General features: G+C 48.3%; 1 protein-coding gene, 4 non-coding genes and 7 pseudogenes across 5 annotated transcripts; all 12 read right to left on the bottom strand.

Moving 5' to 3' along the window:
- Positions 1 to 5,779: 5,779 nt before the first annotated feature.
- Positions 5,780 to 5,951, bottom strand: LOC135372958 (U2 spliceosomal RNA; annotated as a pseudogene).
- Positions 5,952 to 11,979: 6,028 nt separating this feature from the next.
- LOC135372957 (U2 spliceosomal RNA) lies at positions 11,980 to 12,151 on the bottom strand (annotated as a pseudogene).
- Positions 12,152 to 18,143: 5,992 nt separating this feature from the next.
- Positions 18,144 to 18,315, bottom strand: LOC135372956 (U2 spliceosomal RNA; annotated as a pseudogene).
- A 6,293-nt stretch (positions 18,316 to 24,608) lies between these two features.
- Positions 24,609 to 24,780, bottom strand: LOC135372955 (U2 spliceosomal RNA; annotated as a pseudogene).
- Positions 24,781 to 30,755: 5,975 nt separating this feature from the next.
- LOC135372990 (U2 spliceosomal RNA) lies at positions 30,756 to 30,945 on the bottom strand. The gene has a single exon (XR_010416203.1). It is a non-coding gene; the product is annotated as a U2 spliceosomal RNA (small nuclear RNA).
- Positions 30,946 to 35,670: 4,725 nt separating this feature from the next.
- Positions 35,671 to 35,841, bottom strand: LOC135372960 (U2 spliceosomal RNA; annotated as a pseudogene).
- A 5,965-nt stretch (positions 35,842 to 41,806) lies between these two features.
- Positions 41,807 to 41,996, bottom strand: LOC135372882 (U2 spliceosomal RNA). The gene has a single exon (XR_010416153.1). It is a non-coding gene; the product is annotated as a U2 spliceosomal RNA (small nuclear RNA).
- A 10,038-nt stretch (positions 41,997 to 52,034) lies between these two features.
- On the bottom strand, positions 52,035 to 52,213 carry LOC135372868 (U2 spliceosomal RNA; annotated as a pseudogene).
- A 37-nt stretch (positions 52,214 to 52,250) lies between these two features.
- Positions 52,251 to 53,618, bottom strand: LOC135372751 (uncharacterized). Its single transcript, XM_064606225.1, has one exon. It carries the CDS (start codon positions 53,616 to 53,618, stop codon positions 52,251 to 52,253), a length of 1,368 nt encoding a protein of 455 aa, XP_064462295.1.
- Positions 53,619 to 57,266: 3,648 nt separating this feature from the next.
- On the bottom strand, positions 57,267 to 57,437 carry LOC135372963 (U2 spliceosomal RNA; annotated as a pseudogene).
- A 5,654-nt stretch (positions 57,438 to 63,091) lies between these two features.
- Positions 63,092 to 63,282, bottom strand: LOC135372864 (U2 spliceosomal RNA). Its single transcript, XR_010416141.1, has one exon. It is a non-coding gene; the product is annotated as a U2 spliceosomal RNA (small nuclear RNA).
- Positions 63,283 to 68,697: 5,415 nt separating this feature from the next.
- Positions 68,698 to 68,886, bottom strand: LOC135372894 (U2 spliceosomal RNA). The gene has a single exon (XR_010416159.1). It is a non-coding gene; the product is annotated as a U2 spliceosomal RNA (small nuclear RNA).
- Positions 68,887 to 71,261: the final 2,375 nt, after the last annotated feature.

Below are 71,261 nucleotides of genomic sequence, written 5' to 3'. Positions count from 1 at the left end.
TGGCGTCCCTTCGATGAAAAACTGTGTGGGCCTCAGTCCAACTGGTTGCACTCCTGAGAGGTGCATCGTTCTACATTTAGTGGGGTTGAGGGAGAGGCCAAGTTTGCACGCTAGGCGGCTGATAAGGTTCAGATGGTCTTGAAGCTCTTCGGGCGAAGCAGCCATTGGTGTTATGTCGTCAGCATATGCTAGTATGCGGTGCTCGCTGCCCTGGCCTTGCACCTGACGCACCAAGGGATCAATCACCAGATTGAACAGTAGGCCACTCAGTGGGCATCCCTGTCGTATTCCAGCATTTACAGGTATGAGCGGTGTTGCGCCCTCGCTGCAGATCACTGACGCCTCGTTGTTGGTGTAGAGGTCTTTCACTATCTGGGAGAACGTATTCCCGGCTCCTGCGGCGCTGGTTGCTTCGATCAGGCATCCGTGGGGAACGGACCCGAAAGCATTGGCAAAATCCAGGAAGGCCAGGCAGAGTTCCTTCCTTGTTGTTCGAGCCTGGTCTAGTCGTTCCTGAAGGACAAAATTGTGCTCCAGGACACCATCGTAGGGGAGGAACCCTTTTTGACACTGTGAGAGCACATCGTTCTCCAGGATCCATGCTTTTAGCCGTGACGCCAGACAGCCAGTGTAGAGCTTCCCAATGGTCCTGCCAAGAGAAATTGGCCGCCAATTTGTCAGGTCTGCGCGGTCCCCTTTCTTGTGTATTAGGATTGTCCGTGACGTCTTCCAGCAGGTTGGCACTCTCCGGTACTTCAGGCACAGGTTGAAGGTTGCTGCGAGGAATCGGCAGTGGGGGTCAGCGGAACGCCAGTGCCTGTAGGTGAGCCTGTCGTCGCCTGGGGCGGTATTCTCGCATTTCTTGAGACGGCTCTCTACCTCCTCTGGTGTAAAGGGGCTCAGGTTCACCTCCTCTGATGCCTTGGGCCTTTCTATTCCTGGGTTGTCGTGTTCGCGGTGGTCCCACACGGTTTGAAAATGTCGGGTGGTTTCATTTATACTGACGTCGCATGGTGAGGGTGGGCCGTTGGCGATGAGACGAACCACTTGCCGGCGGTTTCGTCTGTAGCAGGCTTGTATCTCTTTCGGGTTGTCTACGTTGATGGGACGGTGCGTGCCGCTTCTGGGAGCCGGAAGCCTGACGAACTCTGATACAGCTTTTGTTGCATTCTCCAGGATGTCTTCAAAGCGCTTCCACGTCGTGTCATCCACTGGGTCATGGTTGATGCAGCGGAGGGCGCTTAGATGTTCGGCAAGCACGTACGTGTCATTGTTGCGCATCAGTGGTTCCTCCTCTCCACTCATGGTTGGTTCATTGCCCTCCTGTGTCTGCGTGCCTTCCTCTCCCGCAGTGCTCGTGAGGTAAGGCATGCACCCGGCATCCTGCTCGACCTCTGGTTGGTTGTTGATGTGTGTTGCGCTGTTTTGTGTCAGAGTCTTATCCATTGTTGCCCGCTCTTCTCCGTTATCTGGTACGGGCATCTCCCTGGTTGCTTCTGTGTACTCAGCGGGAAGGTCATGGTGATGATGCTCGGAGCGATATTCGCGGAAAGCTTCGGGATCCGTGTTTGAGGGAGATGTTTCCGACATGTTGTCCTGGTTAGACGTGTGGGAGTGCATCGTTGCATCACTCGGAGCGTTCCTCGCTGTTTGGTCGGACGGCGCCTCGGAGCTAGTGCATGTTGAGGGTAAGAAGCCCTGAGACGCACACGCAACGGCATCTCGTGCGGTGGGCTCGTCATCTGGAAGTCGGGGCCCACGTGACTCTGAGTGAGAGAAGCTGTCGTGTTCGCTGTGGGAGGAGAGCTCCAAGCAGCTTGAATCGCCGGAGGTCCGGCACGGCTCCGTGGTAGCGGCTTTCTCGTAAGGAGGCCGTGTGGCGTGGCCCGAGGGTCTCCGATCCGTAGTGAGACGCTCTCGTGCTTCGCGTCGTCGGTGCATGCTTTCATGGTTATCCCGCCCCTTTCGTGACGGGAAACTGACCCCACAGCGACTGCATTTGAAGGCGAAGGACCTCTGGCGGCTGTTAGCTGTTTGCCGATTTGGGCACACGTGCTGCGCGATTTGCTGCATTGGCCGTTTGCCAAGTGATGACGAGCACGTTGAGCACGCATACATAAAGGACGATATTCGTATGTCGTGTTCTTGTTCCAGGTGTCGCTTCAAGGAGGCTCTCTGGGAGGTCCAGGCTTCGCTTCTGAAGGCTTTCGAGCACTCCATTTCGGTGCAGCAAAAATGGTCAGGGAGGGGGAAGAATACGGTCATGTCGCTATCACTCCGTTCAGGCTGTCGTTGTCCAATGGTTGCAGGTGGGCTCGCGGCGTCGTTGTCCTCGTTGCGCTCTTCCGTGCATGCAGCGGATGTCATCCCAGGGGTCGGTGTCCTCACAGAGAACATAGAAACCGGTCCCTCCCCGCAGTGTAGAGGGCTACGGGGCTGCAGGGTGTATATAGGACTGCGGGGGCGTAATCCGCGCTGGTCAGTTGCAGGGGTCGTCGAGTCGAGGACGTGAAGGAGGGACGTAAATGCGGGTAGGTTCCCAGATGCCGGTGTCCTCATGGAGGACATAGAGGCCGGCACCTCGCCGTAGTGTAGAGGGCTACAACGCTGCGGTGACTGTAGAGGGCCGCAGGGGCCTGTCAGGTGATCGGGGGTGTCCAAGTAAGGTCCGGAGAGAGGCCGTGGACGGTCGGTGCGGGTGATGGCCGTTGTGTTCACTGGGCAGTCGGAGTCGGTGGTGCGGCAGCTTGTTCTCCTCGCTGGTGATGTGGTGCCCTCTTCGTCACCGTCCTGTTGGGCGGCAGAAGGGGCTGGGGTCCACGACAAGGTGTCGGCTGCTTCACGGCGAGCGGCGGTCGGGAGGCGCTTCTCCCGAGGCATGAGCGGCGGGGGCAAGGTGACCGGATGGCCAACCCCGTGTCAGGCTGCTTCAGAAGGGGGCAATGAACCACGCCCAGAATAGGGCCCTCCTTCAGCTAGCGCTCAACGCCCTGAAAAGGGCGGTAGGTGGCGAGCCACCTACTTAGCGCAACCTGCGAGAGTGGCTGTCTTGGAGCGAGGGGCGATAAAACCAAACCCGCGAGCGGGCCTCGTCCTCGGCTGGCACCGTAATCGCCCTGAAAAGGGCGGTACACACTGGGAGTACTGGAGCCACCACTCTCAGGCCTCTGGCGATCAAGGTATACTACACTTTGATCTTAGCCAAAAGGCCGAGAAGCGATAAATATTACACGTCCATCTTACGCTCTGGTCACGGTCGCGGCACCTGCCTCCTCGGGTGTCACGTCGCCAAATTCAACATGATGTGGTGCGTGTAAGAAGCACTAGAATGATAGTCGGACTGCATGAAATGCGCATGTTAGCGGACGGAACTCGTGTTTCTTTCTCCCTTGTATCCGCCAAAAGACCGAGAAGAGATATACACTGCACGTCTCCCCCGTTTCGCTTCTGTCGCAGTGTGTCCAGGGGGAGGAGGTTGAGGCGGGCCCGATGAATGAAGCGCCAGTCGGCGAACCTTGTAAACTGTCCAGAGCGCATGAAGTGGGAGCTTGACTTGTCAAGAGCGACACATTCCATGACCTTGCCCTGGTTGGCGAGGGAAGTAAGCCGCCTATCTCGTTCTTCTTGTAGTTGATGCCGTAGTGTGCTGATCACCTTCGTGCGTCTTTTGGGTGGGATGGTTGCTTCGTTCCTTTGCAGTTCCGGGCCTTCCGCGCTGAAGGTCCACATCACCTCAAGACGGGATGAGGCTTTCCGGGCTTCAGTCCACACTGTTTTGAGTCCGCTGGACGGGCTTCGGAAGTCATTTTCATTGTCCCCAGAGAGGTAACGTCCGAGAAGGTCCGGCGTGACGGGCTCCATGGTACGTAGTCGCTTACTGACTGTGGTTTCAACTGCTTTCCCAGCTAGTGAGCGGGTGGCTGGATCCCTTGACGTTAGTAGCTTAAAAGCTGTGTCAACTCGTGCAGCATCACTCAGTTCTGCTGCAATAGGGATGCCACAAGCCCCTTTGTGTGTACTCCCATATATGTAGTCGGTGGCCGCAGAGTTTGGGAGGTAGAGGGTCCGCCTAATGAGGGGTCGGAGGGATTCGTCAAGCCGCTTCCATTCACTTTTAGTGTGGGATCCCATCCGCATAGCGAAGTTCAGGCCAGGGTATAGGAACGTTTTCAACGCGTCCAGTCTTTGCCATGGTGCAAGTGCTGAGCCGAGTATCTTCTGGCCAAGTTCCACAGCATCCTCCACCGTGGATTTCTCCGAGAGGGGATTGAAGCCTACAGGTCTCCCTAGGTATGTGAATGCTTCGAATTCCGCTATAGGTCGTATTGGTGTGTCCGCGATGAAGAACTGTGTTGCACGGAGTCCCACTGGCTGTTTCCCCGACATGTGCATCGTGCGGCACTTGGAAGGGTTAAGTGTTAGTCCAATTCCTGTGGCAAGCTGATTTATCAGATCCAGTTGTTGCTGAAGCTCTTCAGGGGTGCTTGCCATTGGGGTGATGTCGTCTGCATACGCCAGTATGCGGTGCTTGTCATCGGTTCCTTGGATCTGCCGCACCAGGGGGTCGATTACCAAGTTGAATAACAGTGACTTTGATCTTACACTTTCTTTTTGATACACTTTCTTTGATCTTACACTTTGATCTTAGCCAAAAGGCCGAGAAGCGATAAATATTACACGTCCATCTTACGCTCTGGTCACGGTCGCGGCACCTGCCTCCTCGGGTGTCACGTCGCCAAATTCAACATGATGTGGTGCGTGTAAGAAGCACTAGAATGATAGTCGGACTGCATGAAATGCGCATGTTAGCGGACGGAACTCGTGTTTCTTTCTCCCTTGTATCCGCCAAAAGACCGAGAAGAGATATACACTGCACGTCTCCCCCGTTTCGCTTCTGTCGCAGTCTCGCCTTCTACGTCCGCGCGTGGCACGTCGCCGGTTTGGGCATCGTGGTATATGGGTACGGAACACTAGGGTGTTAGTGCTAATGCATCACGGCCCGTGAGATAAAAATGATTGATTGGAAATTGCAAGAGAGAGAGAAAGAAAGAAAGAAAGAAAGAAAGAGAGAAAGAAAGAAAGAAAGGAAGAAGGAAGGAAGGAAGGAAGGAAGGAAGGAAGGAAGGAAGGAAAGAAAGAAAGAAAGAAAGAAAGAAAGAAAGAAAGAAAGAAAGAAAGAAAGAAAGAAAGAAAGAAAGAAAGAAAGAAAGGAAGAAAGAAAGAAAGAAAGAAAGAAAGAAAGAAAGAAAGAAAGAAAGAAAGAAAGAAAGAAAGAAAGAAAGAAAGAAAGAAAGAAAGAAAGAAAGAAAGAAAGAAAGATAGATAGATAGATAGATAGATAGATAGATAGATAGATAGATAGATAGATAGATAGATAGATAGATAGATAGATAGATAGATAGATAGATAGATAGATAGATAGATAGATAGATAGATAGATAGATAGATAGATAGATAGATAGATAGATAGATAGATAGATAGATAGATAGATAGATAGATAGATAGATAGATAGATAGATAGATAGATAGATAGATAGATAGATAGATAGATAGATAGATAGATAGATAGAATGAATGAATGAATGAATGAATGAATGAATGTGTACCCTAGTGGCCAGACAGGACATTTCCCAGTGGTTGTCTCCAGTGTGTTCTGTGTCTGCTGTAGGTTCCCTGCTTTGCTTGGTGTTGTTTCTACGCTTCCCTCTTTTGCCTGTCTCTGGTCATCATGGCTGATGCTTATTGATGCTGTTTCGGAATTTCTGTTTTTTGTTTTGAGACGGGTGGGCCACACCTGGAGGTAGTGCAATACCAGGGCAACCCTTGACAGTGCCGAGGCGAGCTTCAGACACACTGTCTCGGGCCAAAAATAAGATTAATATCGTGAGTCCAAATAGGGCTCGTATCAGATATTAAGCTGATAAGAACAGATACTGTACAGAAAATTTATTTGACCTTTGCGTACATTCCTTATTCAAAGTGCATATTTACACATACATATGTAACTACATAACATTTTTCTGAATGCGACTATCCAACATGATTAAAAAGAAGAATGACTAACTTCCTCTACGGAAGCGTTCAAAAAATAACTACGTGACACACTCACTACAGAAAAACGTGTCAATCACTTCAGCTGCTGCCTTCCCACAGCCTAACGACGACCCAGCACGACCGTGTCCTTCACTATCCTTACAAACCTTGTGGACCATTTTTGCAAAAATTCTCTCTCTCCCAATATCACCAGCTCCATTTCTAGGTGTTTGGTTATCCTGGTTCTGAGTCGATGTAACATAGGGTGCCTAAAACGCAATCGTCTCCCCTGTCTCGCAGCTTGACATCTATTCTTCCATAATACGTGGCGCCCTATTGCTACTACCAACCTCAAAAAACGACTTCGGATTTGACTGCCTGGTCGATAACGTTCACTGAACTGGTGACATACTAGTGTCCAAAAAGTTCTAGCTACTACGCAAGTGTTGAGAACATGTTCAATCGATTCCGAGAGACCACAGTTTGGGCAAACATCTGTACGTGTCACTCCCCAACGAAAAAGACGATTTCTAGTAGGTAAAACTCCCCAACCTGCTGACCACTGAAAATCCCTAACATCGTAGGGTAAGTCGTTGGCGGTTAAATCTATCCATGACTGGTTCAAGGTGAGTAAGTTATTAGGCCTACTCGTTGTGGGAGTACAAAGGAGCTCGCATATCCTCGAGACTGCGGTGTTTCGAACGTTGATTGACGGCGCTTCCGTTTCTACTTTGTGAAAAATTTCAACAACCCTTGCGTAAAAAGGTAACGGGAATTCTGCTGTGGGACAGAGATTGCCAAGACCCCGTGGCACTAAAACTCTTCTTTTAGTACTAAGAAAATACAAAATAAGTGGTCGCGATGGACTATCTACATCTTCTAAAATCGTCAAAACACTTCGAAGCGCCAAGAGTCTGCAGAAGGTCGTAACACAAGGCAGACTCCACCCCCCTTCCTCTCGGGAACGACGTAGCGTTTCTCTGTTCACTAATTCTGTTCGTCCTCCCCAGAAAAAGGAAAAGCACAGACTGTTCACTTTTGTACATATACTCGTCGGGGGAAAAGCAATTCTCGCGATGTGCCAGAGTTTTGCACATAGAACAGATTTTATCATATAGGCTCGTTCTTGGAACGAAAACTGAAAACGATTCATCACTGCAAGTTTTCGTTGTATGTGTGATACGATATCGACCCAGTTAGAAACTGCCACGCCCGTTGCATCAAAAACGACCCCCAAAATTGACAAAACGGGTTCATACTGAATGCCGTTAGATAAGATGTCGGCAAATCCGCCAACTGATAACGCTTTACATTTAGCTGCGTTTAGACGTGCTCCCGAAAACCGGGAGTATAAAGCATACGTCTTTAAAGCATGTCGAATACAATCGTCACTTTGTACAAAAAGCAAAATGTCGTCTGCGTATGCTGAAACTACTAACGATTTTGTACCTGGCACAGGAAAACCGCGGATGTTAACATTGTTCTGTAATTTGTGCAACAGGGGGTCAATACACAATACAAAAAGCATGGGAGATAATGGACAGCCCTGTCGTACTCCTCGTGACACAGCGAAAGGGGAAGAAAGCTGTCCATTAACAACTAGCGTACTACAAAGGTCAAAATACAATGACTTTAGTATATTGACAAACTCGTCCGGAAAGCCAAAACATCTCAACACTGTAAACAAGTAAGAATGTTCTATACGATCAAAAGCTTTTTCTTGATCGAACGAAACTATACACCCGGATAACGAACGCGAGTTTGCATACTCTAGTATGTCGCCCACCAACAAAAGAGACGAATAAATACTTCTTCCCAAAACTGAACTGGTTTGCCATGGAGACACTACATAAGGCAGAGCTACTCGAAGACGTCTGGCCAACACACTCGCTACGATTTTATAATCTGAATTGAGGAGGGTTATCGGTCTCCACATTTCTGGGGCATTACGACAGGGCATGTTCTTCTTTGGAATTAAAACCACTACTCCTCTTTTAAAGGACTTGGGCAGCTGTCCAGTTATAAGGAAATGGTTGATCAATCGTACCAAAAGAGGCCCTAGATGGTCCCAAAAATGCATATAAAACTCTATTGATAGACCATCTTCTCCTGGGGTAGAGCCAGTTTTCATACTTCGAGCCGCTTCGTGAACTTCCGACAAAGTGACTGGACTGCATAGAGCTTCATGCAACGACTCGGGTAGCTGCGGCAGGTCTGATAGGAAATTCATCATTTCTCTATCAAATTCAAATCCCGTGTGAGATTGTTCGGACTGAAATAGCTTACTAAAATACTGCTCGAACACAAATCGAATATCTGAAGCGTTATCTGAAACCGTTCCATCAGACAAAGCGACTTTTTCTACACGACTAGACATCGTTGGACTGACGTCCTCTATTCGAACATAACGTAGTATCTCGGGATTCGAGACTGGATGATTACGGGTTAAAAGTACAGATGCTGTTCTCGACGACAGGCGAAACGTCCTATAATATCTTTCACGCAACATTTCTAAGTATTCCTGCATAATTAGAGTTGCCGCTCCACCTCTCTTAACTATCTGCATTTTACGCCATAAATTATTCAAAAGCGCTATACGTTTTAGTTTTAACTCTCTGCCAGCCGTTATCAAACATTTCCGCCATTCTGCTTTCTGGCTATCCCAAAGATCTGGAGAATGATTGTAGCCCGCTGTCAACTCTGTTATCTCTCTTTTTACTGTTTCTGACGTATCTCGATCACGCAGAATGTTCGCGTCTAGTCGCCACAAGAAACGATTACTAGAAACCTGAGCCGGCAACTCCAATTCTACAAGAATAGGCACATGGTCTGTAATATACCCAGCACTCTGGGGAAGCGGTAACATCTGGCAACTAATACACTGTACAATATCTTTTGGGAAATACAATCGGTCAATTCGGCTGTAAGAATGACCTCGAGACCAAGTATGTGTAAAAGTGTTCCCGTACATTTCCACCCAAGCATCAGCAAGATCATATTGTTCAAAAATGCGTTTCAGCTCTTTTCCCCTCCATTCTGCCCTTCCGAGCCCAGGCCCTCGAACATCCCTGTGTGAATCCAGGACACAGTTAAAGTCGCCAGCTAAGATGAAGGGCTGTGCTTCCAATAGAAAAACTTCCAAGCTTCGGTAAAAATTCCTTGCCATACTTGGGCGAGTGGGGCCATACACATTAATTATACGCCACTTTGAACCCCCCAAAAGGATATCCAGACAAGCTACTCTCCCTATCTCGTCATGGCAAAAAGTGCATTCACTTATCAGTGAACGACGAAAGATAATCACACCTACACCCAAAGAGCGACTGGATGCAAAAGAAAAGTAACAATCAACCGAGAAGCGTGTTTTGAAACTCAACACGTCTCGTAAACAATAGAAATTCGTTTCCTGGAATACAAGTATATCGCATTTACTGGACTGTGCGAGCTGCATCACTTCCCTTTGTTTATCGGGACTACGAAAACCTTGTACATTTAGGGTGAGAAGACTCAACCGCACGAATAGGAAAAGAAAAGTTCCCATTACGAAGAGTTAGAATCACTATCTGAAACATTCCACTTCCCTATATCACCCGTACTCATCTTTTTTTTCTTTTTGGACGCTACTTTCGGGCTTTGACCTTGGTCGCTGCTTGAAGACAAACCCCGTTTCGGTTCTGTACTTGCGCCCGAGGTAATGCTTTCGTCGTCCTCTGGTACCTTTGGCTGTTGTGTAGATTGTGGCGGGAACTTATGTCCAGCCTCGCGGCGTTCGTAGGAAAGGCTAGCCGATGATGCCAGCCGTTGTGGAAGGGGATGAATTGCACTCAACGATGGTGGAAGGTTGTCTTGAAGTGGCAGCGGTTCTTTTACGCTGGAATCTTCCACTTCACTATCCGTTGCGGTCATTTCCGGAGACTGTAGTATTGCGGGGATCAATGTCCTGGTTTCAGACATAGGAGTTGTTGTACTTGTACTCGACGTCGTGGAACATGAGTCCATATCTAGGTTCCCTCCAGTTGTTTCTGCGTACTCATGTGGCGCGTCTACTGTAGGTTCTGTGCGATTCGTTTCCATAGGTGCGTCAGGTTGTTTTTGTGATGGCGCTTCCGCATTTCCAGCAGCTCCACGTAATGGAGGAAAATCGTCATCCCTTTGTAAGACAACTTCTGCGTATTGGCGTTTCGTTGTGCAATCCGCCGTGGCATGTGCTCCTTCGCATCGAAGACATCTGGCTTGGCATGTTGCAGCTGGATGTCCAAAACAGAGGCACCGCGAACAATAGTCCACGTCACAAGCATCCTTGAAGTGGCCTTCACGTTTACACCGCCTGCAAACCATCTTCATTCCTCTGTAGTTGAACGTTACCCTGTGGCCGTTGACTCTTAAGAAATTTGGAACCGGGTTTTTTACCGACATTTCCATCTTGATAATCCTGTCTCCGGTTCGTACAGTAGGGCGATCTTTGTACATTACTGCATTTATCTCGATGATCTTCCCAAACGGCGTGAGTGCCTTTTCAAGGTAATCTGACGGCACGTACGTTGGTAAATAACGGCAGGTCACGTACACGAGGCGCGAACTTTCTAATTCGACATCAACTTTTGTGTTTCCGATACGAATACAATTTGCTTCTGTGATCTTGTTCATTGCGACAATACTGTTGACTACCACTTGGAAAAACGTGCGTCCCAAGTGTTGTACACTGTAGACTTGATTTAAGCCTACTTGATCTGCAGTAGCGTCGATGATTTCATCGATGGAAGTGCCTGCAGCAACACTTACATTGAAAGCGTACTCCTTTGGAGGCGGAACCGCTCTACCAGCCATTGCTCCGGGCAGGTAGGACCACAATGGCCCCGAGATCCCAGCTAAAGAGACTCCGGGGCCTAGTTGTAGACGAAAGGAAGCAGTACTCCGTAGAAAAACCTTCACACACTCTTAGCCAAAAGGCCGAGAAGCGATAAATATTACACGTCCATCTTACGCTCTGGTCACGGTCGCGGCACCTGCCTCCTCGGGTGTCACGTCGCCAAATTCAACATGATGTGGTGCGTGTAAGAAGCACTAGAATGATAGTCGGACTGCATGAAATGCGCATGTTAGCGGACGGAACTCGTGTTTCTTTCTCCCTTGTATCCGCCAAAAGACCGAGAAGAGATATACACTGCACGTCTCCCCCGTTTCGCTTCTGTCGCAGTCTCGCCTTCTACGTCCGCGCGTGGCACGTCGCCGGTTTGGGCATCGTGGTATATGGGTACGGAACACTAGGGTGTTAGTGCTAATGCATCACGGCCCGTGAGATAAAAATGATTGATTGGAAATTGCAAGAGAGAGAGAAAGAAAGAAAGAAAGAGAGAAAGAAAGAAAGAAAGAAAGAAGGAAGGAAGGAAGGAAGGAAGGAAGGAAGGAAGGAAGGAAGGAAGGAAGGAAGGAAGGAAGGAAAGAAAGAAAGAAAGAAAGAAAGAAAGATAGAAAGATAGATAGATAGACAGACAGACAGACAGACAGACAGACAGACAGACAGACAGACAGACAGACAGACAGACAGACAGACAGACAGACAGACAGACAGATAGATAGATAGATAGATAGATAGATAGATAGATAGATAGATAGATAGATAGATAGATAGATAGATAGATAGATAGATAGATAGATAGATAGATAGATAGATAGATAGATAGATAGATAGATAGATAGATAGATAGATAGATAGATAGATAGATAGATAGATAGATAGAATGAATGAATGAATGAATGAATGAATGTGTACCCTAGTGGCCAGACAGGACATTTCCCAGTGGTTGTCTCCAGTGTGTTCTGTGTCTGCTGTAGGTTCCCTGCTTTGCTTGGTGTTGTTTCTACGCTTCCCTCTTTTGCCTGTCTCTGGTCATCATGGCTGATGCTTATTGATGCTGTTTCGGAATTTCTGTTTTTTGTTTTGAGACGGGTGGGCCACACCTGGAGGTAGTGCAATACCAGGGCAACCCTTGACAGTGCCGAGGCGAGCTTCAGACACACTGTCTCGGGCCAAAAATAAGATTAATATCGTGAGTCCAAATAGGGCTCGTATCAGATATTAAGCTGATAAGAACAGATACTGTACAGAAAATTTATTTGACCTTTGCGTACATTCCTTATTCAAAGTGCATATTTACACATACATATGTAACTACATAACATTTTTCTGAATGCGACTATCCAACATGATTAAAAAGAAGAATGACTAACTTCCTCTACGGAAGCGTTCAAAAAATAACTACGTGACACACTCACTACAGAAAAACGTGTCAATCACTTCAGCTGCTGCCTTCCCACAGCCTAACGACGACCCAGCACGACCGTGTCCTTCACTATCCTTACAAACCTTGTGGACCATTTTTGCAAAAATTCTCTCTCTCCCAATATCACCAGCTCCATTTCTAGGTGTTTGGTTATCCTGGTTCTGAGTCGATGTAACATAGGGTGCCTAAAACGCAATCGTCTCCCCTGTCTCGCAGCTTGACATCTATTCTTCCATAATACGTGGCGCCCTATTGCTACTACCAACCTCAAAAAACGACTTCGGATTTGACTGCCTGGTCGATAACGTTCACTGAACTGGTGACATACTAGTGTCCAAAAAGTTCTAGCTACTACGCAAGTGTTGAGAACATGTTCAATCGATTCCGAGAGACCACAGTTTGGGCAAACATCTGTACGTGTCACTCCCCAACGAAAAAGACGATTTCTAGTAGGTAAAACTCCCCAACCTGCTGACCACTGAAAATCCCTAACATCGTAGGGTAAGTCGTTGGCGGTTAAATCTATCCATGACTGGTTCAAGGTGAGTAAGTTATTAGGCCTACTCGTTGTGGGAGTACAAAGGAGCTCGCATATCCTCGAGACTGCGGTGTTTCGAACGTTGATTGACGGCGCTTCCGTTTCTACTTTGTGAAAAATTTCAACAACCCTTGCGTAAAAAGGTAACGGGAATTCTGCTGTGGGACAGAGATTGCCAAGACCCCGTGGCACTAAAACTCTTCTTTTAGTACTAAGAAAATACAAAATAAGTGGTCGCGATGGACTATCTACATCTTCTAAAATCGTCAAAACACTTCGAAGCGCCAAGAGTCTGCAGAAGGTCGTAACACAAGGCAGACTCCACCCCCCTTCCTCTCGGGAACGACGTAGCGTTTCTCTGTTCACTAATTCTGTTCGTCCTCCCCAGAAAAAGGAAAAGCACAGACTGTTCACTTTTGTACATATACTCGTCGGGGGAAAAGCAATTCTCGCGATGTGCCAGAGTTTTGCACATAGAACAGATTTTATCATATAGGCTCGTTCTTGGAACGAAAACTGAAAACGATTCATCACTGCAAGTTTTCGTTGTATGTGTGATACGATATCGACCCAGTTAGAAACTGCCACGCCCGTTGCATCAAAAACGACCCCCAAAATTGACAAAACGGGTTCATACTGAATGCCGTTAGATAAGATGTCGGCAAATCCGCCAACTGATAACGCTTTACATTTAGCTGCGTTTAGACGTGCTCCCGAAAACCGGGAGTATAAAGCATACGTCTTTAAAGCATGTCGAATACAATCGTCACTTTGTACAAAAAGCAAAATGTCGTCTGCGTATGCTGAAACTACTAACGATTTTGTACCTGGCACAGGAAAACCGCGGATGTTAACATTGTTCTGTAATTTGTGCAACAGGGGGTCAATACACAATACAAAAAGCATGGGAGATAATGGACAGCCCTGTCGTACTCCTCGTGACACAGCGAAAGGGGAACGAAGCTGTCCATTAACAACTAGCGTACTACAAAGGTCAAAATACAATGACTTTAGTATATTGACAAACTCGTCCGGAAAGCCAAAACATCTCAACACTGTAAACAAGTAAGAATGTTCTATACGATCAAAAGCTTTTTCTTGATCGAACGAAACTATACACCCGGATAACGAACGCGAGTTTGCATACTCTAGTATGTCGCGCACCAACAAAAGAGACGAATAAATACTTCTTCCCAAAACTGAACTGGTTTGCCATGGAGACACTACATAAGGCAGAGCTACTCGAAGACGTCTGGCCAACACACTCGCTACGATTTTATAATCTGAATTGAGGAGGGTTATCGGTCTCCACATTTCTGGGGCATTACGACAGGGCATGTTCTTCTTTGGAATTAAAACCACTACTCCTCTTTTAAAGGACTTGGGCAGCTGTCCAGTTATAAGGAAATGGTTGATCAATCGTACCAAAAGAGGCCCTAGATGGTCCCAAAAATGCATATAAAACTCTATTGATAGACCATCTTCTCCTGGGGTAGAGCCAGTTTTCATACTTCGAGCCGCTTCGTGAACTTCCGACAAAGTGACTGGACTGCATAGAGCTTCATGCAACGACTCGGGTAGCTGCGGCAGGTCTGATAGGAAATTCATCATTTCTCTATCAAATTCAAATCCCGTGTGAGATTGTTCGGACTGAAATAGCTTACTAAAATACTTCTCGAACACAAATCGAATATCTGAAGCGTTATCTGAAACCGTTCCATCAGACAAAGCGACTTTTTCTACACGACTAGACATCGTTGGACTGACGTCCTCTATTCGAACATAACGTAGTATCTCGGGATTCGAGACTGGATGATTACGGGTTAAAAGTACAGATGCTGTTCTCGACGACAGGCGAAACGTCCTATAATATCTTTCACGCAACATTTCTAAGTATTCCTGCATAATTAGAGTTGCCGCTCCACCTCTCTTAACTATCTGCATTTTACGCCATAAATTATTCAAAAGCGCTATACGTTTTAGTTTTAACTCTCTGCCAGCCGTTATCAAACATTTCCGCCATTCTGCTTTCTGGCTATCCCAAAGATCTGGAGAATGATTGTAGCCCGCTGTCAACTCTGTTATCTCTCTTTTTACTGTTTCTGACGTATCTCGATCACGCAGAATGTTCGCGTCTAGTCGCCACAAGAAACGATTACTAGAAACCCGAGCCGGCAACTCCAATTCTACAAGAATAGGCACATGGTCTGTAATATACCCAGCACTCTGGGGAAGCGGTAACATCTGGCAACTAATACACTGTACAATATCTTTTGGGAAATACAATCGGTCAATTCGGCTGTAAGAATGACCTCGAGACCAAGTATGTGTAAAAGTGTTCCCGTACATTTCCACCCAAGCATCAGCAAGGTCATATTGTTCAATAATGCGTTTCAGCTCTTTTCCCCTCCATTCTGCCCTTCCGAGCCCAGGCCCTCGAACATCCCTGTGTGAATCCAGGACACAGTTAAAGTCGCCAGCTAAGATGAAGGGCTGTGCTTCCAATAGAAAAACTTCCAAGCTTCGGTAAAAATTCCTTGCCATACTTGGGCGAGTGGGGCCATACACATTAATTATACGCCACTTTGAACCCCCCCAAAAGGATATCCAGACAAGCTACTCTCCCTATCTCGTCATGGCAAAAAGTGCATTCACTTATCAGTGAACGACGAAAGATAATCACACCTACACCCAAAGAGCGACTGGATGCAAAAGAAAAGTAACAATCAACCGAGAAGCGTGTTTTGAAACTCAACACGTCTCGTAAACAATAGAAATTCGTTTCCTGGATTACAAGTATATCGCATTTACTGGACTGTGCGAGCTGCATCACTTCCCTTTGTTTATCGGGACTACGAAAACCTTGTACATTTAGGGTGAGAAGACTCAACCGCACGAATAGGAAAAGAAAAGTTCCCATTACGAAGAGTTAGAATCACTATCTGAAACATTCCACTTCCCTATATCACCCGTACTCATCTTTTTTTTCTTTTTGGACGCTACTTTCGGGCTTTGACCTTGGTCGCTGCTTGAAGACAAACCCCGTTTCGGTTCTGTACTTGCGCCCGAGGTAATGCTTTCGTCGTCCTCTGGTACCTTTGGCTGTTGTGTAGATTGTGGCGGGAACTTATGTCCAGCCTCGCGGCGTTCGTAGGAAAGGCTAGCCGATGATGCCAGCCGTTGTGGAAGGGGATGAATTGCACTCAACGATGGTGGAAGGTTGTCTTGAAGTGGCAGCGGTTCTTTTACGCTGGAATCTTCCACTTCACTATCCGTTGCGGTCATTTCCGGAGACTGTAGTATTGCGGGGATCAATGTCCTGGTTTCAGACATAGGAGTTGTTGTACTTGTACTCGACGTCGTGGAACATGAGTCCATATCTAGGTTCCCTCCAGTTGTTTCTGCGTACTCATGTGGCGCGTCTACTGTAGGTTCTGTGCGATTCGTTTCCATAGGTGCGTCAGGTTGTTTTTGTGATGGCGCTTCCGCATTTCCAGCAGCTCCACGTAATGGAGGAAAATCGTCATCCCTTTGTAAGACAACTTCTGCGTATTGGCGTTTCGTTGTGCAATCCGCCGTGGCATGTGCTCCTTCGCATCGAAGACATCTGGCTTGGCATGTTGCAGCTGGATGTCCAAAACAGAGGCACCGCGAACAATAGTCCACGTCACAAGCATCCTTGAAGTGGCCTTCACGTTTACACCGCCTGCAAACCATCTTCATTCCTCTGTAGTTGAACGTTACCCTGTGGCCGTTGACTCTTAAGAAATTTGGAACCGGGTTTTTTACCGACATTTCCATCTTGATAATCCTGTCTCCGGTTCGTACAGTAGGGCGATCTTTGTACATTACTGCATTTATCTCGATGATCTTCCCAAACGGCGTGAGTGCCTTTTCAAGGTAATCTGACGGCACGTACGTTGGTAAATAACGGCAGGTCACGTACACGAGGCGCGAACTTTCTAATTCGACATCAACTTTTGTGTTTCCGATACGAATACAATTTGCTTCTGTGATCTTGTTCATTGCGACAATACTGTTGACTACCACTTGGAAAAACGTGCGTCCCAAGTGTTGTACACTGTAGACTTGATTTAAGCCTACTTGATCTGCAGTAGCGTCGATGATTTCATCGATGGAAGTGCCTGCAGCAACACTTACATTGAAAGCGTACTCCTTTGGAGGCGGAACCGCTCTACCAGCCATTGCTCCGGGCAGGTAGGACCACAATGGCCCCGAGATCCCAGCTAAAGAGACTCCGGGGCCTAGTTGTAGACGAAAGGAAGCAGTACTCCGTAGAAAAACCTTCACACACTCTTAGCCAAAAGGCCGAGAAGCGATAAATATTACACGTCCATCTTACGCTCTGGTCACGGTCGCGGCACCTGACTCCTCGGGTGTCACGTCGCCAAATTCAACATGATGTGGTGCGTGTAAGAAGCACTAGAATGATAGTCGGACTGCATGAAATGCGCATGTTAGCGGACGGAACTCGTGTTTCTTTCTCCCTTGTATCCGCCAAAAGACCGAGAAGAGATATACACTGCACGTCTCCCCCGTTTCGCTTCTGTCGCAGTCTCGCCTTCTACGTCCGCGCGTGGCACGTCGCCGGTTTGGGCATCGTGGTATATGGGTACGGAACACTAGGGTGTTAGTGCTAATGCATCACGGCCCGTGAGATAAAAATGATTGATTGGAAATTGCAAGAGAGAGAGAAAGAAAGAAAGAAAGAGAGAAAGAAAGAAAGAAAGAAGGAAGGAAGGAAGGAAGGAAGGAAGGAAGGAAGGAAGGAAGGAAGGAAGGAAGGAAGGAAGGAAGGAAGGAAGGAAGGAAGGAAGGAAGGAAGGAAGGAAGGAAGAAAGAAAGAAAGAAAGAAAGAAAGAAAGAAAGAAAGAAAGAAAGAAAGAAAGAAAGAAAGAAAGAAAGAAAGAAAGAAAGAAAGAAAGAAAGAAAGAAAGAAAGAAAGAAAGAAAGAAAGAAAGAAAGAAAGAAAGAAAGAAAGAAAGATAGATAGATAGATAGATAGATAGATAGATAGATAGATAGATAGATAGATAGATAGATAGATAGAATGAATGAATGAATGAATGAATGAATGAATGAATGAATGTGTACCCTAGTGGCCAGACAGGACATTTCCCAGTGGTTGTCTCCAGTGTGTTCTGTGTCTGCTGTAGGTTCCCTGCTTTGCTTGGTGTTGTTTCTACGCTTCCCTCTTTTGCCTGTCTCTGGTCATCATGGCTGATGCTTATTGATGCTGTTTCGGAATTTCTGTTTTTTGTTTTGAGACGGGTGGGCCACACCTGGAGGTAGTGCAATACCAGGGCAACCCTTGACAGTGCCGAGGCGAGCTTCAGACACACTGTCTCGGGCCAAAAATAAGATTAATATCGTGAGTCCAAATAGGGCTCGTATCAGATATTAAGCTGATAAGAACAGATACTGTACAGAAAATTTATTTGACCTTTGCGTACATTCCTTATTCAAAGTGCATATTTACACATACATATGTAACTACATAACATTTTTCTGAATGCGACTATCCAACATGATTAAAAAGAAGAATGACTAACTTCCTCTACGGAAGCGTTCAAAAAATAACTACGTGACACACTCACTACAGAAAAACGTGTCAATCACTTCAGCTGCTGCCTTCCCACAGCCTAACGACGACCCAGCACGACCGTGTCCTTCACTATCCTTACAAACCTTGTGGACCATTTTTGCAAAAATTCTCTCTCTCCCAATATCACCAGCTCCATTTCTAGGTGTTTGGTTATCCTGGTTCTGAGTCGATGTAACATAGGGTGCCTAAAACGCAATCGTCTCCCCTGTCTCGCAGCTTGACATCTATTCTTCCATAATACGTGGCGCCCTATTGCTACTACCAACCTCAAAAAACGACTTCGGATTTGACTGCCTGGTCGATAACGTTCACTGAACTGGTGACATACTAGTGTCCAAAAAGTTCTAGCTACTACGCAAGTGTTGAGAACATGTTCAATCGATTCCGAGAGACCACAGTTTGGGCAAACATCTGTACGTGTCACTCCCCAACGAAAAAGACGATTTCTAGTAGGTAAAACTCCCCAACCTGCTGACCACTGAAAATCCCTAACATCGTAGGGTAAGTCGTTGGCGGTTAAATCTATCCATGACTGGTTCAAGGTGAGTAAGTTATTAGGCCTACTCGTTGTGGGAGTACAAAGGAGCTCGCATATCCTCGAGACTGCGGTGTTTCGAACGTTGATTGACGGCGCTTCCGTTTCTACTTTGTGAAAAATTTCAACAACCCTTGCGTAAAAAGGTAACGGGAATTCTGCTGTGGGACAGAGATTGCCAAGACCCCGTGGCACTAAAACTCTTCTTTTAGTACTAAGAAAATACAAAATAAGTGGTCGCGATGGACTATCTACATCTTCTAAAATCGTCAAAACACTTCGAAGCGCCAAGAGTCTGCAGAAGGTCGTAACACAAGGCAGACTCCACCCCCCTTCCTCTCGGGAACGACGTAGCGTTTCTCTGTTCACTAATTCTGTTCGTCCTCCCCAGAAAAAGGAAAAGCACAGACTGTTCACTTTTGTACATATACTCGTCGGGGGAAAAGCAATTCTCGCGATGTGCCAGAGTTTTGCACATAGAACAGATTTTATCATATAGGCTCGTTCTTGGAACGAAAACTGAAAACGATTCATCACTGCAAGTTTTCGTTGTATGTGTGATACGATATCGACCCAGTTAGAAACTGCCACGCCCGTTGCATCAAAAACGACCCCCAAAATTGACAAAACGGGTTCATACTGAATGCCGTTAGATAAGATGTCGGCAAATCCGCCAACTGATAACGCTTTACATTTAGCTGCGTTTAGACGTGCTCCCGAAAACCGGGAGTATAAAGCATACGTCTTTAAAGCATGTCGAATACAATCGTCACTTTGTACAAAAAGCAAAATGTCGTCTGCGTATGCTGAAACTACTAACGATTTTGTACCTGGCACAGGAAAACCGCGGATGTTAACATTGTTCTGTAATTTGTGCAACAGGGGGTCAATACACAATACAAAAAGCATGGGAGATAATGGACAGCCCTGTCGTACTCCTCGTGACACAGCGAAAGGGGAACGAAGCTGTCCATTAACAACTAGCGTACTACAAAGGTCAAAATACAATGACTTTAGTATATTGACAAACTCGTCCGGAAAGCCAAAACATCTCAACACTGTAAACAAGTAAGAATGTTCTATACGATCAAAAGCTTTTTCTTGATCGAACGAAACTATACACCCGGATAACGAACGCGAGTTTGCATACTCTAGTATGTCGCGCACCAACAAAAGAGACGAATAAATACTTCTTCCCAAAACTGAACTGGTTTGCCATGGAGACACTACATAAGGCAGAGCTACTCGAAGACGTCTGGCCAACACACTCGCTACGATTTTATAATCTGAATTGAGGAGGGTTATCGGTCTCCACATTTCTGGGGCATTACGACAGGACATGTTCTTCTTTGGAATTAAAACCACTACTCCTCTTTTAAAGGACTTGGGCAGCTGTCCAGTTATAAGGAAATGGTTGATCAATCGTACCAAAAGAGGCCCTAGATGGTCCCAAAAATGCATATAAAACTCTATTGATAGACCATCTTCTCCTGGGGTAGAGCCAGTTTTCATACTTCGAGCCGCTTCGTGAACTTCCGACAAAGTGACTGGACTGCATAGAGCTTCATGCAACGACTCGGGTAGCTGCGGCAGGTCTGATAGGAAATTCATCATTTCTCTATCAAATTCAAATCCCGTGTGAGATTGTTCGGACTGAAATAGCTTACTAAAATACTGCTCGAACACAAATCGAATATCTGAAGCGTTATCTGAAACCGTTCCATCAGACAAAGCGACTTTTTCTACACGACTAGACATCGTTGGACTGACGTCCTCTATTCGAACATAACGTAGTATCTCGGGATTCGAGACTGGATGATTACGGGTTAAAAGTACAGATGCTGTTCTCGACGACAGGCGAAACGTCCTATAATATCTTTCACGCAACATTTCTAAGTATTCCTGCATAATTAGAGTTGCCGCTCCACCTCTCTTAACTATCTGCATTTTACGCCATAAATTATTCAAAAGCGCTATACGTTTTAGTTTTAACTCTCTGCCAGCCGTTATCAAACATTTCCGCCATTCTGCTTTCTGGCTATCCCAAAGATCTGGAGAATGATTGTAGCCCGCTGTCAACTCTGTTATCTCTCTTTTTACTGTTTCTGACGTATCTCGATCACGCAGAATGTTCGCGTCTAGTCGCCACAAGAAACGATTACTAGAAACCCGAGCCGGCAACTCCAATTCTACAAGAATAGGCACATGGTCTGTAATATACCCAGCACTCTGGGGAAGCGGTAACATCTGGCAACTAATACACTGTACAATATCTTTTGGGAAATACAATCGGTCAATTCGGCTGTAAGAATGACCTCGAGACCAAGTATGTGTAAAAGTGTTCCCGTACATTTCCACCCAAGCATCAGCAAGGTCATATTGTTCAAAAATGCGTTTCAGCTCTTTTCCCCTCCATTCTGCCCTTCCGAGCCCAGGCCCTCGAACATCCCTGTGTGAATCCAGGACACAGTTAAAGTCGCCAGCTAAGATGAAGGGCTGTGCTTCCAATAGAAAAACTTCCAAGCTTCGGTAAAAATTCCTTGCCATACTTGGGCGAGTGGGGCCATACACATTAATTATACGCCACTTTGAACCCCCCCAAAAGGATATCCAGACAAGCTACTCTCCCTATCTCGTCATGGCAAAAAGTGCATTCACTTATCAGTGAACGACGAAAGATAATCACACCTACACCCAAAGAGCGACTGGATGCAAAAGAAAAGTAACAATCAACCGAGAAGCGTGTTTTGAAACTCAACACGTCTCGTAAACAATAGAAATTCGTTTCCTGGATTACAAGTATATCGCATTTACTGGACTGTGCGAGCTGCATCACTTCCCTTTGTTTATCGGGACTACGAAAACCTTGTACATTTAGGGTGAGAAGACTCAACCGCACGAATAGGAAAAGAAAAGTTCCCATTACGAAGAGTTAGAATCACTATCTGAAACATTCCACTTCCCTATATCACCCGTACTCATCTTTTTTTTCTTTTTGGACGCTACTTTCGGGCTTTGACCTTGGTCGCTGCTTGAAGACAAACCCCGTTTCGGTTCTGTACTTGCGCCCGAGGTAATGCTTTCGTCGTCCTCTGGTACCTTTGGCTGTTGTGTAGATTGTGGCGGGAACTTATGTCCAGCCTCGCGGCGTTCGTAGGAAAGGCTAGCCGATGATGCCAGCCGTTGTGGAAGGGGATGAATTGCACTCAACGATGGTGGAAGGTTGTCTTGAAGTGGCAGCGGTTCTTTTACGCTGGAATCTTCCACTTCACTATCCGTTGCGGTCATTTCCGGAGACTGTAGTATTGCGGGGATCAATGTCCTGGTTTCAGACATAGGAGTTGTTGTACTTGTACTCGACGTCGTGGAACATGAGTCCATATCTAGGTTCCCTCCAGTTGTTTCTGCGTACTCATGTGGCGCGTCTACTGTAGGTTCTGTGCGATTCGTTTCCATAGGTGCGTCAGGTTGTTTTTGTGATGGCGCTTCCGCATTTCCAGCAGCTCCACGTAATGGAGGAAAATCGTCATCCCTTTGTAAGACAACTTCTGCGTATTGGCGTTTCGTTGTGCAATCCGCCGTGGCATGTGCTCCTTCGCATCGAAGACATCTGGCTTGGCATGTTGCAGCTGGATGTCCAAAACAGAGGCACCGCGAACAATAGTCCACGTCACAAGCATCCTTGAAGTGGCCTTCACGTTTACACCGCCTGCAAACCATCTTCATTCCTCTGTAGTTGAACGTTACCCTGTGGCCGTTGACTCTTAAGAAATTTGGAACCGGGTTTTTTACCGACATTTCCATCTTGATAATCCTGTCTCCGGTTCGTACAGTAGGGCGATCTTTGTACATTACTGCATTTATCTCGATGATCTTCCCAAACGGCGTGAGTGCCTTTTCAAGGTAATCTGACGGCACGTACGTTGGTAAATAACGGCAGGTCACGTACACGAGGCGCGAACTTTCTAATTCGACATCAACTTTTGTGTTTCCGATACGAATACAATTTGCTTCTGTGATCTTGTTCATTGCGACAATACTGTTGACTACCACTTGGAAAAACGTGCGTCCCAAGTGTTGTACACTGTAGACTTGATTTAAGCCTACTTGATCTGCAGTAGCGTCGATGATTTCATCGATGGAAGTGCCTGCAGCAACACTTACATTGAAAGCGTACTCCTTTGGAGGCGGAACCGCTCTACCAGCCATTGCTCCGGGCAGGTAGGACCACAATGGCCCCGAGATCCCAGCTAAAGAGACTCCGGGGCCTAGTTGTAGACGAAAGGAAGCAGTACTCCGTAGAAAAACCTTCACACACTCTTAGCCAAAAGGCCGAGAAGCGATAAATATTACACGTCCATCTTACGCTCTGGTCACGGTCGCGGCACCTGCCTCCTCGGGTGTCACGTCGCCAAATTCAACATGATGTGGTGCGTGTAAGAAGCACTAGAATGATAGTCGGACTGCATGAAATGCGCATGTTAGCGGACGGAACTCGTGTTTCTTTCTCCCTTGTATCCGCCAAAAGACCGAGAAGAGATATACACTGCACGTCTCCCCCGTTTCGCTTCTGTCGCAGTCTCGCCTTCTACGTCCGCGCGTGGCACGTCGCCGGTTTGGGCATCGTGGTATATGGGTACGGAACACTAGGGTGTTAGTGCTAATGCATCACGGCCCGTGAGATAAAAATGATTGATTGGAAATTGCAAGAGAGAGAGAAAGAAAGAAAGAAAGAGAGAAAGAAAGAAAGAAAGAAAGAAAGAAGGAAGGAAGGAAGGAAGGAAGGAAGGAAGGAAGGAAGGAAGGAAGGAAGGAAGGAAGGAAGGAAGGAAGGAAGGAAGGAAGGAAGGAAGGAAGGAAGGAAGGAAGGAAGGAAGGAAGGAAGGAAGGAAGGAAGGAAGGAAGGAAGGAAGGAAGGAAGGAAGGAAGGAAGGAAGGAAGGAAGGAAGGAAGGAAGGAAGGAAGGAAGGAAGGAAGGAAGGAAGGAAGGAAAGAAAGAAAGAAAGAAAGAAAGAAAGAAAGAAAGAAAGAAAGAAAGAAAGAAAGAAAGAAAGAAAGAAAGAAAGAAAGAAAGAAAGAAAGAAAGAAAGAAAGAAAGAAAGAAAGAAAGATAGATAGATAGATAGATAGATAGATAGATAGATAGATAGATAGATAGATAGATAGATAGATAGATAGATAGATAGATAGATAGATAGATAGATAGATAGATAGATAGATAGATAGATAGATAGATAGATAGATAGATAGATAGATAGATAGATAGATAGATAGATAGATAGATAGATAGATAGATAGATAGATAGATAGATAGATAGATAGATAGATAGATAGATAGATAGATAGATAGATAGATAGATAGATAGATAGAATGAATGAATGAATGAATGAATGAATGAATGAATGAATGAATGTGTACCCTAGTGGCCAGACAGGACATTTCCCAGTGGTTGTCTCCAGTGTGTTCTGTGTCTGCTGTAGGTTCCCTGCTTTGCTTGGTGTTGTTTCTACGCTTCCCTCTTTTGCCTGTCTCTGGTCATCATGGCTGATGCTTATTGATGCTGTTTCGGAATTTCTGTTTTTTGTTTTGAGACGGGTGGGCCACACCTGGAGGTAGTGCAATACCAGGGCAACCCTTGACAGTGCCGAGGCGAGCTTCAGACACACTGTCTCGGGCCAAAAATAAGATTAATATCGTGAGTCCAAATAGGGCTCGTATCAGATATTAAGCTGATAAGAACAGATACTGTACAGAAAATTTATTTGACCTTTGCGTACATTCCTTATTCAAAGTGCATATTTACACATACATATGTAACTACATAACATTTTTCTGAATGCGACTATCCAACATGATTAAAAAGAAGAATGACTAACTTCCTCTACGGAAGCGTTCAAAAAATAACTACGTGACACACTCACTACAGAAAAACGTGTCAATCACTTCAGCTGCTGCCTTCCCACAGCCTAACGACGACCCAGCACGACCGTGTCCTTCACTATCCTTACAAACCTTGTGGACCATTTTTGCAAAAATTCTCTCTCTCCCAATATCACCAGCTCCATTTCTAGGTGTTTGGTTATCCTGGTTCTGAGTCGATGTAACATAGGGTGCCTAAAACGCAATCGTCTCCCCTGTCTCGCAGCTTGACATCTATTCTTCCATAATACGTGGCGCCCTATTGCTACTACCAACCTCAAAAAACGACTTCGGATTTGACTGCCTGGTCGATAACGTTCACTGAACTGGTGACATACTAGTGTCCAAAAAGTTCTAGCTACTACGCAAGTGTTGAGAACATGTTCAATCGATTCCGAGAGACCACAGTTTGGGCAAACATCTGTACGTGTCACTCCCCAACGAAAAAGACGATTTCTAGTAGGTAAAACTCCCCAACCTGCTGACCACTGAAAATCCCTAACATCGTAGGGTAAGTCGTTGGCGGTTAAATCTATCCATGACTGGTTCAAGGTGAGTAAGTTATTAGGCCTACTCGTTGTGGGAGTACAAAGGAGCTCGCATATCCTCGAGACTGCGGTGTTTCGAACGTTGATTGACGGCGCTTCCGTTTCTACTTTGTGAAAAATTTCAACAACCCTTGCGTAAAAAGGTAACGGGAATTCCGCTGTGGGACAGAGATTGCCAAGACCCCGTGGCACTAAAACTCTTCTTTTAGTACTAAGAAAATACAAAATAAGTGGTCGCGATGGACTATCTACATCTTCTAAAATCGTCAAAACACTTCGAAGCGCCAAGAGTCTGCAGAAGGTCGTAACACAAGGCAGACTCCACCCCCCTTCCTCTCGGGAACGACGTAGCGTTTCTCTGTTCACTAATTCTGTTCATCCTCCCCAGAAAAAGGAAAAGCACAGACTGTTCACTTTTGTACATATACTCGTCGGGGGAAAAGCAATTCTCGCGATGTGCCAGAGTTTTGCACATAGAACAGATTTTATCATATAGGCTCGTTCTTGGAACGAAAACTGAAAACGATTCATCACTGCAAGTTTTCGTTGTATGTGTGATACGATATCGACCCAGTTAGAAACTGCCACGCCCGTTGCATCAAAAACGACCCCCAAAATTGACAAAACGGGTTCATACTGAATGCCGTTAGATAAGATGTCGGCAAATCCGCCAACTGATAACGCTTTACATTTAGCTGCGTTTAGACGTGCTCCCGAAAACCGGGAGTATAAAGCATACGTCTTTAAAGCATGTCGAATACAATCGTCACTTTGTACAAAAAGCAAAATGTCGTCTGCGTATGCTGAAACTACTAACGATTTTGTACCTGGCACAGGAAAACCGCGGATGTTAACATTGTTCTGTAATTTGTGCAACAGGGGGTCAATACACAATACAAAAAGCTTGGGAGATAATGGACAGCCCTGTCGTACTCCTCGTGACACAGCGAAAGGGGAACAAAGCTGTCCATTAACAACTAGCGTACTACAAAGGTCAAAATACAATGACTTTAGTATATTGACAAACTCGTCCGGAAAGCCAAAACATCTCAACACTGTAAACAAGTAAGAATGTTCTATACGATCAAAAGCTTTTTCTTGATCGAACGAAACTATACACCCGGATAACGAACGCGAGTTTGCATACTCTAGTATGTCGCGCACCAACAAAAGAGACGAATAAATACTTCTTCCCAAAACTGAACTGGTTTGCCATGGAGACACTACATAAGGCAGAGCTACTCGAAGACGTCTGGCCAACACACTCGCTACGATTTTATAATCTGAATTGAGGAGGGTTATCGGTCTCCACATTTATGGGGCATTACGACAGGGCATGTTCTTCTTTGGAATTAAAACCACTACTCCTCTTTTAAAGGACTTGGGCAGCTGTCCAGTTATAAGGAAATGGTTGATCAATCGTACCAAAAGAGGCCCTAGATGGTCCCAAAAATGCATATAAAACTCTATTGATAGACCATCTTCTCCTGGGGTAGAGCCAGTTTTCATACTTCGAGCCGCTTCGTGAACTTCCGACAAAGTGACTGGACTGCATAGAGCTTCATGCAACGACTCGGGTAGCTGCGGCAGGTCTGATAGGAAATTCATCATTTCTCTATCAAATTCAAATCCCGTGTGAGATTGTTCGGACTGAAATAGCTTACTAAAATACTGCTCGAACACAAATCGAATATCTGAAGCGTTATCTGAAACCGTTCCATCAGACAAAGCGACTTTTTCTACACGACTAGACATCGTTGGACTGACGTCCTCTATTCGAACATAACGTAGTATCTCGGGATTCGAGACTGGATGATTACGGGTTAAAAGTACAGATGCTGTTCTCGACGACAGGCGAAACGTCCTATAATATCTTTCACGCAACATTTCTAAGTGTTCCTGCATAATTAGAGTTGCCGCTCCACCTCTCTTAACTATCTGCATTTTACGCCATAAATTATTCAAAAGCGCTATACGTTTTAGTTTTAACTCTCTGCCAGCCGTTATCAAACATTTCCGCCATTCTGCTTTCTGGCTATCCCAAAGATCTGGAGAATGATTGTAGCCCGCTGTCAACTCTGTTATCTCTCTTTTTACTGTTTCTGACGTATCTCGATCACGCAGAATGTTCGCGTCTAGTCGCCACAAGAAACGATTACTAGAAACCCGAGCCGGCAACTCCAATTCTACAAGAATAGGCACATGGTCTGTAATATACCCAGCACTCTGGGGAAGCGGTAACATCTGGCAACTAATACACTGTACAATATCTTTTGGGAAATACAATCGGTCAATTCGGCTGTAAGAATGACCTCGAGACCAAGTATGTGTAAAAGTGTTCCCGTACATTTCCACCCAAGCATCAGCAAGATCATATTGTTCAAAAATGCGTTTCAGCTCTTTTCCCCTCCATTCTGCCCTTCCGAGCCCAGGCCCTCAAACATCCCTGTGTGAATCCAGGACACAGTTAAAGTCGCCAGCTAAGATGAAGGGCTGTGCTTCCAATAGAAAAACTTCCAAGCTTCGGTAAAAATTCCTTGCCATACTTGGGCGAGTGGGGCCATACACATTAATTATACGCCACTTTGAACCCCCCAAAAGGATATCCAGACAAGCTACTCTCCCTATCTCGTCATGGCAAAAAGTGCATTCACTTATCAGTGAACGACGAAAGATAATCACACCTACACCCAAAGAGCGACTGGATGCAAAAGAAAAGTAACAATCAACCGAGAAGCGTGTTTTGAAACTCAACACGTCTCGTAAACAATAGAAATTCGTTTCCTGGATTACAAGTATATCGCATTTACTGGACTGTGCGAGCTGCATCACTTCCCTTTGTTTATCGGGACTACGAAAACCTTGTACATTTAGGGTGAGAAGACTCAACCGCACGAATAGGAAAAGAAAAGTTCCCATTACGAAGAGTTAGAATCACTATCTGAAACATTCCACTTCCCTATATCACCCGTACTCATCTTTTTTTCTTTTTGGACGCTACTTTCGGGCTTTGACCTTGGTCGCTGCTTGAAGACAAACCCCGTTTCGGTTCTGTACTTGCGCCCGAGGTAATGCTTTCGTCGTCCTCTGGTACCTTTGGCTGTTGTGTAGATTGTGGCGGGAACTTATGTCCAGCCTCGCGGCGTTCGTAGGAAAGGCTAGCCGATGATGCCAGCCGTTGTGGAAGGGGATGAATTGCACTCAACGATGGTGGAAGGTTGTCTTGAAGTGGCAGCGGTTCTTTTACGCTGGAATCTTCCACTTCACTATCCGTTGCGGTCATTTCCGGAGACTGTAGTATTGCGGGGATCAATGTCCTGGTTTCAGACATAGGAGTTGTTGTACTTGTACTCGACGTCGTGGAACATGAGTCCATATCTAGGTTCCCTCCAGTTGTTTCTGCGTACTCATGTGGCGCGTCTACTGTAGGTTCTGTGCGATTCGTTTCCATAGGTGCGTCAGGTTGTTTTTGTGATGGCGCTTCCGCATTTCCAGCAGCTCCACGTAATGGAGGAAAATCGTCATCCCTTTGTAAGACAACTTCTGCGTATTGGCGTTTCGTTGTGCAATCCGCCGTGGCATGTGCTCCTTCGCATCGAAGACATCTGGCTTGGCATGTTGCAGCTGGATGTCCAAAACAGAGGCACCGCGAACAATAGTCCACGTCACAAGCATCCTTGAAGTGGCCTTCACGTTTACACCGCCTGCAAACCATCTTCATTCCTCTGTAGTTGAACGTTACCCTGTGGCCGTTGACTCTTAAGAAATTTGGAACCGGGTTTTTTACCGACATTTCCATCTTGATAATCCTGTCTCCGGTTCGTACAGTAGGGCGATCTTTGTACATTACTGCATTTATCTCGATGACCTTCCCAAACGGCGTGAGTGCCTTTTCAAGGTAATCTGACGGCACGTACGTTGGTAAATAACGGCAGGTCACGTACACGAGGCGCGAACTTTCTAATTCGACATCAACTTTTGTGTTTCCGATACGAATACAATTTGCTTCTGTGATCTTGTTCATTGCGACAATACTGTTGACTACCACTTGGAAAAACGTGCGTCCCAAGTGTTGTACACTGTAGACTTGATTTAAGCCTACTTGATCTGCAGTAGCGTCGATGATTTCATCGATGGAAGTGCCTGCAGCAACACTTACATTGAAAGCGTACTCCTTTGGAGGCGGAACCGCTCTACCAGCCATTGCTCCGGGCAGGTAGGACCACAATGGCCCCGAGATCCCAGCTAAAGAGACTCCGGGGCCTAGTTGTAGACGAAAGGAAGCAGTACTCCGTAGAAAAACCTTCACACACTCTTAGCCAAAAGGCCGAGAAGCGATAAATATTACACGTCCATCTTACGCTCTGGTCACGGTCGCGGCACCTGCCTCCTCGGGTGTCACGTCGCCAAATTCAACATGATGTGGTGCGTGTAAGAAGCACTAGAATGATAGTCGGACTGCATGAAATGCGCATGTTAGCGGACGGAACTCGTGTTTCTTTCTCCCTTGTATCCGCCAAAAGACCGAGAAGAGATATACACTGCACGTCTCCCCCGTTTCGCTTCTGTCGCAGTCTCGCCTTCTACGTCCGCGCGTGGCACGTCGCCGGTTTGGGCATCGTGGTATATGGGTACGGAACACTAGGGTGTTAGTGCTAATGCATCACGGCCCGTGAGATAAAAATGATTGATTGGAAATTGCAAGAGAGAGAGAAAGAAAGAAAGAAAGAGAGAAAGAAAGAAAGAAAGAAAGAAAGAAGGAAGGAAGGAAGGAAGGAAGGAAGGAAGGAAGGAAGGAAGGAAGGAAGGAAGGAAGGAAGGAAGGAAGGAAGGAAGGAAGGAAGGAAGGAAGGAAGGAAGGAAGGAAGGAAGGAAGGAAGGAAAGAAAGAAAGAAAGAAAGAAAGAAAGAAAGAAAGAAAGAAAGAAAGATAGATAGATAGATAGATAGATAGATAGATAGATAGATAGATAGATAGATAGATAGATAGATAGATAGATAGATAGATAGATAGATAGATAGATAGATAGATAGATAGATAGATAGATAGATAGAATGAATGAATGAATGAATGAATGAATGAATGAATGAATGTGTACCCTAGTGGCCAGACAGGACATTTCCCAGTGGTTGTCTCCAGTGTGTTCTGTGTCTGCTGTAGGTTCCCTGCTTTGCTTGGTGTTGTTTCTACGCTTCCCTCTTTTGCCTGTCTCTGGTCATCATGGCTGATGCTTATTGATGCTGTTTCGGAATTTCTGTTTTTTGTTTTGAGACGGGTGGGCCACACCTGGAGGTAGTGCAATACCAGGGCAACCCTTGACAGTGCCGAGGCGAGCTTCAGACACACTGTCTCGGGCCAAAAATAAGATTAATATCGTGAGTCCAAATAGGGCTCGTATCAGATATTAAGCTGATAAGAACAGAAATTTATTCAGGATGTTATTTTCGTTATACAAGACAATGGGGATATGTACAGTGGTCGCATGAGAGGATGTACAAGAGATTCATAGTAGTCAAGAGGGTAAAAGAAACTAGCAGTGTTAGGTATCCCGTTTCAGGAGTTGGAAACGTGCGCGGCATAAATATCCCGTGTGGCGGAGATTACCGAGCTCACACAGAGTTTCTTCATTTTCTTCAGATACCTCCGAGAGCAGAGGCGGTGCAGGAAGCGGTCATTTTCAGGGTCCCAGCAGCCGAGTGCACCAACCACAATAGGTTCAATGGTGACACGTTGGTACCTTCGTTGTAGGTGTTCCTTTACTGGCTGGTACTTGTTGACTTTGTTTGTGCGGGCTTGCTGGAAGGCTGTGGCACGGTTCTCGAATGGGCAGGTGACGTCGACGATGACCGCTTCTTCTCCACGGGCAAGGATGAGGTCTGGGCGAAGCTGCGTGTCACCAACAGGGCGGTTTTCTGATATAACGGTGTATTTTGCTGCAGCCGCTGTTTTCACTCGCTCAACGATGTCGTTGTGCCGCTTCGTCATTGCCTGGCTTTGCCTCATGCAGTGGCACACGACATGGGGTAATGTTTCGTTGGAGTAGCCACATCTGCGGCATCTTTTGTCGCCATGTCCCCAGGTCCTTGCGCCGTTCAACGGATGGAGATTGAGGCGGGCTCGATGGATGAATCTCCAGTCGGCGAAGCGTGTGTACAGGCCTTTGCTGATGAAGTGGGTGCTGCTGGGGTCGAGTCTTGCGCAGTCCATTGCTTTGCCCTGGTTGGCCAGGTCACAGAGTTCCTGTGAGCGTTCTTTGTCCAGTTGGTCACGCAGGGTGCGCATGATCCTCGTTCTCCAGCGTTCCGTCATGGTCTTGTCCTTCCTCGAGATGCTCAGCCCACCTTCCTCAATGGTCCATGTTACTCCGAGGCGACGGGATGCCTTCCTAGCCTCAGTCCATACGTTGCCGAGCTCGTTGGTGGATATTCTGAAGGGCCCCTCGGTGTCCCCAGCCAGGAAGGACTCCACGTCGGATGCGGAGCAGGTGGCACGCAGGCGCTTGCTGACAGTGTGGAAGAGGTTCTCCTTGGCAATATGGGCAACAACTGGATCGCGCGACGTCAGGAGTTTGAAGGCGCCGTCTATCCGAGCTACATCACTGGTCTCAGCTGCTAGTGGGATTCCGCAGCCTCCCATTCCAGATTTACTGTAGATGTACTCGTTGGCTGCATTGCTCGGGATGTAGAGGGTCCTCTTGATAAGCGGCCGTAGCTCCTGGTCAAGTCTCATCCAGTCGGTTTTTCCTAAGGAACCACAGCGCATGGAGAAGTTCAGGGACGGGTAGACGAAAGTCTTTAGTGCATCTAGGCGTTGCCATGGTGCTAACATTGATGTCAGGATCTTCTTTCCAGTGCTGATGGCTGCCTCGATAGTTGTTTCGTCCTTTAGCACATTGAAGCCTACAGGACGTCCAAGGTAGTTGAAGGACTCGAACTCCTTTAGGGTGGTGATTGGGGTGTCCCGGATGTGGAATTCCGTCTCCCGGATCCCGACAGGTCTATGGCCAGAAACATGGATAGATTTGCACTTGCTAGGGTTGAGGGTCAGGCATAATGAAGATGCTAGTGCTGCGATTCTGTCGATTTGCTGCTGCAGTAGAGTGGGGTTGTCCGCTAGTGGTGTGATGTCATCAGCATAGGCGAGGACAGCGTGCTTTGTGCTGTCGCCTTGGATGTCTCGAAGGATGGGGTCAACTGTCATGTTGAAAAGCAGGCCACTCAGGGGACAGCCCTGCCTGATTCCTCTTCGCATGGGAATGGGGTGAGTAGTCTCCCCATTGGTGAGGACACGGCTTGTGTTGTTGTTGTAAAGGTCGGTTACGATATCCTTGAAGTCAGATCCACAGCCAGCTGCTCCTACTGCTTCGATGATGGCTGTGTGAGGGACTGAACCAAAGGCGTTTGAGAAGTCCAAGAATGCTGCACACAGTTCCTTGTTGTTGGCCCTTGCGTCATTGATGTAGTGCTGCAGGACGTAGTTGTGTTCGTACACACCATCGTGGGGCAAGAATCCTTTCTGGGTCGGGCTCAGCACGCTGTTCTGCATTATCCATGACTGGAGCCTCGACGCTAGGCAGCCGGTGTAGAGCTTGTTCAGGGTTCTTGCTATGGAAATTGGCCGCCAGTTGGATATGTCGGCGGGGTCCCCCTTCTTGAATATTAGGACAGTATTAGAGGTTCTCCACGAGTCCGGGATACGCTTGTATTTTAGGCAAATGTTGAAGGTAGATGCCATGAAGATGCCATCAGGGTCAACGTCCAGCCAGTGCCTATAGGTTAGACGGTCATCGCCAGGTGCAGAGTTCTCAGCTTTTGTGGCTTTTCTTCTGACTTCCTGTGGTGTGAACCAGCCGAGGTCTACCTCAGTTGCGGCGCCGGGGCGGTCGTGGAAGATATTTGTGCTGCACACCTCCGGCTGCCACAACGTGGTGAAGTGCTCTTCTACATGCTCACATGGAATTTCGCATCTTCTTGATGACCCGTCGCAGATAAGTCGTATAGCTTGTCGCCTGTTTCGCCTGTATATTTTCTGGATTTGCCGTGGGTCGTCTGGGTTGATCCTTTTTGGGCGTGACACACCGTCCCGCGGAGGAGGAAGGCGAACGGCATTGGAGGCAACTTGGGTGGCTTCCTCGAGAATATCCTCAAATCTGGCCCAGTTGGTCAAAGAGGTAGCACCTTCTAGGATGTTGTTCAGCTCAGAAGCGAAGTCAGATAGTATGAACTTTTCCAGGGCATCGGGTTGTGGCAGGTCAGGGCTGTTGTTGCTTTCCCCACTTTCTGTGATGGCGTCCTCTGCTGGATGGTCCAGGGTGGCTATCGCATTGGAGTTGATGATGGCTGCAGCATTGTCTGTGAGATCCGTGGGGCAACACAGCTCAATTGTGTTAGAAGAGGAGCCGTTGGATTCCATCAAAGAGTTAGCCGACTCCCCTGTGGGAGTCAGTGTTGATGCAAGCTGAGTTGTGGCGTTGTTCTCCTCGGGTTCTACGAATTCGGGTTCTGCTACAGCTTCTGGGATTTCCATCAGGGAGTTAGCCAACTCCTCTGCGGTAGGCGATATTGATGTAGACTGAGATGTGGCGTTGTCCTCCTCGGGATCTACATCTTCTGGCTCGGGGTCTTGTCCTGGTGGTAGCATTGTGCGATTGCGGTCGGTCCTTGCAGCTTCACGCCGATGCCATACCATGTGATTATGCAGTCCCTTCCTGCTTGGGAACGTGTTGTGGCAGATGTCACACTCATGCCGGAATGCAGTTCGGTCCTGGGGTAGTGGAGGTTGTGCGGAGACCGTACTGCATCTGTGGTTTCTGGGGCGGCTTCCCATGGACTGGTTGCACATCAGGCAGTGGTAAACAAACTTTGTGACTCGGGAATCGTGCCCTTGTTCCAGGTGTCTTGATAATGACTGCCTCTGGCTTGTCCATACACTTGAGCGGAATGCTTGTGTGCACCCATCCTCAGGGCACACAAAGTGGTCTGGCAGGGGGAAGAACACTGTGAGAGTTTCTCCCTCTCTGGAAGGCTGCCGGATCCAGGCGTCACTGTGGCTTGGTGTGGCTTCCGCAGTCACCGCGGTATGAGGGCTTGTCCGGGAAAGCTCTTGTACGAGTGGTCCAAGGTCCGGCGTCCTCATAGAGGACATAAGAACCGGGCCTCCCCCGCAGTGTAAAGGGCTGCGAGGCAGAAGCTGTAAAGGGCTTCTGGGGCAATCGCCTGTCGACGGGCACCGCTCCGTTCCAGTAGCAGCAGTCGGAGCAGGCTGCATTGGGACAGTCCCCAAGTTAGGCGGCCTCGGGAGGGGGCGATGAACCAAGCCCAGAAGAGGGCCCTCCTTTGGCTGGTGTTCAACGCCCAGAAAAGGGCGGTAGGTGGCTGGGCCACCTACTTAACACCACCTGTGAGAGAGAGGCTACCTCGGAACAAGGGGCGATAAAACCAAACCCGCAAGCGGGCCTTGTCCTTGGCTGGCACCGTATTCGCCCTGAAAAGGGCGGTACACGCTAGGAGTACTGGAGCCACCACTCTCAGGCCTCTGGCGATCAAGTATACTACACTTTGATCTTAGCCAAAAGGCCGAGAAGCGATAAATATTACACGTCCATCTTACGCTCTGGTCACGGTCGCGGCACCTGCCTCCTCGGGTGTCACGTCGCCAAATTCAACATGATGTGGTGCGTGTAAGAAGCACTAGAATTATAGTCGGACTGCATGAAATGCGCATGTTAGCGGACGGAACTCGTGTTTCTTTCTCCCTTGTATCCGCCAAAAGACCGAGAAGAGATATACACTGCACGTCTCCCCCGTTTCGCTTCTGTCGCAGTCTCGCCTTCTACGTCCGCGCGTGGCACGTCGCCAGTTTGGGCATCGTGGTATATGGGTATGGAACAATAGGGTGTTAGTACTAATGCATCACGGCCCGTGAGATAAAAATGATTGATTGGAAATTGCAAGCGAGACAGAGAGAGATAGATAGATAGAATGAATGAATGAATGTGTACCCTAGTGGCCAGACAGGACATTTCCCAGTGGTTGTCTCCAGTGTGTTCTGTGTCTATGTCTTCTGTAGTTTCCCTGCTTTGCTTGGTGTTGTTTCTACGCTTCCCTCTTTTGCCTGTCTCTGGTCATCATGGCTGATGCTTATTGGTGCTGTTTCCGAATTTTTCTTGTTTGTTTTTTGATTTGAGACGGGTGGGCTACACCTGGAGGTAGTGCAATACCAGGGCAACCCTTGACAGTGCCGAGGCGAGCTTCAGACACACTGTCTCGGGCCAAAAATAAGATTAATATCGTGAGTCCAAATAGGGCTCGTATCAGATATTAAGCTGATAAGAACAGATACTTTTTAAAATGAGTTTATTACATTATTAGTCTACTTGACAAAATGTGCAACTCAAAAGTATTTACATGATACGATGCTCATAATTTTTTAGAAAGATCTGGTCATCCGGGATGATAAGCACGGGGTGTTGACCCCACTTTGCTTGAAAACGTTGCAGGCCATGGCATCTCAGCTCAGTCGACAGCAAACTTTGCACTTGCACGCGAAGGTGTCTAACCATTGCCAACATCGGAACTGTTCTCTTGTTTTGGACCACACAGTGAGACCGGGCTCTCCAAAGAATCTGAAACCCAGCTGCTGTCACCAGAGTTCTGAGTCTAGTGCTTCGTTGCGCACTTCGTGATTTACAGGTAAGTGGGCACACAATGTTTGTCTGTCTCCGTACAATTTCCCAAAACCGTTTGCTTATTCTACAGTCTATAAGTACGTGAGCATTTGTCTCTGGATTGGTGCACCAGGCACATTGTGTTGCTGTGGTAATCCCCCAGGCTGAAATTCTGTCCCGTGTGGGTAAGACACCCCAAGCATACCGCCACATTAGGTCCCTCAAAGCTACAGGTACGCATTTCTGCTGCACAATCGCCCACTTGGTGCTTTTTACGGTTAAGAGATGTTGTCTGTCAAGCCCTTGTTCGGCTATCTTATAGGTAAACACCGAAGGGCGTGTTTGGGTTATCTCAATCCCAGGACATTGCTCCTGAATATACTTGCAGAATTGGACTACCGTTCTATAGTACCGGCTGGGTGTTTCTACTGTGGGGCCAGCTCGAAGTGAACAGATGTCATTGAACATATGGCGAGCTGTTCCCAACAGGTACCACAGCAAAGACTGCTCTGGTGACGGATCTCCAGAGAGGATTTTTATAGCTGTCCGGATATTCAGTACTTTACAAATGATCTCAAAATCTGGCACACCCAGTCCGCCTATCCTCTGTGGCAATCGTAGCGCAATTCTCGGGACAAGCTCGGTCTTTCTCGCCCAGATGAAGCTGTGCAGCAAGGTATTCATGCACCTCAAAACTCTCTTTGGGGGCCATGTTACGTGGGCTAGATGCCATAGCCGGCCTGAGAAAAACGTTTTCACGAGAAAGGCTCGTTCTGTTACACAGAGGTCAAACTTTTCGGCTACTGTCACATTTTCGCTAAGCTCTTTATACAAATCTACCCAGTTCAACAACATTGGACCTACAGAGTTAAAGGTTACACCAAGTATAGTTAACTGGTGGCACACGGACACTGGGATGGAAGCCGGAACCAGAAAATTTCCTACTGGCAACAGTTTACATTTTGCAATATTGAGGTGTGCACCTGACACACGTGCATACTCATTGAAAATCTGAAACACATGTGTAAACGACAATTCATCACGTACGAAAACTGTAACATCATCTGCATATGATCCCACTTTTAAAGACCCTCCTGCCGGTAATGGGAAACCGGTAATCTTTGTACTAGAGATGATCGCCCGAATGAATGGGTCTAAAGCAATGACAAAAAGAAGCGGTGACAAAGGGCAGCCTTGTCTTACCCCACGTTTAACAGGGAAAGATGGACTTTCTTCACCCATCACTACCAACGAGCTCATATGGTTTTGATACAAAAGACGGATGTATTGGATAAATGACTCTGGAAAACCGTACGTATGGAGCACAAAAAACAAATACTTATGGCTTACAAAATCAAACGCCTTGGCTTGGTCTAACTCCATAATAGCTCCAGAAATTGGCCGTGTCCTAACATATTCAAGAACATCCCTAATCGCACTGAGTGTTGTATACATTGAACGCCCTGGAACAGTACATGTTTGTGCGGGATGAATAATATGTTCCAAAACCTGCTTTACTCGCTCCGCAAAAACAGAAGTGACCAACTTGTAATCGTTATTTAAAAGTGTAATTGGCCGCCAACTTTCTGGCTTGAAAGTATCACCACCCGTCTTAGGGATTAAAACAATTCTTCCCTTCCCAAATGAGCATGGAAGTGAACCACTCAGCAAGGACGTAATCACCACTTTATGAAAGAAGCCTCGGACAATAGGCCAGAAAGTGTAATAAAATTCAGCGGGTAAACCATCTGGTCCAGGTGATTTTCTGCGTTTCGCCCTGGCTACCGCACCATCTAACTCTTCGATAGTGATCGGTTCCTTCAAAATTTCACACTCTTCCACCGGCACTTTGGGAAGGGAGTCAAAAATAGAACTAGACAGAACTCCTGAGTCTGGCAAAGCCTCTGCACTTTGTCGATAGAACCTCAAAAAACCTTCACGAACGACAGTTGGGTCAGATGATATTTCGCCATCTGAACTCCTAAAACCAGTAACCTCCTCCCGCGGACCTGACTGAAATTTCGTACAATGCAAATACCTGAACATTTCCGGTCCCCCTAACTGTGAACGGCGGTGGTAAAGGCACTTCGTTACCAAAGATGACTCTCGCAGCAAGTGCAAGCGTGTTGCTGTAAGTGTGTCAATATATTCTTGCATTCTGAGTGTCAGAGGTGCACCACGGCGTACGATGTGAATCCTCTCTGCCAGGTCTCGTAACTGGTCCGTTCGTTCTCGAGCTTTACGTTGTTTCCATCCCTTAAGCAGGGAGCATGCCATACGTTTTAATTCCTCCCACGACTCAGGTCGTGCTTCATGTTGCTTAACAAATTCTGCAATGTGTTTGTTAATGTCGGTAACGACCTCAGTATCTGCTAGGAGGGACACATCCATACGCCATGGTCGCCCTGTGCGACTTCTTTGTTGTGGACATTCAACAACGAAAAACAGAGCTTGGTGATCCGAAATGTAGAAACCAACATCTGGCAGTGGGCGGATCTCACATCTCATAACGCATTGCGAAAATGGACGTGTCAGATAGCAACGGTCCAACCTAGATCCCATCCCCCTGGTGTTCTTCCATGTGACTTGGCATGACGTTGGGTGCAGTTCGCGCCACACATCCACCAGATCTAACTGTTCTATTATATTTTTCAAAACTCTCGTTTCCCAATGTCGTCTTCGAGAGCGCGACCTTCCAATGCAATCACGGTTTGCATCAAGGACGCAATTGAAATCTCCGCACAAAAGTACGGGGTAGGGCACCAGTAACATGGAATCTAGGTTGGAATAAAACTCATTCAATTGGCCTTTGTCTGCTGGTGCATAAATATTTAGCATTCTGAATTTGAATTCTTTTATCGTCAGATCTATTGCAACAACTCTGCCGTCCGCATCATAGTTACAGAAATATTTCTGAACCCGGTCTGGCATAAAAAGGATTACTGCAACACCACGTGCTCGGCTGCTGCCAAAGCTGCAGAAGGAGAGCAAGTCAAATTGTTTTTCAAAACATTGTACGTCCGCTTTACAAGAAAAATGCACTTCTTGCAAACACAAGATATCGACCGACAACGAGCGGGCGAAACTACTCACCTCAACTTGTTTATCAAGATTGTGGAACCCATGAACATTCAGAGAAAGAAAACTAAGAGTCATAATCTGCCAAAAGATAAGTTGGCAAAACCTAGATAACCTTATCGTTTGTATACAACCTGCTATATCTTTAAGAAAACCAGACACAAGCGTCGAACCGCGTACAACTGATACGACCGGTGTACAACAGATTCAATATTCTTCGGCACTAGTATAGTTTTCATAGTCATTTTGTGGAATATCTTGAATTCTTGCCTTTTTCACACAGGTGGGGGCTGAACCAGGGGCTGTGTCCGATGGGCTGTCGCTGCTGGTCGGTCGATCCCTCTTGCCGTCGACTTTACAGAGTGTGTCGCCTGTATCCTCGTCGTCCTCTTGTAGACGTTCGGGTTCCTCGGTCGAAGAACTTTTGGCATCTTCGTCAATCACAAGAGGGGGTGGCGTCGACGATCTAAAACCGCCATCTAGCCCGTTCTCCTCAACCGTCTCACTGGCGGGTGCACTGTCACTGGCTTCTTCAACCTGTACATCGGTGGTCCTGGAAACACCACTGTCTCCCTGCAAAGGCCTCTGCGGTTCTTCGGTGAGAACACTTTCAGCAACGTCGATGCTCACGTGTCCCTCCTCCATAGGGGTCTGTTGTTCTGAATTGGCATCTCCTGTTTGCAGCACAGCAGAGTACAGCTTCTGCCGTCGGCAGTCAACTGTGGCATGATCTCCTTCGCATCTGCGGCAACTTAGAGTGCAACTTTGTGTATCGTGCCCAAAGACAGCACAACGAGCACAGCGGGGTGTCGTACAAGATGACCGGAAGTGGCCTTCACCTTTGCACCGTCCACAAACTTTCTTCATGCCTCTGTAATTCAGCATGACCATATGGCCAAGGACGTTTAAGAAGTTCGGTGGGGGCTTTTTTTCCTCGAACTTTACAAGAATGTTGCCTGTCCAGAGGTCTGGGTCGTCTTTGTAGCAGAGATGAGTGATGTCGAGAACAGTGCCCTACGGCGACAGGGCTCTTACAAGATGCTCGTCACTAACATAGGCTGGTAGTAGTGTCACGGTAATAAATATCACATTTGGACCAACCGGTTCAACTTGCACGACGCCTCCTTCAATTTCAAATTCCTTGACGTCACGTAGGTTCTGCCTGGCAGCTTCATTTCTTACAACAACTTGGAACTTGTCCCGTCCTCGGTGCTGCATGGACTGCACCGACTTGGGGCCAGCAACTTCACGCACTCGGCGCACTAACACATCAATCGGAATATCCGACGGTGTAGTCAAATTGAAGGCAAAGGCCTTCGGAAGCCCAGACCAGGCCATGCTTACCGAATGCTCGGCAGGAACCCCAGGGGCGCAGACAGACGAAACCCCAGGGCAGTTGATAACGTAGCGAAGAAAACCGGTTGTAGAGCGAAGCTGAACGTCGATCGTCTACACTTTGATCCTAGCCAAAAGGCCGAGAAGCGATAAATATTACACGTCCATCTTACGCTCTGGTCACGGTCGCGGCACCTGCCTCCTCGGGTGTCACGTCGCCAAATTCAACATGATGTGGTGCGTGTAAGAAGCACTAGAATGATAGTCGGACTGCATGAAATGCGCATGTTAGCGGACGGAACTCGTGTTTCTTTCTCCCTTGTATCCGCCAAAAAACCGAGAAGAGATATACACTGCTCGTCTCCCCCGTTTCGCTTCTGTCGCAGTCTTCGCCTTCTACGTCCGCGCGTGGCAACTCGCCGGTTTGGGCATCGTGGTATATGGGTACGGAACACTAGGGTGTTAGTGCTAATGCATCACGGCCCGTGAGATAAAAATGATTGATTGGAAATTGCAAGAGAGAGAAAGAAAGAAAGAAAGAAAGAAAGAAAGATTAGATAGATAGATAGATAGATAGATAGATAGATAGATAGATAGATAGATAGATAGATAGATAGATAGATAGATAGATAGATAGATAGATAGATAGATAGATAGATAGATAGATAGATAGATAGATAGATAGATAGATAGATAGATAGATAGATAGATAGATAGATAGATAGATAGATAGATAGATAGATAGATAGATAGATAGATAGATAGATAGATAGATAGATAGATAGATAGATAGATAGATAGATAGATAGATAGATAGATAGATAGATAGATAGATAGATAGATAGATAGATAGATAGATAGATAGATAGATAGATAGATAGATAGATAGATAGATAGATAGATAGATAGATAGATAGATAGATAGATAGATAGATAGATAGATAGATAGATAGATAGATAGATAGATAGATAGATAGATAGATAGATAGATAGATAGATAGATAGATAGATAGATAGATAGATAGATAGATTGAATGAATGAATGAATGAATGAATGAATGAATGTGTACCCTAGTGGCCAGACAGGACATTTCCCAGTGGTTGTCTCCAGTGTGTTCTGTGTCTGCTGTAGGTTCCCTGCTTTGCTTGGTGTTGTTTCTACGCTTCCCTCTTTTGCCTGTCTCTGGTCATCATGGCTGATGCTTATTGATGCTGTTTCGGAATTTTTGTTTTTTGTTTTGAGACGGGTGGGCCACACCTGGAGGTAGTGCAATACCAGGGCAACCCTTGACAGTGCCGAGGCGAGCTTCAGACACACTGTCTCGGGCCAAAAATAAGATTAATATCGTGAGTCCAAATAGGGCTCGTATCAGATATTAAGCTGATAAGAACAGAATTTGTTTATTCGCTGCAGTTCAGACATTATAAATATACATGGGGAGGGTAATGAAAGGGTACGTACATATTAATTGTTTGAAAAATGGGAAAAAAGGAAAAACGGTAGGTATATATACACAGGACAAAACATACGTTTACAAGGGTGTTCTACTGAGGGGTATTTCCGGTGACATGTGTGAAGTAAATGTCCCTTGTTGCTGCGATGGTATCGCTCACGCACAGTTTCTTCATAAGGCGAAGGTATGTCTTCGAGCAGATGGGGGCGAGGGCGCGGTCGTTTTTCGGGTCCCAGCTTCCCAAGCTTCCGAGGATGATAGCTTCCACCCTGACTCTCTGGAATCGTTGCCTCAGATGTTCCTTCACCACCTGGTACTTCTCCTCCTTTTCTTGTCTTGCTTTCGTGAAGGCCTCTTGTCGGTTATCAAACACGATGGTGACGTCGTATATGATAGCCTCTTCCCTATTGGAAATTCCTACTTGACTCCATATGGTATTATGACACCAGGTCCTACATGATGAAGGAACCTACATACAAATAGGATCCTGTTTAATTGTGGGTCCTACATGCAAATGCGATCCTACATATAAACAGGATCCTATTTGGTTGGGGGACCTACATGCAAATGCGATCCTACATATTAACAGGATCCTATTTGATTGTGGGACCTACGTTGGGTCCTACATGCAAATAGGTTCAAGTCTCTCGTTGTGATCCCGTATAATTTGTGCACCCTATTGTGCTGTGTATATTAGGAAATAACAAATCATGCAGCTTCTTTTTTTTTATTGATATCGTTCATCATCCCTGTGACATGTCTGTTGAACAATCACACTCTTGCCTGATGTACAGCGTCTTCAACACCTTTACAGACCATGCTAGATGATAGCTCTAAGATATATTTCGTGTAGGCATCTGAAACAATAAAGTGAGTTAGGAAGCTAGATTTAACAAGGGATAATACATTATGTGTCACATAAAATATGCCAAAACTCGTGCACAGGTTAACCAGACTTCCCACATATGCTGTTACTTGAGGTCCAAAGACAATGGCTTTGTTTGTTAGCAGTAAGATCAATTAACTATGACAACTGGGGCTACAGCAAGGGTGTCAGTAAGGCATTACCTGAACAGGGTGAAAACAATGCACGTTGAGTTATAATATCCGCAACTATTTACATTCTGTCATATTCCTTCCACACTCGGGGAAAATATGCATGACACAAGCTGAGTTACTATGAATTAATAACCAAAAAAGGAAGATCTGTATCTTTAGAGCACCGGTACCCTGTAGCAGGGCCGCAGAAGCATCACACATTATATCAACCTGATGTTAAGTGATGATACAGGTTAACCAACAGGGTAAGAGCACAAGATTACAGATGGAGGATAAGGAAATAGGTAACAATAGGGTAATAATCGCACTGAGCGGATAAAGTTATAGGAACCCACACGCTAGGAAGAATACAAAGCAAAAGGTGCACGAAACATGGCATTACATGCACACAACTAACCTTCAATTCACGAAATCCAACAGCTTTCGGTCTTCCAAGGTACACACACAGAAACAGGTCCAGATACCACTAGTAAGGCATGAAATACAGTCACAGCACTGCGGGGCACCAAAACCACCAAAACTACGACGAAAGACGCTTCCCGAACGAGAGCTCTCTGGACATGCGTCCGAACGCTTCAATGATTTCCCTTCCAAATGAGCTGGAGGAATTCCAAGCTCCAACGGCGCCGCCTGGCCGGGCTGTAACGGCTCTCTCCACCATGCTCTCCTCGCGCTACATCCAGAAAGCAGAAAGACGCGCGTACGGGTGACCAGTGCCATTGGAAAGAGGACGTTTTTCCCGTCAAAATAAGTCTTCAATCACATTTCTACGCCAACAAACAACCGACATCGAAAAAAATGCCCCCAGCCCCATGTATAACGAGCCGCTTTTGCCATGTTTGTCCTCACTCGAGAATGGAGAGAGATAAAAAGATCCCGCAAGTTTCTAGCCGTTCGGTGTTCGGAGAGCACGAATCCATTAATAGGTGATTCAGATCTCCCACAGGGTTCAAACCTAAAAACAGGGACGAAGGTGCGCAGAAGGAGAGTCAGCCTAAGGAATTTCGGGAATAACGCCATAACCTGTAGTAAATAGACGGAAGGTGCGAATTGAAAAGTTGTAGAGCAAAGAACGAAGAACACGCATCCAAAATTTCCAGTAAATTGGACGTTAGGTAAGCGAGATTACGGCACTAAAGGAACGGCACCCACGGAAGCGTCTCCGAGCGGCGTCAGCCAGACTTGCTGGCGCCAGTGCCATGACCCTCCAACTGCAAAGCCCATATCTGGGGAACGGAGAGCCTTGCGCTTACGGGATTAAAGCGGTTGGAAAGAGCACGTCAAGAGCTTCAAAACTATGTCAAACACGACTCTGTAGGTGCGATGGAAACGGTTTTAGGGGGAAAACAGCCGGCAGTCCCATGTATTGGGAGGAGTGTAAACACGGAAACCGGTAGCTCGACAACCAGAAGACTTTGACAGCTGTAGTAAATTTTGCCACGTTCACCGAGTTGAGGCGAGTACACTCTAGAAAGGTGAAAACTGTCCGACGCGGGCTTCCGTCCGAAAAAGGGCATCAAAGCTTAAAAAAACAGAGTTACGAACGCGTCTCTGCCCACAACCCCCGAACCGCTAAAGACCGACTCATGGTTCCATTTGACCGATCGTAGAGCGACTCATGTCCTACTAGGACGGAAATTCTGGCGTCGACATGACCACCGGGGCGAATGTTACGGAGCTCCGAATGTATCGGAAGTGCAGACGGAGGCCTGGAATTTTCAAGTATCTCGACTACTCTTAGGATTTCCTGCGAGCCGTGAGCGTGCACGTGAAGGCGAAGGATTGGGGAATCCGTCACAACAAGCCGCGTCCTGATAGAACCGGTTTAGTCGTAGAAATTAGACCGAAAACCCCATCGACACCGCAATGTCGCTCGATGTCGTTCAACCGCCACCTCGACCTGTTGCGCAATGTTGTCGAAGTTTGTGCTTAAATAGTACTCAAAGGAATGCACGCATCATTGTATGCTTGATGTTTCGTCGACTAGTAATGGGCATACTCTATGCATGTTCCATAAATGCATGCAACCAGTCCATTCAGTTGTTTTCAACCTAAAAAAATATATTCATTTGCAGTGGTTCTAATAGAATTCGCACTTGATAACCTGCCGTATGTGTGCGCGTTGGCAAACATGATTGAATATGACTAGTTCGTTCTGGGCCCCTGTTTTGAAGGAATCAAATAATGTTTGTTGCTGTGTTAATATATCACTTCCATATCTCAAAATAATTCCCCACGTCCTCCCCACATGAAACCAAACAGGCCACGTAAGATCTCCCATAGCTCCTTTTTGATGCCTTGTAGGATCCTACAAGTCTGCTACGTAGCCGGATATAGGCGATGTAGTGTCCTACAACTCTCCTATATTGCCGAATATGGGACAAGTAGGACACCACAACTCTCCTACATAGCCTAATATGAGACATGTAGGATCCTATGACTCACCTATATGTGAATTAATATAGGACATGTAGGATCCCACAACTCTCCCACATGATACAAAATAGGACATAAAGGATCCTACATCAATTTGTATAGGATAAATAGGATCGCATACAACCTATTTGGCTTTTTTTCAACAGGGTTCTGCTCTTGCAACGACGAGGTCTGGTCGCAGTCCGGTGTTGCCAACCGCCTGGTTTTCCGCGATCACGGTGTACTTCGCCTGGGCTGCCTCTTTCACCCGACGCACGATCTTGTTGTGGCGAGCGGTGTAGGCTGGGGAGTAGCGCATGCAGTGGTTGGCGACGTGTGGCAGTGTTTCTTGTTCGCCGCCGCACCTCCTGTATCGCTTATCTCCGTTGTCCCAGGGTCATGCGCCATTCAGTGGAAGCAGGTTGAGGCGGGCCCGGTGGATGAACCTCCAGTCTGCGAAGCGTGTGAACATTCCAGTTCTCATAAAGTGCGTACTGGAGCGGTCAAGCGCCACGCATTCCAGCACGTTCCCTTGATTGGGAAGGGATTGCAGATGGTCATCCCTTGTGGCGGTTAGCTTGCGGCGAAGTGTTGACACAACTTTGTTTCTTTGCATGGCGTTGATGGTTGTGTCGCCTGTCGTAAGCTCTGGGCCTTCGGGTCGGAACTCCCAAGTGATGGAATTTCTCTTTGATGCCTTCCTTGCCTCTGTCCATATGTTCTTTATCCCCCGGGATGGCCCTTCAAAGACTCCTCCCTCACCCGATAGGTACGCTGCGAGGTCGGGCGCAACGTCTTCGTTCCGGGAGCGTTTCACGGCTGCGGTCGTCAGGGCTGCGCTGGCTAGGTCGGCAACAGTCTGGTCCGGGGATGTTAGTAGTTTGTAGGCCGTATCAATGCGGTATATGTCGCTTAGCTCGGCAGCGTGAGGCACTCCGCATGCGCCAGTTTGCGGGCTCCCATAGATGTAGCCTGATGTAGCACTTTTTGGCAGGTATAGTGTCTTCTTAATAAGTGGTCGAAGGGTGTCGTCCAGGCGCTTCCACTCTGTTTTCTGAATGTATCCCATTCTCATGGCGAAGTTTAGTCCAGGATACAGAAACGTCTTGATAGCGTCGATCCTTTGCCACGGGGCCAGCATCGACTCCAGGAGTGTTTTGCCAAGCTCAATGGCATCGGAGACAGTCGCGGTATCCGGGAACAGGTTGAAGCCAACGGGGGGTCCAAGGTACTTGAAGGCCTCTGCTTCGTTGATTACAGGGATAGTGGTTCCATTTACCACAAACAGTGTCGGTCTTATACCGACAGGCGTCTTTCCCGTCATGTGCAGCGTTCGGCACTTTGCTGGGTTCAACGTGAGTCCAAGTTCACTGGCCATACTGTTGATCGTCTCTATTCTTGCCTGCAGGTCCTCCGGTGTGGTGTGGGGGGGGGGGGTGAGGTCATCGGCATATGCAAGGATATTGTGGTCCTTGCTGTCTCCCTGGATGCGACGGATGATGACATCGATCACGATGTTGAATAATATGCCGCTGATGGGGCAACCTTGCCGTATGCCTGACTGTACCGGGATGGACTCCGTCGTTTGGTCGTTGCAGGCGATGGTGGCCTCATTGTCGCAATATAGATTGTTGAGGATGCCGCAGAACCTTTCTCCCGCGCCTGCGCAGCGTGCTGCTTCGGTTAGTATCTGGTGCGGAATCGATCCAAAGGCGTTGGAGAAGTCCAGGAACCCTACGTATAGGTCTCCCTTTTCCGTTCTCGCTCTATCCAGGCGCTCTTGGAGGATGAAATTGTGTTCGAGGACTCCATCGTAAGGGAGGAACCCCTTTTGACATGGTGAGAGAACCTCGTTGTCCATGGCCCATTGCAGCACTCGGGAGGCAAGGCACCCGGTAAAGAGTTTTGCTATGGTTCGGATGAGCGATATGGGACGCCAATTGGTGATTTCGGTGCGACTTCCTTTCTTGTGAATAAGGATGACGCGAGATTTCTTCCAGTCTTGCGGTACCCTTGAGAATCTCAGGCAGATGTTGAAAGCTGCCGTCAAGAATCGGCATTCCGGGTCTGTGGACTTCCAGTGTTGATATGTGAGGCGGTCGTCGCCGGGTGCTGTATTTTCGCATCTTCTGAGTCGCCTCAGGACCTCTTCAGGCGAGAATTGGTGAAGTTGGACCTCTTCTGATGCCCGTGGCCTTTCATGGAGGAGCTCCGTATTGCCTTCCTTCTCCTGCCATGTCTCCTTGAAGTGCCGTTCTACGTCGTCCGCTGGTATCTCGCAGTGCTGGTGCTTCCCTTGAGTGATAAGCCGTACCGCTTGTCTTCGATTTCTGCGGTATAGTGCTTGTATCTGTTTCGGGTTGGCATAATTGATGGTCCGCTGTGTCCGTGTCCCGGCCTCAGGTAATCTTACGTGGCTGGCAACGGTCTCTGTAGCCCTGTGCAGGATTTCCTCGAAGGCTTCCCAGGTCTCATCGTCGTTTGGCCTTTGAGAGAGCTGTTGGATCTCGCGGAGATGGCCGGCTAGCGGGAAAGAATCTCTTGCTGGGCTCGTAATCCGGTCCTCTCCATGCAGCCTGTCACTCTCCCTCACAATAGGCGTGTCAGGTGTGGCGGTACCTTCGCTCCTGTCTGTCTGCGAGCCACATTGATTGTAGGGAATGGCATCTGATCTGCCATGCTCATAGTCTATTTCTCTCAGGTGATGCGGTGTGGTGGCACCCTTCTCCACGCCGGTTTCCACAGGAGTTACACCGGATTGGTCTCCTTGTTCCTCGCGTTCATGTTGTTCTTGCGCAATGTGCGGTGCAGGTGAACTTGACGTTGTTTCTTCACCATCCGTGGGGCTTGAGGGGGTCATGGGGTAGGCAGCGATCACCGATGTTTCGTGTCCTGGTGGTTCGAAAGGGACAGAGTTGATGTGGGGAACACGCGTCCCTTCTGAATGTTCCGCGGTGGGTCCGTCTTCAAGCTCTCTGGAGCCGGCAGTCCGCCTGTCCCTCGCATCCTGTCTTCGGTGGGTGGCTTCGTGGTTGGTCCGCCCCTTCTTTGTTGGGAATGTCAGGCTGCATCGGCTACACTTGTTCTTAAAAGCGGCGGTCTGGCTGCTGACTACCTTCTGCCCACTGCACCGGTGGTTGGACGGGCGGGATCCGAGCTTCGCTTCACATAAGCTGCATTCATACTTGATCAGGTCTATGCGGATGTTATGCTCCTGGTCCAAGTGTCGCGTGAGGGATGCACGCTGTGACGTCCAGGCAGCCGACCGAAAACAGTGGCGGCAGTCCTCTTCAGTACATTTGTAGTAGTCAGGGGTAGGAAAGAATACGGTGAGCTCCTTCCCCTGCCGTTCGGGTTGCTTCATGTCTTGAGAACATGGTGAGTCATCTGAACCTTGTGTAGATCCAGGGGTCGGGACCCTCACAGAGGGCGTATCCATCGATCCCTCCCCACAGTGTAGAGGGCTGTGGGGCCGTGGCTGTAAAGGCTCGCGGGGGGTGTCGTCTGGTTCCCCAAGGTCCGGCGTCCTCACAGAGGGCATAGGAACCATTCCTCCCCCACAGTGTAAAGGGCTGTGGGGCCGTGGCAGTAAAGGCTCGCGGGGGGTGTAGTTCGAAGTAGCTGACCGGTCTGTGGGTGTTGGAGACAGCGGGATCGGCGTCCGCGGGCCGGCGGGTGGTAGTTGGGTGTCCGCGGCTTGCTGGGCAAACGTGGACTGACAGACAGGCGGGCAGGTCTTCGCTGTAAGGACGTGGTGGTGCGCTCCCTGGGTCGGCTGGCCGTCGTCGTCGTCGTCCTCCTGGGCAGCAGAGGGTGCTGGAGTCCATGGCGGGAAGTCCCCCGCTCCATGGCGAGCCGTGGTTTGGAGGCGCTTCTCCCTCGGGAAGGGTGGCGGAGGCATGGCCACGAGGTGACCAGCCCCGGGTCAGGCTGCCTGAGGAGGGGGCAATAATCCACAACCCAAGAGGGGCCCTCCCTTGGCTAGTGCTCGACGCCCTGAAAAGGGCGGTAGGCGGCGAACCACCTACTTAGCACCACCTGAGACGATGAGAGAGTGGCTGCTTTGGCAGGGGGGCAATGAAACCAAACCCGCAAGCAGGCCCCTGCCTAGGCTGATACCGTAATCGCCCTGATCTTAGCTCACACTTACTGTGTATTGGCATCGAGGCGGAAGACCAGTCACAAGGACTGGCTCCCATATAACTATCTCAACAAGCTAGGACTAAAACTAGAACTAGTGCAATGCCAACTTCTGCTTGTGAAATCACGTCACGTTAAGGATTACTGTTCGTGCTTGTCGTCGCCATGCAACAGACCAAGACTGCGGAGAGTTGCGTACGGGATAACGGCACGAAAGAAAGTAACGCTTAGTAATGAACAACGTACCTTCCATGCGTTTCTTCGAATAGCACAGACGAAGTTAGCCAGCGTCTTCCGAACTCCATTGCACCGAGGACTGCTCTCTCCCTCTGTAAGACTCTGCGAACAACCGCTCGAACGAGGCTTAGAACGTGTGACGTCCCCCGAGCGCGACCGCCGTGTACTGCTATGCAGCGCGCAATCCACACTTGGTAATTTATCTCTACGGCTAAGAGAATGAACTGTCGTCTATCCCGGATTGGAACGGGGGGTTGAAGGAGCGTTTGAATGGTGCCCGAGCGAATCCGTGGAACCCCATACAGCTCCTCAACTCTGTGCCACAAAACGTCGGGAACGAGACACTCATGAAAAGCGTGCTGCGCAGTTTCATGGCTAGAACAGAAAGGACATCGAGGCGAGGTGAGACCATAACGATGCAAACGATCCCTGAGCGGCAGGACATCGTGCGCAAGTCTCCACTGCAAACTTGCACGACGAGAGTCCAACCATCCTGCAGTGGCGTAGCGCCACGCGATCTGACGCGGAACAGATAGCTCCGGTACACCCGTGGGTGCCGGAAGTAAGCCCAGCAGGGACACATAGAACCGCCTCACTGACCATGTAGAAAGATCAGCGTCCACGTGGCTCTCGCGGAGGCGACGGACTGATGACACGTACTCTTTTAAGTGGGGAGCAGTAAACTCTGAGCGCGGCCTATTCTGCTGAAAGGAACAAAAGAAACGAATCTCCGGGCCAAGAAAGTAGTGCAAAAGGTCGTGTGCGGGATGGTTAGGCTCACTCAGGGCATCAAAAATTGCCTTTATACCTAAAGCAAGGCACTTCACTTTTACATGTGGCACTCGCAAGCCACCAACCTCACGCGACTGGTACAGACGCGCGCGCGACACCCATTCCACGCTGTTACCCCATACGAACTGAAAAGGAATACGGGTCACAGTAAGAAAGATCTGGCGTGGCGGAAGCGATATGGTACCATGGTACCAATACTTGCTTAAGAACCACGACGCCGCTAGCCGGGCCTTACAAGTAAGTGGAAGAACCAGACCCTTCAATTCACGGAGCACGGGAATGCTACGCTGGTGAATGCGCATCCACGATGATACTGCGATTCCCCGACTATTGAAATAGTATCCCAGTATGCGTAATTCAGTTTTTACTGGTATCCCGAATGGAGACGCACAGGAGGGGACTGAATTGATAAAGAGCGCTGCACTCTCACACACACACACACACACACTTACACTTTGATCTTAGCCAAAAGGCCAAGAAGCGATAAATATTACACGTCCATCTTACGCTCTGGTCACGGTCGCGGCACCTGTCTCCTCGGGTGTCACGTCGCCAAATTCAACATGATGTGGTGCGTGTAAGAAGCACTAGAATGATAGTCGGACTGCATGAAATGCGCATGTATGCGGACGGAACTCGTGTTTCTTTCTCCCTTGTATCCGCCAAAAGACCGAGAAGAGATATACACTGCACGTCTCCCCCGTTTCGCTTCTGTCGCAGTCTCGCCTTCTACGTCCGCGCGTGGCACGTCGCCGGTTTGGGCATCGTGGTATATGGGTACGGAACACTAGGGTGTTAGTGCTAATGCATCACGACCCGTGAGATAAAAATGATTGATTGGAAATTGCAAGAGAGAGAGAGAGAGAGAGAAAGAAAGAAAGAAAGAAAGAAAGAAAGATAGAAAGAAAGAAAGAAAGATAGAAAGAAAGAAAGAAAGAAAGAAAGAAAGAAAGAAAGAAAGAAAGAAGAAAGAAAGATAGAAAGATAGATAGATAGATAGATAGATAGATAGATAGATAGATAGATAGATAGATAGATAGATAGATAGATAGATAGATAGATAGATAGATAGATAGATAGATAGATAGATAGATAGATAGATAGATAGATAGATAGATAGAATGAATGAATGAATGAATGAATGAATGAATGAATGAATGAATGAATGAATGAATGAATGAATGAATGAATGAATGTGTACCCTAGTGGCCAGACAGGACATTTCCCAGTGGTTGTCTCCAGTGTGTTCTGTGTCTGCTGTAGGTTCCCTGCTTTGCTTGGTGTTGTTTCTACGCTTCCCTCTTTTGCCTGTCTCTGGTCATCATGGCTGATGCTTATTGATGCTGTTTCGGAATTTTTGTTTTTTGTTTTGAGACGGGTGGGCCACACCTGGAGGTAGTGCAATACCAGGGCAACCCTTGACAGTGCCGAGGCGAGCTTCAGACACACTGTCTCGGGCCAAAAATAAGATTAATATCGTGAGTCCAAATAGGGCTCGTATCAGATATTAAGCTGATAAGAACAGAAATTTATTCAATGTTATCGACATTATTTACAGACATATGGCAAGTTAGCGCTTTCATTACTAGTTACAAGTTGTATAGTCGTGAATTGAGTACATTGCAAGACATCTGCTTCTCAGTGAACCTTGGTAATGTGGCGTGACCGTGGTAGATGTCGCGTGACCGTCGAATTACGTCTGACACTGCAAGTCTCTTGAGCTTTTTCAGGTAATTGTTTGAGCAAAGCCGTTTGAGAAGCCTGTCGTTGTTGGGGTCCCAAGATCCGAGAGAGCCGATAATCACGGCCTCGATGCTGACTCTGTTGAAACGCTGTAGTAGGTATTGTTTTACTGGCTCGTATTTCTGCTCTTTTTCCCGGCGCTTCGCTTGCAGACTGTCTGTTCTATTTTCGAACGGGATGGCGACGTCCACAATGATAGCCGTTTCTCCTTGAGTCAACACGAGGTCCGGTCGTAGGTGGGTGCTTCCAACGGCCTGGTTCTCCCATTTCACTGAGAATTTTTTCTCAGCAGCGCTCTTTATCCTGGACACGATGTCGTTATGGCGTTGTGTGTACGCAGCTGAGTTCCTCATGCAGTTGTTGAGAACGTGGGGCAGGGTCTCGGACTGGAAACCGCAGGTGCGGCATCGTTTGTCGTTCGTGGACCACGGCTTCGCTCCGTTCAGAGGCACGAGGTTTAGTCGTGCTCGATGGATGAATCGCCAATTGGCGAATCTGGTGTAGTCGCCGTTACTGATGAAGTGCGAGCTTGCACGGTCTGCTGCAACACACTCCATTGCTTTCCCTTGGTTTGGGAGGGCTTGTAGGTCGCAATCTCTCGATTGATTGAGTTGTTTTCTGAAGATTGCCATCAACCGAGAACGGTGCCGGGTCGTGACAGTGATGGTGCCTCTGGTTACTGATGGTTGTCCACTCTCCCTTAGCTCCCATGTCATCCCTAGCCGATGCGACGCTTTCCTTGCTTCAGTCCAGACATTCTGAATGGGGTTCGATGTTGTACGATATTCTCCCTCTGTGTCTCCGGCTAGGTACACCCCCATGTCGCTTCTTGTGCACTGCCTGCCCAATCTTTCTGTGATCGTACGCTGCAGCTCCGCTTCCGCATGTTGTGTGACTTCGCTGTCCCGGGATGACAGCAACTTGAAAGCTGAGTCTATGCGACATAGATCGCTGACCTCAGCGGCAATTGGGATCCCGCAGGCACCCGCTTGTCGGCTCCCGTGTAGATAGTTGCCGCTTGCGCTTGAAGGCAGGTATAGTGAGCGTTTTATCATGGGGCGCAGGGCTTTGTCCAGACGGGCCCATTCTGTCTTCCCAATGTTGCCACATCTCATATGGAAATTGAGGGCGGGATACAGGAATGTTTTCAATGCGTTGATACGTTGCCATGGGGCAAGCATGGATGACATGATTTTCTGGCCCAGTTGTATCATCCTGTCGATGGTTGTAGTGTCTTTCAGGAGATGAAAGCCCACTGGTTTTCCGAGGAAGGCTACTGGGTCGAATTCTCCACTGTTGGTATGGCTGCACCACACACGAAAAACCTGGTGTCTCGTAAGCCTACTGGTTGTTTCCCAGACAGATGCAGGCTTTTGCATTTTGCAGCGTTAAGTTGCAGACCCAGTGAGCGAGAGGTTCGCTCTATGGAGCAGATCCTTTCTTGTAGAGATTTTGGGTTGTCAGCCAGTGGGGTGATGTCATCGGCGTAAGCCAGTACTTGGTGTTCTTTGGAGTCTCCCTGGATGGTTCGGACGATCGGATCAATCGTTAAGTTAAACAACAGACCACTCAGAGGACAGCCTTGTCGGATGCCGGACATCACAGGTATGGCTTCAGTGGTGCCGTCACATGATATTACGACTGATTCATTGTCTCTGTACAGGTTTTTGATGAGGTCGACGAATCCAGCACCAGCACCGCTGTTTTCTACTGCATCGAAGATGGCATTGTGAGGTACCGAGCCAAAGGCGTTGCTGAAGTCCAGGAAAGCCGCACATAAGTCACCCCGCGTTGTTCGGGCCTTGTTCAGCCTGGATTGCAGGATGTATCCATGTTCGAAGACGCCATCGTGTGGAAGGAAACCCTTCTGGCACTTTGAGAGGATTTCCTCGGCAGCAATCCACGTTTGCATCCGGACCGCTAGACAGCCCGTGAACAGCTTGTTGATGGTGCGGCTGATGGTGATCGGTCTCCAGTTGGTCACCACGTCATGATCTCCTTTCTTCGGGATCAGCACAGTTCGCGATGACCGCCACTCCTCAGGGATGTCCTTGTAATGGAGACACACGTTGAATGTGGCAGCGAGGAACTTGCACTCGGGGTCTACAGTCAACCAGTGCTTGTAAGTAATGCGGTCGTCGCCGGGTGCAGTGTTTTCACATCGCTTTCCCTTCCTCAGTACCTCTTCTGGAGTAAAGAAGCTTAAGTCAACGGGTGTGTCTCCTCTTTTGCGCAAAAGGGGGATGTCCAGAGGAGCTGTGCTTGGACCCCACACGCTGGGGAAGTGCGCTTCAAGGTCTTCTTTTGGGATACCACAAGTTGGGGCAGCGTCTTCGGTGATAGTTCGGATGGCAAGACGGCGGTTCCTGCGGTACAATCGCTGTATCTCTCGTGGGTCGCTCGGGTTTATCCTTCTTTTCTTTGGGGCGCGGTCTGATGCTGGAGGGATGTTTGCAGCTTCTTGGATGGTAGATGTGGCATTCCTTAATATGGATAGAAACTTCTGCCAGTTTTCTGTGCTGCAAGGACACCGCGCGATCTCGCGTAGAGCAGAGATGCAATGCCCTAGGAGATCGCCGTCAGAGGGGTCTTGTGGGGCTGGAAGAGCTTCTTCATTAGGTCTTACGTCAGCGATCATTCTGTCCTGCGGGAGGGGATCATCAGGGTTTTCTGCCTCGTCACGAATGGCATGTTGAGTGGGAGTAGCAGGGTCGTCGTTGCTGCAGGTCACGGCTTCGCACTCGCTTACTGGTTGAGATGAGGTAAATATGGAAGCGGCGTCGTGCTCCGTGTAGGTGGAGTATGCGTCTTCAGATGGCGCTACGATGTCCTCTGTCTGAGGCGACACCGTTGTCATAGGGCTGGTTTCACTTGTGGTTTCTGGTTCTGCTTCTGACTGCGCTTGAAGTCGCTCGTCTCCTTCCTCGGCGTCACCTGCGCCAGGGGCTTCGCAGACCGCAGCATCCTCACTTCGTTGCTGGCTTCGGCGTTCGGCTCGCGCACGTTCCCTCCTGTGTGACAGAAGATGGTTGTCTAGCCCTTTTCTAGAGGGAAACGTGTCACCGCACTCTTCACACCGGTGGGTAAACCTTCGTCTCCCCGGAAGATTTGGCTGGCTGCGGGCCTGGGTGCACTTGTGGGATGTAGGCCTTGAGTTGAGGAGTTCACCGCAATCGACACAGAGGTATGCTACTTGGGTAATCCGAATCTCATGGTCCCGCTCGAGGTGTCTGGTTAGGGAACTTCGCTGGGATGTCCACGTCGACGAACGGTAGGACATGGAACACCCTTCCTCGCAGCAGGTGAAATGGTCTGGTAGGGGGAAATACACGGTCAGGGTAGTGTCTTCCCTGGAAGGCTGGCAGCTGCCGGTTTCTTCGCGGGTGGTGTCTTCGCCGGCCAGTCTGACGTATTCAGGGGCAGTCCCAAGGGCAGGTGTCCTCACGGAGGACGTAAACGCCAGCCCTCCCTCGCAGTGTAAAGGGCTGCGAAGCTGCGGCTGTAAACGCACGCAGGGGTTCTCCCCAGGGAGCAGTTGACTCTCGTGGCCCGGCGTCTGTGGTTTATGGGTCCGGAAGTTTTCACTCCAGCATTCATGGTCCGTGGCATCCAGTCTGATGTCCATGTCGTCCGGCGTCTGTGGTCCGTGCTGCGGGGAGCATTCAAGGAGACCAGGGGAGGTCCTCGCATTTTGTCGGGCGGCGGGAGTGACGTCAAGCACCATCCCGTTGGCGGGCTGCGTTGGGGGAACCACTTCGGCCCTCCCTCTGCTAGTACTCAACGGCCTGAAGAGGGCGGTAGGCACGGAACACCTACTTAGTACCACCCGCCTGGTAGGCTTTGCCCTAAAAAGGGCAATAAACCAAACTGCCGAGGTAGCCCTCAGGAGACTGCTAAGCCTCCAGTGAGTCGTGGCTGCTCTGGGCGAGGGACAATAAACCAAACCCTGAGTAGGGCCTCGTCCTCGGCTGGCACCCTAATCGTCCTGAGAAATACGGTACACGGCAAAATGTACTCGGTGCCACCACACTCAGGCCTTTGGCGACCAAGTTTACTACACTTTGATCTTAGCCAAAAGGCCGAGAAGCGATAAGTATTACACGTCCATCTTACGCTCTGGTCACGGTCGCGGCACCTGCCTCCTCGGGTGTCACGTCGCCAAATTCAACATGATGTGGTGCGTGTAAGAAGCACTAGAATGATAGTTGGACTGCATGAAATGCGCATGTTAGCGGACGGAACTCGTGTTTCTTTCTCCCTTGTATCCGCCAAAAGACCGAGAAGAGATATACACTGCACGTCTCCCCCGTTTCGCTTCTGTCGCAGTCTCGCCTTCTACGTCCGCGCGTGGCACGTCGCCGGTTTGGGCATCGTGGTATATGGGTACGGAACACTAGGGTGTTAGTGCTAATGCATCACGGCCCGTGAGATAAAAATGATTGATTGGAAATTGCAAGAGAGAGAGAGAGAGAGAGAGAAAGAAAGAAAGAAAGAAAGAAAGAAAGATAGAAAGATAGAAAGATAGATAGATAGATAGATAGATAGATAGATAGATAGATAGATAGATAGATAGATAGATAGATAGATAGATAGATAGATAGATAGATAGATAGATAGATAGATAGATAGATAGATAGATTGAATGAATGAATGAATGAATGAATGAATGAATGAATGAATGAATGTGTACCCTAGTGGCCAGACAGGACATTTCCCAGTGGTTGTCTCCAGTGTGTTCTGTGTCTGCTGTAGGTTCCCTGCTTTGCTTGGTGTTGTTTCTACGCTTCCCTCTTTTGCCTGTCTCGGGTCATCATGGCTGATGCTTATTGATGCTGTTTCGGAATTTTTGTTTTTTGTTTTGAGACGGGTGGGCCACACCTGGAGGTAGTGCAATACCAGGGCAACCCTTGACAGTGCCGAGGCGAGCTTCAGACACACTGTCTCGGGCCAAAAATAAGATTAATATCGTGAGTCCAAATAGGGCTCGTATCAGATATTAAGCTGATAAGAACAGATACTTTTTAAAATGAGTTTATTACATTATTAGTCTACTTGACAAAATGTGCAACTCAAAAGTATTTACATGATACGATGCTCATAATTTTTTAGAAAGATCTGGTCATCCGAGATGATAAGCACGGGGTGTTGACCCCACTTTGCTTGAAAACGTTGCAGGCCATAGCATCTCAGCTCAGTCGACAGCAAACTTTGCACTTGCACGCGAAGGTGTCTAACCATTGCCAACATCGGAACTGTTCTCTTGTTTTGGACCACACAGTGAGACCGGGCTCTCCAAAGAATCTGAAACCCAGCTGCTGTCACCAGAGTTCTGAGTCTAGTGCTTCGTTGCGCACTTCGTGATTTACAGGTAAGTGGGCACACAATGTTTGTCTGTCTCCGTACAATTTCCCAAAACTGTTTGCTTATTCTACAGTCTATAAGTACGTGAGCATTTGTCTCTGGATTGGTGCACCAGGCACATTGTGTTGCTGTGGTAATCCCCCAGGCTGAAATTCTGTCCCGTGTGGGTAAGACACCCCAAGCATACCGCCACATTAGGTCCCTCAAAGCTACAGGTACGCATTTCTGCTGCACAATCGCCCACTTGGTGCTTTTTGCGGTTAAGAGATGTTGTCTGTCAAGCCCTTGTTCGGCTATCTTATAGGTACACACCGAAGGGCGTGTTTGGGTTATCTCAATCCCAGGACATTACTCCTGAATATACTTGTAGAATTGGTCTACCGTTCTATAGTACCGGCTGGGTGTTTCTACTGTGGGGCCAGCTCGAAGTGAACAGATGTCATTGAACATATGGCGAGCTGTTCCCAACAGGTACCACAGCAAAGACTGCTCTGGTGACGGATCTCCAGAGAGAATTTTTATAGCTGTCCGGATATTCAGTACTTTACAAATGATCTCAAAATCTGGCACACCCAGTCCGCCTATCCTCTGTGGCAATCGTAGCGCAATTCTCGGGACAAGCTCGGTCTTTCTCGCCCAGATGAAGCTGTGCAGCAAGGTATTCATGCACCTCAAAACTCTCTTTGGGGGCCATGTTACGTGGGCTAGATGCCATAGCCGGCCTGAGAAAAACGTTTTCACGAGAAAGGCTCGTTCTGTTACACAGAGGTCAAACTTTTCGGCTACTGTCACATTTTCGCTAAGCTCTTTATACAAATCTACCCAGTTCAACAACATTGGACCTACAGAGTTAAAGGTTACACCAAGTATAGTTAACTGGTGGCACACGGACACTGGGATGGAAGCCGGAACCAGAAAATTTCCTACTGGCAACAGTTTACATTTTGCAATATTGAGGTGTGCACCTGACACACGTGCATACTCATTGAAAATCTGAAACACATGTGTAAACGACAATTCATCACGTACGAAAACTGTAACATCATCTGCATATGATCCCACTTTTAAAGACCCTCCTGCCGGTAATGGGAAACCGGTAATCTTTGTACTAGAGATGATCGCCCGAATGAATGGGTCTAAAGCAATGACAAAAAGAAGCGATGACAAGGGGCAGCCTTGTCTTACCCCACGTTTAACAGGGAAAGATGGACTTTCTTCACCCATCACTACCAACGAGCTCATATGGTTTTGATACAAAAGACGGATGTATTGGATAAATGACTCTGGAAAACCGTACGTATGGAGCACAAAAAACAAATACTTATGGCTTACAAAATCAAACGCCTTGGCTTGGTCTAACTCCATAATAGCTCCAGAAATTGGCCGTGTCCTAACATATTCAAGGACATCCCTAATCGCACTGAGTGTTGTATACATTGAACGCCTTGGAACAGTACATGTTTGTGCGGGATGAATAATATGTTCCAAAACCTGCTTTACTCGCTCCGCAAAAACAGAAGTGACCAACTTGTAATCGTTATTTAAAAGTGTAATTGGCCGCCAACTTTCTGGCTTGAAAGTATCACCACCCGTCTTAGGGATTAAAACAATTCTTCCCTTCCCAAATGAGCATGGAAGTGAACCACTCAGCAAGGACGTAATCACCACTTTATGAAAGAAGCCTCGGACAATAGGCCAGAAAGTGTAATAAAATTCAGCGGGTAAACCATCTGGTCCAGGTGATTTTCTGCGTTTCGCCCTGGCTACCGCACCATCTAACTCTTCGATAGTGATCGGTTCCTTCAAAATTTCACACTCTTCCACCGGCACTTTGGGAAGGGAGTCAAAAATAGAACTAGACATAACTCCTGAGTCTGGCAAAGCCTCTGCACTTTGTCGATAGAACCTCAAAAAACCTTCACGAACGACAGTTGGGTCAGATGATATTTCGCCATCTGAACTCCTAAAACCAGTAACCTCCTCCCGCAGACCTGACTGAAATTTCGTACAATGCAAATACCTGAACATTTCCGGTCCCCCTAACTGTGAACGGCGGTGGTAAAGGCACTTCGTTACCAAAGATGACTCTCGCAGCAAGTGCAAGCGTGTTGCTGTAAGTGTGTCAATATATTCTTGCATTCTGGGTGTCAGAGGTGCACCACGGCGTACGAGGTGAATCCTCTCTGCCAGGTCTCGTAACTGGTCAATTCGTTCTCGAGCTTTACGTTGTTTCCATCCCTTAAGCAGGGAGCATGCCATACGTTTTAATTCCTCCCACGACTCAGGTCGTGCTTCATGTTGCTTAACAAATTCTGCAATGTGTTTGTTAATGTCGGTAACGACCTCAGTATCTGCTAGGAGGGACACATCCATACGCCATGGTCGCCCTGTGCGACTTCTTTGTTGTGGACATTCAACAACGAAAAACAGAGCTTGGTGATCCGAAATGTAGAAACCAACATCTGGCAGTGGGCGGATCTCACATCTCAAAACGCATTGCGAAAATGGACGTGTCAGATAGCAACGGTCCAACCTAGATCCCATCCCCCTGGTGTTCTTCCATGTGACTTGGCATGACGTTGGGTGCAGTTCGCGCCACACATCCACCAGATCTAACTGTTCTATTATATTTTTCAAAACTCTCGTTTCCCAATGTCGTCTTCGAGAGCGCGACCTTCCAATGCAATCACGGTTTGCATCAAGGACGCAATTGAAATCTCCGCACAAAAGTACGGGGTAGGGCACCAGTAACATGGAATCTAGGTTGGAATAAAACTCATTCAATTGGCCTTTGTCTGCTGGTGCATAAATATTTAGCATTCTGAATTTGAATTCTTTTATCGTCAGATCTATTGCAACAACTCTGCCGTCCGCATCATAGTTACAGAAATATTTCTGAACCCGGCCTGGCCTCAAAAAGATTACTGCAACACCACGTGCTCGGCTGCTGCCAAAGCTGCAGAAGGAGAGCAAGTCAAATTGTTTTTCAAAACATTGTACGTCCGCTTTACAAGAAAAATGCACTTCTTGCAAACACAAGATATCGACCGACAACGAGCGGGCGAAACTAATCACCTCAACTTGTTTATCAAGATTGTGGAACCCATGAACATTCAGAGAAAGAAAACTAAGAGTCATAATCTGCCAAAAGATAAGTTGGCAAAACCTAGATAACCTTATCGTTTGTATACAACCTGCCATATCTTTAAGAAAACCAGACACAAGCGTCGAACCGCGTACAACTGATACGACCGGTGTACAACAGATTCAATATTCTTCGGCACTAGTATAGTTTTCATAGTCATTTTGTGGAATATCTTGAATTCTTGCCTTTTTCACACAGGTGGGGGCTGAACCAGGGGCTGTGTCCGATGGGCTGTCGCTGCTGGTCGGTCGATCCCTCTTGCCGTCGACTTTACAGAGTGTGTCGCCTGTATCCTCGTCGTCCTCTTGTAGACGTTCGGGTTCCTCGGTCGAAGAACTTTTGGCATCTTCGTCAATCACAAGAGGGGGTGGCGTCGACGATCTAAAACCGCCATCTAGCCCGTTCTCCTCAACCGTCTCACTGGCGGGTGCACTGTCACTGGCTTCTTCAACCTGTACATCGGTGGTCCTGGAAACACCACTGTCTCCCTGCAAAGGCCTCTGCGGTTCTTCGATGAGAACACTTTCAGCAACGACGATGCTCACGTGTCCCTCCTCCATAGGGGTCTGTTGTTCTGAATTGGCATCTCCTGTTTGCAGCACAGCAGAGTACAGCTTCCGCCGTCGGCAGTCAACTGTGGCATGATCTCCTTCGCACCTGCGGCAACTTAGAGTGCAACTTTGTGTATCGTGCCCGAAGACAGCACAACGAGCACAGCGGGGTGTCGTACAAGATGACCGGAAGTGGCCTTCAGCTTTGCACCGTCCACAAACTTTCTTCATGCCTCTGTAATTCAGCATGACCATATGGCCAAGGACGTTTAAGAAGTTCGGTGGGGGCTTTTTTTCCTCGAACTTTACAAGAATATTGCCTGTCCAGAGGTCTGGGTCGTCTTTGTAGCAGAGATGAGTGATGTCGAGAACAGTGCCGTACGGCGACAGGGCTCTTACAAGATGCTCGTCACTAACATAGGCTGGTAGTAGTGTCACGGTAATAAATATCACATTTGGACCAACCGGTTCAACTTGCACGACGCCTTCTTCAATTTCAAATTCCTTGACGTCACGTAGGTTCTGCCTGGCAGCTTCATTTCTTACAACAACTTGGAACTTGTCCCGTCCTCGGTGCTGCATGGACTGCACCGACTTGGGGCCAGCAACTTCACGCACTCGGCGCACTAACACATCAATCGGAATATCCGACGGTGTAGTCAAATTGAAGGCAAAGGCCTTCGGAAGCCCAGACCAGGCCATGCTTACCGAATGCTCGGCAGGAACCCCAGGGGCGCAGACAGACGAAACCCCAGGGCAGTTGATAACGTAGCGAAGAAAACCGGTTGTAGAGCGAAGCTGAACGTCGATCGTCTACACTTTGATCCTAGCCAAAAGGCCGAGAAGCGATAAATATTACACGTCCATCTTACGCTCTGGTCACGGTCGCGGCACCTGCCTCCTCGGGTGTCACGTCGCCAAATTCAACATGATGTGGTGCGTGTAAGAAGCACTAGAATGATAGTCGGACTGCATGAAATGCGCATGTTAGCGGACGGAACTCGTGTTTCTTTCTCCCTTGTATCCGCCAAAAGACCGAGAAGAGATATACACTGCACGTCTCCCCCGTTTCGCCTCTGTCGCAGTCTCGCCTTCTACGTCCGCGCGTGGCACGTCGCCGGTTTGGGCATCGTGGTATATGGGTACGGAACACTAGGGTGTTAGTGCTAATGCATCACGGCCCGTGAGATAAAAATGATTGATTGGAAATTGCAAGAGAGAGAGAGAGAGAGAAAGAAAGAAAGAAAGAAAGAAAGAAGGAAAGAAAGAAAGAAAGAAAGAAAGAAAGAAAGAAAGAAAGAAAGAAAGATAGATAGATAGATAGATAGATAGATAGATAGATAGATAGATAGATAGATAGATAGATAGATAGATAGATAGATAGATAGATAGATAGATAGATAGATAGATAGATAGATTCAATGAATGAATGAATGAATGAATGAATGAATGTGTACCCTAGTGGCCAGACAGGACATTTCCCAGTGGTTGTCTCCAGTGTGTTCTGTGTCTGCTGTAGGTTCCCTGCTTTGCTTGGTGTTGTTTCTACGCTTCCCTCTTTTGCCTGTCTCTGGTCATCATGGCTGATGCTTATTGATGCTGTTTCGGAATTTTTGTTTTTTTGTTTTGAGACGGGTGGGCCACACCTGGAGGTAGTGCAATACCAGGGCAACCCTTGACAGTGCCGAGGCGAGCTTCAGACACACTGTCTCGGGCCAAAAATAAGATTAATATCGTGAGTCCAAATAGGGCTCGTATCAGATATTAAGCTGATAAGAACAGAAGTTTATTATACATGTTAACGGCATTTTTCTAGACAATGAGAATGACAGTATACTACATCATTATGTACAGTAAGTCTTATGGTCGTCGCTTGGACGCGATCACCTATTCGAGTTCGTCGTGATATGTGCGGCGTATATGTCGCGCGAGGCAGCTATCACGTCACTCACGCACAGTTTTTTGAGTTTCTTTGCGTAGGTCTTCGAGCACAGCTTCTTGAGGAGTCTGTCGTTGCGGGGATCCCAGGACCCTAGGGCACCAACAACGACGGCTTCAATGGATACTCGTTGGAAACGTCGCTGAAGGTTTTCCTTCACTGTCTGGTATTTTCTCTCTTTTTCCTTTCGGGCTTCGAGAAGGGCAGGTATCCGATTTTCAAATGGACAGCACACATCGACGATTATTGCTTCTTCTCCTTTCTCAAGGACGAGGTCCGGCCGCAGCGCTGTGCCTCCAATGGGTTGATTCTCCGCCATTATTGTATATCGGCCACTGGCTGCCTTTTTGATCCTGTCCACAACACGGTTGTGCCTGCCGGTCATGGCCGCGCTCTGCCTCATGCAGTGGCATACTACATGCGGCAGCGTTTCGCTGGCGTATCCACATCTTCGGCATCTAGTGTCACCTCATGATTGCCAAGGCCGTGCACCATTGAGTGGGAGGAGGTTCAACCTTGCCTTGTGAATGAACCTCCAATCAGAGAACCTGGTATAGGCGCCGCCGCGAATAAAGTGGCTGCTTGAAGGGTCCGCTGCAACGCACTCCATTACCTTTCCCTGATTGGGGAGGCTTTTAAGGCTTTCGTCTCGACGAGTGCTGAGTTCCTTTCGAAGGGTGGCAATCACGCGTCTTCTTTGCAGTGCAGTGATGCTGGAACTACCGCATGTGAGGCACGGCTCTTTGTCCGTGAACTCCCATGTGACTTGCAGGCGCCGAGAGGCTTTCCTAGCCTCTGTCCATATGTTTCTCAGACCTGACGCGGGGGCACGGAATTCACCTTCATTTTCGCCTGAGAGGAAGTCCTCCACGTCGCGCTCGGTTGCCTTTCTCCGAAGCCTTCTCTCGGTGGTGGTTTCCAGTGCATTCCATGCCAGGATCTTGAGCTCTTCGTCTTTCGATGTAAGCAGCTTGAACGCACTGTCGATGCGGGACAGGTCGCTCAACTCGGCAGCTAGAGGAATGGCGCACGCTCCTGAGTTTTTGCTGCCGTAGAGGTAGTCGTTCGTAGCCCCTGTGGGCAAGTACAGCGTCTTTTTCAGGAGTGGTCGGAGTGCGTTGTCAAGTTTCTGCCACTCAGTCTTCCCCAGTGTACCAAGCCGCATTTCAAAATTCAACGCTGGGAAGACGAATGTCTTAACTGCGTCCAGTCGTTGCCAGGGGGACAACATGGAGTTCAGGATCTTCTGGCCGGTGGCGATGGCATCGCTGACAGTTGAGCCTTCGGGTAAGATGTTGAATCCCACCGGCTTTCCGAGGAATGGGTGACTGGCAAATTCCTCTAGCGCCGGTATAGGTTCGCCAAGCACTGTGAAGGTGGTATCCCTGAGTCCCACTGGTCGCCTGCCGGACAGATGGAGGGTCTTGCACTTTCGGGGATTTAGTTGCAGCCCTAACTTCGTGGACATGGACTCGATCAAGTTGATGCAGGTTTGTAGTGTCGTAGGGTCAGGAGCCAGTGCTGTAATATCGTCAGCGTTCGCTAAGATGCGATGTTCTTTTCCTTCGCCTTGAATTCTTCTTATAATCGGGTCCACCACCAAGTAGAAGAGCAGGCCGCTCAGCGGGCATCCCTGACGAATAGCAGCCTGCGTAGGTATCGGCTCGGTGCATCCATTGCTGCTCAGTACGGTGGTCGTGTTTTCCGAGTATATGTCCTGGATTATTTCTACAAATGTTGCACCGGTCCCTGCTCTTTGACGGCGTCCACTAGGGCATTGTGTGGAACAGATCCGAATGCGTTTGTGTAGTCCAGCATCGCTACACATAGCTCCTTTCCTCCACTGCGTGCGTTGTCGAACCTTTCCTGCAACACGAAGTTGTGTTCGAACACACCATCGTGAGGCAGGAATCCCTTCTGGCATTTCGATAGGACGTCTTCGTCTTGGATCCAGCATTGCAGCCTAGAGGCCCAACATCCCGCATAAAGCTTTGCAATCGTCCTCCCGAGAGAGATGGGCCTCCAGTTTGATGGGTCCTGGCGATCTCCTTTCTTGTAGATGAGCGCCGTCGTGGTGGCACGCCAGCTGCTCGGTACCCGCCTGTATCGGAGGCACACATTGAATACTGCTGACAGGAAGTAGCATCCCGGGTCAACAGCCTTCCAGTGGGCGTATGTCAGCTGGTCGTCTCCAGGGGCTGTGCTTTCGCAGCGGCGTAGGCGAGCTCTCACTTCTTCTGGGGAGAATGGCTCTGAGTTGATTTCCTCTTTCGCCGGTGTCCTGCTACAGAGTAGTTCGGTGTCCGCGTGTTTCTCCTCCCATACGTGGCGGAAGTGGTCTGTAAGCTCTTCGTCCGATATGGGGCACCTTTCTTGATTCCCCTGTGTGATAAGCCTCACGGCCTGGCGTCGGTTCCTTTTGTACAGCCGCTGGATGCATCGCGGGTTGTCAGGGTTGATTTGCCTCCTGGGTTTATCCTGACGCGGTGTATTACGGATCTTGACTGCGGCGGCAACAGCTTCGGTGGCATCTACTAGCGTCTCCTCAAAGGAGGCCCAGGATGAGTCTGACTTTGCCGAGTCCAGGTGTTTCTTTACTTCGCTGACGAACTCCTGAAGCAGGTCTTCGGGGATATCGTCGGTTTCGGTCTGAGGGCTCTGTCTTGTGGGTATTGGCGTCCCAGTAGGGGGACCACTGCAGTTCAGAGCTGAATCGGCTAGCTCCGCGCTGGCTGTCGGACCATCGTGGGAGGCGTCTTCCTCTCGGGTAGCACTGTCGGCGATCGTTGATAGAGAGACGGAGGAGTAGCCGGCTCTGCCGCCCTCATGGCTGTGGGGAGCGTCGTTCTCCATGATCGTTACGTCCTGTGTATAGTTCAGCTCGCTGAGGGCCGTGCTGTTCAGCTGGGTGAGCCCGTTGAGAGCCGTGCTGTTCTCCTGGGTAGTTGGCACCTGTGGCGCTTCAGTTCCTGGTGTTTCGTAGTAGTGCGTATTAGTTGCTGTGGTTCCAGCATCGATGTTCCGGCACTGGTTTACTCGTGCCGCCCTAGCTTGGTCCCTCCTATGCTTTATGAGATGATTGTCCAGTCCTCTCCGTGTTGGGAACGTGTCCCCGCATACTTCGCAATTGTGAGCATATTTGCGTCGTTCCTGTGGGCTAGCTTGGCGGCTGGCAGGGCTGCATTCATGCGATGTGGGCCTTGCGTTAAGCGACTGACCACAGTCGGAGCAGAGATACTGTGTTCGCTGGATGCGAATGTTGTGGGCCCGTTCCAGATGTCGAGTCAGGGAGCTCCTCTGCGATGTCCATACTGCTGATCTGTATGACACCGAACAGTCATCTTCACAGCAGCTGAAGTGGTCCGGTAAGGGGAAATAAACTGTCAGTGTCGATCCGTCCCTCGTGGGTTGTACGTCGCTCGTTTCGTCCAGGCATACGTCGTCAGCTGCTGAAAGCTCCAATTCTTCCTGTGTGGCAGGGGCGGGTGTCCACACAGAGGACGTAAAGGCCGGTTCCTGCTCGTGGTGTAGAGGGCCACGAGGCTGTGCATTCTGCTGTGTCCCAAGGGTCGGTGTCCTCACAGAGGACGTAAAAACCGGTCCTTCCTGGTGGTGTATAGGGACACCAGGCTGCGACTGTAAAGGGCCGCAAGGGTCGGGTCCAGGTTCTGGAGGAGTCGACGATGCTGTGCTCGTGCTCATGGTATTCGCGACGAGATCTGGTGGCAGTTCGGTGTCAACGGCCCCCAAGGTGCCAGGCGTGGGCTGGCAGGCCAGCTGGGTGGGGGGCGGGCACGGAGGGACGTGGTGGGCTGGGTCCTGGGCCGTCTGGTCGCTGTCGGTGTCACCCTGGGCGGCGGCGGGGGTCGGCGTCCATGGCGCGAGGTCGGCTGCATCGCGGCGGGCTGTTGTCCGTTGCCGCTTTCCCCTCGGCATTGACGGCGGGGGCATAGCCACAAGGTGACCAGCCCCGGGTCAGGCTGCTTCAGGAGGGGGCAATGAACCACGCCCACTAGTGGGCCCTCCTTCGGCCGGTGTTCCTCGCCCTGAAAAGGGCGGTAGGCAGCAAGCTGCCTACTTAACACCACCTTTGAGAGTGGTTGCTTCGAGGCAAGGGGCTATAAACCACTCCCACAGAGGGGCCTTGCTGTAGGCGCGACACTCCAAACGTCCTGAAAAGGACGGTACGCCGCGATGGGTACTTAGTGTCACCACTCTCAGACCTTTTGGCGATCGAAAGACTACACTTTGATCTTAGCCAAAAGGCCAAGAAGCGATAAATATTACACGTCCATCTTACTCTCTGGTCACGGTCGCGGCACCTGCCTCCTCGAGTGTCACGTCGCCAAATTCAACATGATGTGGTGCGTGTAAGAAGCACTAGAATGATAGTCGGACTGCATGAAATGCGCATGTTAGCGGACGGAACTCGTGTTTCTTTCTCCCTTGTATCCGCCAAAAGACCGAGAAGAGATATACACTGCACGTCTCCCCCGTTTCGCTTCTGTCGCAGTCTCGCCTTCTACGTCCGCGCGTGGCACGTCGCCGGTTTGGGCATCGTGGTATATGGGTACGGAACACTAGGGTGTTAGTGCTAATGCATCACGGCCCGTGAGATAAAAATGATTGATTGGAAATTGCAAGAGAGAAAGAAAGAAAGAAAGAAAGAAAGAAAGAAAGAAAGAAAGATAGATAGATAGATAGATAGATAGATAGATAGATAGATAGATAGATAGATAGATAGATAGATAGATAGATAGATAGATAGATAGATAGATAGATAGATAGATAGATAGATAGATAGATAGATAGATAGATAGATAGATAGATAGATAGATAGATAGATAGATAGATAGATAGATAGATAGATAGATAGATAGATAGATAGATAGATAGATAGATAGATAGATAGATAGATAGATAGATAGATAGATAGATAGATAGATAGATAGATAGATAGATAGATAGATAGATAGATAGATAGATAGATAGATAGATAGATAGATAGATAGATAGATAGATAGATAGATAGATAGATAGATAGATAGAATGAATGAATGAATGAATGAATGAATGAATGAATGAATGAATGAATGAATGAATGAATGAATGAATGAATGTGTACCCTAGTGGCCAGACAGGACATTTCCCAGTGGTTGTCTCCAGTGTGTTCTGTGTCTGCTGTAGGTTCCCTGCTTTGCTTGGTGTTGTTTCTACGCTTCCCTCTTTTGCCTGTCTCTGGTCATCATGGCTGATGCTTATTGATGCTGTTTCGGAATTTCTGTTTTTTGTTTTGAGACGGGTGGGCCACACCTGGAGGTAGTGCAATACCAGGGCAACCCTTGACAGTGCCGAGGCGAGCTTCAGACACACTGTCTCGGGCAAAAAATAAGACTAATATCGTGAGTCCAAATAGGGCTCGTATCAGATATTAAGCTGATAAGAAGAGAGTTTATTCAGGATGTTAATTTCGTTACACAAGACAATGGGGTTATGTACAGTGGTCACATGAGAGAATGTACAAGAGATTCATATTAGTCAAGAGGGTAAAAGAAACTAGCAGTGTTAGGTATCCCGTTTCAGGAGTTGGAAACGTGCGCGGCATAAATGTCCCGTGTGGCGGAGATTACCGAGCTCACACAAAGTTTCTTCATTTTCTTCAGATACCTCCGAGAGCAGAGACGGTGCAGGAAGCGGTCATTTTCAGGGTCCCAGCAGCCGAGTGCACCAACCACAATAGGTTCAATGGTGACACGTCGGTACCTTCCTTGTAGGTGTTCCTTTACTGGCTGGTACTTGTTGACTTTGCTTGTGCGGGCTTGCTGGAAGGCCGTGGCCCGGTTCTCGAATGGGCAGGTAACGTCGACGATGACAGCTTCTTCTCCACGGGCAAGGATGAGGTCTGGGCGCAGCTGCGTGTCACCTACAGGGCGGTTTTCGGATATTACGGTGTATTTCGCTGCAGCCGCTGCTTTCACTCGGTCAACGATGTCGTTGTGCCGCTTCGTCATTGCCTGGCTTTGCCTCATGCAGTGGCACACGACATGGGGTAACGTTTCGTTGGTGCAGCCACACCTGCGGCACCTTTTGTCGCCATGTCCCCAGGTCCTTGCACCGTTCAACGGATGGAGATTGAGGCGGGCTCGATGGATGAATCTCCAGTCGGCGAAGCGTGTGTACAGGCCTTTGCTGATGAAGTGGGTGCTGCAGGCGGTCGAGTCTTGCGCAGTCCATTGCTTTGCCCTGGTTGGCCAGGTCACAGAGTTCCTGTGAGCGTTCTTTGTCAAGTTGGTCGCGCAGGATGCGCATGATCCTCGTTCTCCAGCGTTCCGTCATGGTCTTGTCCTTCCTCGAGATGCTCAGCCCACCTTCCTCAATGGTCCATGTTACTCCGAGGCGACGGGAGGCCTTCCTAGCCTCAGTCCATACGTTGCAGAGCTCGTTGGTGGATATTCTGAAGGGCCCCTCGGTGTCCCCAGCCAGGAAGGACTCCACGTCGGATGCGGAGCAGGTGGCACGCAGGCGCTTGCTGACAGTGTGGAAGAGGTTCTCCTTGGCAATATGGGCGACAAATGGATCGCGCGACGTCAGGAGTTTGAAGGCGCCGTCTATCCGAGCTACATCACTGGTCTCAGCTGCCAGTGGGATTCCGCAGCCTCCCATTCCAGATTTACTGTAGATGTACTCGTTGGCTGCATTGCTCGGGATGTAAAGGGTCCTCTTGATAAGCGGCCGTAGCTCCTGGTCAAGTCTCATCCAGTCGGTTTTTCCTAAGGAACCACAGCGCATGGAGAAGTTCAGGGACGGGTAGACGAAAGTCTTTAGTGCATCTAGGCGTTGCCATGGTGCTAACATTGATGTCAGGGTCTTCTTTCCAGTGCTGATGGCTGCCTCGATTGTCGTTTCGTCCTTTAGCACATTGAAGCCTACAGGACGTCCAAGGTAGTTGAAGGACTCGAACTCCTTTAAGATGGTGATTGGGGTGTCCCGGATGTGGAATTCCGTCTCCCGGATCCCGACAGGTCTATTGCCAGAAACATGGATGGATTTGCACTTGCTAGGGTTGAGGGTCAGGCGTAATGAAGATGCTAGTGCTGCGATTCTGTCGATTTGTTGCTGCAGTAGAGTGGGGTTGTCCGCTAGTGGCGTGATGTCATCAGCATAGGCGAGGACAGCGTGCTTTCTGCTGTCGCCTTGGATGTCTCGAAGGATGGGGTCAACTGTCATGTTGAAAAGCAGGCCACTCAAGGGACAGCCCTGCCTGATTCCTCTTCGCATGGGAATGGGGTGAGTAGACTCCCCATTGGTGAGGACACAGCTTGTGTTGTTGTTGTAAAGGTCGGTTACAATATCCTTGAAGTCAGTTCCACAGCCAGCTGCTCCTACTGCTTCTATGATGGCTGTGTGAGGGATTGAACCAAATGCGTTTGAGAAGTCCAAGAATGCTGCACACAGTTCCTTGTTGTTAGCCCTTGCGTCATTGATGTAGTGCTGCAGGATGTAGTTGTGTTCGTACACACCATCGTGAGGCAAGAATCCTTTCTGGGTCGGGCTAAGCACGCTGTTCTGTATTATCCATGACTGGAGCCTCGACGCTAGGCAGCCGGTGTAGAGCTTGTTCAGGGTTCTTGCTATGGAAATGGGAGGGGTCCCCTTTCTTGAATATTAGGACAGTATTAGAAGTTCTCCACGAGTCCGGGATACGCTTGTATTTTAGGCAGACGTTGAAGGTAGATGCCATGAAGATGCCATCAGGGTCAACGTCCAGCCAGTGCCTATAGGTTAGACGGTCATCGCCAGGTGCAGTGTTCTCAGCTTTTGTGGCTTTTCTTCTGACTTCCTGTGATGTGAACCAGCCGAG

This window comes from Ornithodoros turicata, unplaced genomic scaffold (genome assembly GCF_037126465.1).
Source record: "Ornithodoros turicata isolate Travis unplaced genomic scaffold, ASM3712646v1 Chromosome17, whole genome shotgun sequence".
NCBI lineage: Eukaryota > Metazoa > Arthropoda > Arachnida > Ixodida > Argasidae > Ornithodoros > Ornithodoros turicata.
The sequence above is the reverse complement of the archived record's forward strand: the minus strand, read 5'-3'. Positions and strand labels throughout refer to the sequence as shown.

Excerpts from the sequence above, each read along its gene's own strand:
- LOC135372751 (XM_064606225.1), bottom strand. The coding sequence starts at position 53,618 with ATGATACAACTGGGCCAGAAAATCATGTCATCCATGCTTGCCCCATGG.